Source organism: Mixophyes fleayi, chromosome 6 (assembly GCF_038048845.1).
Source record: "Mixophyes fleayi isolate aMixFle1 chromosome 6, aMixFle1.hap1, whole genome shotgun sequence".
Classification (NCBI taxonomy): Eukaryota; Metazoa; Chordata; class Amphibia; order Anura; family Limnodynastidae; genus Mixophyes; species Mixophyes fleayi.
The window spans coordinates 127164609-127236697 of record NC_134407.1 but is presented as its reverse complement, the minus strand read 5'-3'; the positions used below and the strand labels follow the sequence as shown (position 1 = coordinate 127236697).

The 72089-nt window shown below is 43.0% G+C and overlaps 1 pseudogene; it reads right to left on the bottom strand.

Annotated features, from left to right (window-relative positions):
• Positions 1-50480: 50480 nt before the first annotated feature.
• LOC142095353 (adenosine 3'-phospho 5'-phosphosulfate transporter 2-like) lies at positions 50481-70811 on the bottom strand (annotated as a pseudogene).
• Between the last annotated feature and the right edge of the window lie 1278 nt (positions 70812-72089).

Below are 72089 nucleotides of genomic sequence, written 5' to 3'. Positions count from 1 at the left end.
AGGAAAGGAAATGTGGGAAACAGAAACATTGGAGATACGATTCCCGTCCACAGCGGTGAGAAAGAGCGGCTGAGGCAATTTTCTGATCGATAATTGGAGTTGCGATGCCAGTGTGGCGGAGATGAAATTCCCGGCAGAGCCGGAGTCCACAAAGGCAGCGGTCTCATAGAGGTCTACAGGAGTATCCAGAGATATAGACATAAGAAAGTCAGAACCGGAATTAGTATAGGGAGTTGTAAAGCTAACTCCTAAGTCGGCCTTCCTGTTACCGATTAGGAAGGAGCGTTTCCCGGCCTCTTGATGCATAAAGATAGAACATGACAAGGTTCTCCGCAATACAGGCAAAGATGTTTCTTGAAATGTCTTTGACGTTCTTCAGGGGACAAGCGAGAATGGCCAATCTGCATGGGTTCTTTTGCAGGGCCAGGATTTTGGAACAGGGGAGCAAGGCTTGGAGAGACCCGTCTAGTAGCAGAGCGTTCTTGAGTTCAATCCCGGAAGCGCAGATCAATGCGATTGCATAAGGAGATCAAGGAATCCAGGTCTGCTGGGGGTTCACGTGACACTAATTTATCCTTGACGCGGTCTGCCAGTCCTTGCCAAAATGTTGCCACCAATGCCTCGTTGTTCCATCTGAGTTTGGAAGAGAGCGTGCGAAAGTGAATGGCATACTGACCGACTGTCAGAGACCCCTGGCGAAGGTTCAGAAGACTGGAGGCGGCAGAAGACACCCGGCCGGGCTCGTCAAAAACTCTCCGGTTGGGGCGTGGCCAGGACGCCATACCAGGCAGACGCATTTTTCAGGAGCTCCCAACATCGAGCCCGCAAAAGTCCCCAAAAACTCAAGAGTGAGCCACAATCTAGTCCCCGCTTTCTCCCTCAATACACCTGGGAGGCGGGGGAGTCGGGGAGATTACCGGAGGGACCTCCGGTCACAGCGCGAGGAGTGCCTGGAGGAGGTGCGGACCCCGTCTGGCGTGACTGCGGCATCCTGCCACCGCTTGCCGGTTAGTGCCTTCTATATAAGCGGCCCCCGCTGTCCACCCACTGCGGCCACCTCTCTTCTGCCCTGCGTGGAATATGGAGGCTGCTGTCTACCCCGCTATCCGCTCAGCCCCCCATCCCATTTTGACACTTACCTGGTGGCCGGGGACGGCGTCTGCTGTGTGGGCGCCTGTCTCTAGGGCTGCAGAGCTGTGTGGGGCTGTCCTGAGATGTTCTGGAGGAGAAGAGGCCTACTTCCGGTCAGCGGTCCTCGGGGCTGGGTGATTGCTGTCCTCCAAGTGAGACACTTCCGGTGGGGGCGTGGCTGCACGATTCAACTCTCCTGAGAAAATCTCTGCAGGAACCAAGGCAAGAGGGGCTGATCTACCCTGGCTGGAGATCTGCTGAGTGGCAACATCCTTTTGCAGGCTCTTACATCTTCAGTGAAAGGTGCTGTTTGCTCCCCTGTGTACGGCTTCTCCTGTGCAATACTACTACATAGTGTTGGCTGCAAGCTGTGTACTATAATACTCTGCTGCCCCCCAGTTGTCGATAGTCGGTACTACAATCTCTATATTAAAGCTGCAGATCCCCATCTACAAAGAAAGGCTCTGAAGCTGCAAGAGATAATAGGATCTATAATATCAGTACATATCTGCTATCCTGCACTCTTCTCGAAGAGCTCCCACGAAGCGGGTCTGAGCAATCTTTCAGAGTTGGCTATTCTTTATCATCTATCTATTGCCTCTGTCACGAGAGAGAACGAATATCTCCAGGACGCCACCTTTCTCCTGTCTCTGGTCATCTATCCCATCCAAACACACGGGATACGGCGTTCCCCGGACATCTTTCCTCATTCTCATATTTGCCTGTCTGGACAGTGCTCTGCTTTAATATAAGCCGCAATATGGAGTAAGTTAAGGCGACCCGCATGGCCCCTGCGCCAGGGCTCTCGCTTGGAAAGTCGTGGGGATGTCTTCTTCTCTAATCTAAACGCAGAAACCTTCACAGCAGATTTCCCTAGTTGATCTATTGGCGACTGTCCCCCTGAGTGAACCATGCCGAAGGGTGGCAGGAAGACGGGTGGTCCAGACCTCTCTCAGAATCTTAAGAAATTTGGGTTTTCAGAGGCTAACACCCCAAGCACCTCTTCCTCACAGCGCGAAGCTTATTCCGACTCTGACGACTCGGATTCCTCGCCATTCACTCGCAAGGATCTACAATCCCTGTTTCGGGAGGTCAAGGAAACAAGGAAATCAGTGCAGGCGGTCCAATCAGAAGTACAGAAAGCTATTGGCTCACTGAGGGCGGAGGTTCAGGACCTTGGGAATAGGACGGATCATTTGGAAAATGGGCGAAGCTGCTTCCTCCCACAAGGACACGGTAACTGACATCCAACAACTGAAACAAGATATGCTTCATATGCAGGAGCAACAAGAAGATCAAGAGAATAGGGCCATGCGTAATAACCTACGCATCAGGGGTATCCATGAGGAGGTGGATCAATCCCTCCTAGACCAATATCTTAAAAGACTCTTTGCCGGCCTAGCTCCTGCTACCCCAGAAGATCAGCTTCTCCTGGACAGGGCCCATAGAGCTCTCCGCCCTCGCTCTCAATAACCATCTCAACCATGGGACGTCATCCTCCGGTGTCATTATTATACCACCAATGAAGCAATCCTGCGGGAATCTCGTAAGACTGACTCAATTACTTTTGAGGATGCCTCCTTGCAGATTTTTCAGGACATTGCTCCACTTACACTTCTCAAGAGGCGTGAATTGAAACCGGCGACATCTATTCTCAGGGACAATAACATCCGCTATCGATGGGGCTTTCTATTTCGCCTTTTGGTTTGGCATAATAATAAGCTCCATTCTGCCCGTTCAATGATGGAAGCAGTTCAGCTCCTTGGGACTCTGGGTCTTCCGGCTTCGTCTTTCCATTCTCTCCCGGCAGCTTCAGGATCGCAGTCCGGCTCTACGGGATCCGCCCCTGCTTCTCGGAAGCTTCCAACCAAAGAGTGGTCGACTGTTACAAGAACCGCTAAACCACCTGTTACTGCTCCACCGCCTTGATATGTTCTTGGTGTTTCCTTTTTTTCTTTTTGTTCCTGAAACCACACGGTTTCTCGTTCCTCCTCTCTACATGACTGATCGTTGATTTTCAGTATTCCTCATGTAGATTGGGAGGCAGTAGGGGCCATTGACCCCAGTTATTGGGTTAATCTGTTTGTTAATTTTCTGTGTAATTACTATATAGTATTATTTTCTAATTGTTTCATTATGCTACTTACCTACTGCCCTTAGCTCATCTTCTATATGTGTAGCCGTTTTTCTAACTTTGGGCAGTGGTCCGACCTTCTCCCCCCATGACATTCCTTTCCTACCTAGCTTGTTTTATTGCTCCTCTGACCCTGGCTGGGAGGCAGTGTGGGTGTCCACACTTTTCAGTTCGTTCTCCCAGGCTTTTTGGGTATCCTTGTCCCTGGCCACGCTCCCATGATGGGTATTTTGCCCATGTCCGGCCCTCCCCTGCCGCTGGCACTGCCCCGTACCTTCCCTGGCCGGCTTCATGGACCAGGTGTGTCCTCACACGTTGGCCATGCCCACTTCCCTACTCCCCCCTTTTCCTTCTCTTTTCCTTCCTTTCCCTTTCTACCTCAGGCACTTCTTTATATTTTCTGTCCTTATTGCATTTGTGTTAACTTGGAACTGTTTTCATTTTCATTGGGGGACCTGAGGCAGCCCTGTCTTCACCACCAGATGGCTCTTAGGATCTTCTCATTAAACGTCAAAGGTTTGAACAGCCCACAAAAGCGTACAACACTTTATCTCACACTTAAGCAACATAGAGCAGATATAGTTTTTCTCCAGGAAACACATTTCACTCATCATTCACATCCAGAATTGAAATCTAAACGGTACCCTTCTGCTTTCCATGCTTGTGACCCCAGACAAAAAAAGCGAGGAGTAGCCACACTTTTTTCATCCCACGTAACCTTTGAGCTTTTGACATCTCATTCTGACCCTGAAGGTCGTTTTCTAATCCTAGTGGGCAAACTCAATAATACTCTATGCACCCTGGTTAATGTATATGGCCCAAATCAGAATCAGCGTTCATTCCTGGCTGCCCTGGATTCTCTACTCTCTCAGGTACGCCAGGGAGAGGTGATTATGGCAGGGGACTTTAATGTTGTAGTAGACGATACCATAGATAGATCGTCCACTGTGCTCCCCCCCATCAGTGGCTTGGAGTCCCTTAAATCTCAGGCCTTGGTATCCCTTCTTTCCCATCATCTCCTCTTTGACTCCTGGAGGCTCAGGGAACCCTCATCATACACATTTTACTCCCCGGTTCATGGTACCTACTCACGAATAGACATGGTCTTCCTCAGCCACGATTTGTTTTTAAGACTCAGGGCAGCTCACATACACCCGATGGTTTGGTCTGACCACTCACCTATCTCAGCTGACTTATCAGACATAGTACCCCGTCCTCGTCTCGCCTCGTGGCGCATTAATGACTCCATTCTCCATGATCAGTCACTTATTTTGGAGCTCCGGACCCTCCTTGACGAGTATTTTCTCTTAAATGACCTCCCTAAAACTTCCTCCATGACCCTCTGGGAAGCCCACAAGGCAGTGGTGCGAGGCCATCTTATTAGTATGGCCTCGCGCCGTAAGAAGTTGGCCACTTCCAAACGTGCGTCACTAACTATCCAACTCCAGACTTTGGAGAGACAGCATAAGCTATCTCCAGAAGAAGAGGTACTGGCCAAAATTTTAAAGGTGAGATCTGATTTGAACCTCCTTCTCTCTGAATCCACTGCCTCGGCCTTGAAACGGCTGAGGCAGACGTTTTACGAAAAGGGAGATAAAGCTGACAGAATACTAGCTTCCCGTCTGAGGGCCCAGAGATCTCATAACAACGTCATGGCCCTGAAGTCTCCTTCCGGCTTACCTATTTACCGTCCTGATCAGATAGGGCGAGAGTTTCTGAAATTTTATTCTACACTGTACAACTTGGATGCTCTAAACTCCGGGAAAGCCCCTCCTGCGGACACGATAGCAGCTTTCCTGAAGCAAGTGAACCTCCCTACTCTTTCCAACAGTCTAGTCCAACAATTAAATGAGGAGATTACGTCGGAGGAAATACTAGCAGTTATCAAGGCCCAAAAGACCTCCAAGGCCCCAGGGCCCGATGGCTTCTCCGCAGCCTACTATAAAAGATTTTCCCAGACATTGGTTCCCCACCTCCGCTCCTTGTTCAATGCTGTCTTACATGGTGAACCCTTTCCGAAATCAATGTTAGAGGCGTGTATTGTAGTTATACATAAGGAGGGGAAAGACCCTAGCGATTGTGCAAGTTACCGTCCCATCTCCCTTCTCAATGTTGACATTAAGCTATACGCAAAGATCCTGGCTACTCGTCTGAATGGAGTCCTTCCGGGTCTAATCCATTATGACCAAGTGGGTTTCATCCCGGGTCGCCAGGCCAGGGATAACACTCGCCGCGCGATCGACCTTGTTCAAATCATTAATCAAAGGTGCCTCCCGGCCATGATGCTCTCACTGGATGCCGAGAAGGCGTTCGATCGGATTTCCTGGGAATTTATGACCCTAGCTTTGAAGGCGTACGGCTTCACAGCTGAATTTCTGACCAGGGTATCTGCCCTCTATAACTCTCCCTCAGCTAGGGTTTTGGTCAATGGATCTCTTTCCGACCCTCTCTTCCTTTCCAACGGGACGAGACAGGGCTGCCCCCTTTCACCCTTAATTTTTGCTCTAGTGATAGAACCCCTGGCGGCGATGATCAGACAGTCGACGTCGATCTCAGGTGTGACAGTGGGACCGCGGGAATTCAAGGTATCTCTCTTCGCAGATGACATACTTCTCTCTCTGACGAATCCTCAGAAGTCTCTACCCGCCCTATATAAACTTATCGATGAATATGGCCTACTGTCTGGCTATAAAATTAATTTTTCTAAATCTGAGGCCATGCTCCTTCACACTTCCCCTTCCCTTAGGTCCAGTTTACAGACTAATTTTACACTACGTTGGCAGCCAAATAAGATCAAATATCTTGGAGTTTATATCACCTCATCCTATGAGAGATTGTATCGGGAAAACTCCCCCCCCCTCCTGTCAAAAATCAAACAGGACTTGGAGATTTGGAAGAGCTATATTATATCGTGGCTGGGGAGGATTATTGCTATCAAGATGAACTTGGTCCCTAAACTTCTGTATCTTTTCCAGACTCTTCCAGTGAAGGTTCCCGACTCTGTGTTTAGGGATTTGCATTCCTCTTTTCTAAAGTTTATATGGCGAGCCAAGCCCCCTAGAATTTCGATAGCAGTGCTTAAGAAGCCCAGGGCTCGGGGAGGTAGGGGTTATCCAGACATTACATTTTATTATTTGGCATCATTTGACCCAGGTGGCAGTAACTTATGCGCCTTACCAGTCCATAGCTTGGGTGGACCTGGAGACCCACTATGTTGTGTCCCCTCCATGGCATCACTCTGGGGTATGGCCAATATAGATAGACCACCAGCGGCCTCCTCTCTTCAATCTCTTAAATTCTGCTTATCCCTTTGGGACTCATGCCGGGTCAAATATAAATTGTCCTCCCCTATTTCACCTTTGACTCCCCTTTGGGGCAACCCACACTTCCCTCCTGGCAATTCAACCCAGCAATTTAAGCTCTGGATAAAGGCGGGATTACGGGTGGTTTCGGACCTGGTGGTTAATCAAACTTGGGCTTCTACGTCAGAACTTCATCATAAATTTGAACCGTTTCGTCCCCTCTTTTTTGAGTACTTCCAGGTTCGACACTTCGCCATGTCTTTGTCCCCCCAGGAGGCTCTCCGGGCCCCGACCTCCTTTGAGTACATGTGTTTACACTCACCTCTCACCAAAGGGATGATCTCCCTGATCTATAATTGGCTCATAGATTATACTTTTGATACTCCAGGCCGACATGAGCGGGAATGGGAAAGAGACTTGGGCCCTCCTCCAGATGATTTATGCTGGGAGGAGGTCAGGGAGGGGATTGCCAAGAGCTCGATCTCCACACTAATTAAGGAAACTGCCTATAAAGTGTACTATAGGTGGTACTATACTCCTGATAAGTTGTCTCGAATGTTTCCTACGGCCACTCCGAGCTGCTGGCGGGAATGTGGCCAGAGAGGTACGATGCTACATATATGGTGGACCTGCCCTCACATAGTTCCTTTCTGGAACATGGTTCTTACACTCATAAACTCTGTATCAGAACAACAGATAAGTAAGGATCCCTGGTCATTCCTTCTCTCTCGCCCTATACCTGATGAGAGCGCGCCTTCTAACAAGCTAATCTCCCACATTCTGGCAGCCGCTAAATCCCTAATAGCAAAGCACTGGAAAGACCCTAGAGCTCCCTCAATGCAGGAGTTACGGTCATACATAACACATGTCGCAAGCATGGAGAGTATAACGTGCTACCTACATGACAAATCATATAACTTCGATAAGGTGTGGGCCCGGTGGTACTTTCTAGAAAGCCGTAGCTGCTTATCCAATACGGCTCCTCCTTCTGCAGATGGAACATAGCTTTTGGGCCGCCTCTGGACCCCCCCAGGCTGGATATGGTGCGTGGCTGGTGAGTAATGCCTGTATGCCTCTGCTCTTTTGGGCAGTCACTGTAACTATGTGTCTAAGCCTTTCCTAGCAATGTTCCAATTTTGCGTGCCTATTTACTCATTAGCAATATTGTTGATAATATTTGTGCCTTTCTATCCCCCCTCCCTCTCTTCCCTTCCCTTCTTACCCTCCCCACCAATATAAAAGTATAAAACTTAGAGGATATACCTTGAATATTAAGTTCTTTCTTGTCAAAATTGTTGTCTGTACTGTTCCTGTTGTCTCCTCTTTAAATAAAAAGTTTTTTTTAAAAAAAAACTCTCCGGAGTGCCTCAATAAATGAAGATACATTGGGGAGGAGAGGGTCATTCCATTCCCAGAGGGGAGAGGCCCAGGCTAGGGCTTGTCCGGATAAGAGGGAAATGATGAAGGCCACTTTTACCCGTTCAGAGGGAAAGGATGCAGGATTACACTCGAAATGAATCAAGCACTGGTTCAGGAATCCTCTGCACTTCTTAGGTTCTCCATCAAATTTGTCCGGCAGAGAGAGTCTCAGAGAAGTGGTCGACCCCACTACGGATGTGACTGCAGCTCCGGAGGTAGTTACCGGTATGGCCTGGGTGGAGGTTACAGAGGCCTGAAGGGACTCAAGTCGTGCAGCGACTCCTTGAATGCATTGGAGAAGCTGCACCTGTTCGGACTCCTGCTTTTCCACTCTGTGAGCAAGATGGAGGAGTAGGTCCCGGGCCGATGGTTCACTTGGCGTCTCCGTAGACATTTTTTGGGCCAGAGCAAACTGTCATGAGGAAGATTGCGGCACCTGCTGCTATTGGCACTGCTACCCTAGGAGGTGCGGAGTCTAACACGCCGCCGGTCTTCACCAGGAACCCCCGCAAGGAAGTTTGGACTTCGCGGCGAACAACGTGCAGGTCGCAGCCCTCCCAGAGAGATACCTGCGAGATGGCGGAGGTAATCGTGGTCGTATAGGCTGAAGTCAGGAACCGTGCGGGCAGATAAGGTACAAAATCAGGAAGCAGCGGATAGTCAACAGGCCAAAGGTCAAACCGGAGAGAATGGTGCAGGACCAAGTGATAAACCAATAGCAAGGTCAGGGAGAGCCGGGTCGGTACACAGGAAATCAATAATCAGGATATAGAATATATGTATATAACGCTGGAGGCTAAACTAAACTAGTTGCTCTGGCAGCATAATGGTGCCAGAGCCATCCTTATATAGGGAGAAGAGGGCGCTCATTGGTGGCCAGAGGGCGGCGGCCAGACGTGCTGACCGCCGTCAGGAAGTCGCGCAGCGTGTCCCGTTGCCATGGCAGCGGGCGCGCATGCGCGCCGCAAATCCCGTAAGGAGTGTCTCCGTTGCCTAGCAACGGAGCGCTCCGTTGGAGAAAGCCAGCGGGGAGGCACAGGGACGGCGTCTGACAGTGACTACTTTGAATGGTTTCAGCACCTTGCTCAACACACAAATTATTCTCCACTGCGCTTGAGTAGAATACATTCCCCCTCCTTTCCCAGTGTCATGGTTTGTGGAGTAAGAGGGAATGGCTTTTCACTGTTCCTCCATCCTCAGAAGCATATATAGGGTGGAATTCCATCTTGTTACCACCTATTGCTTCAGTTGGTGGCAGGGCAAACTAATCTGTTCTCGTAGCTGCTGCAATCTCCTGCATGCTGTTGCAGAATGCCAGAAATGTCCCGAAATTTTACGGCCACAGACAAAATGCACGTCCCTGTCATTTTTCAAAAAGTTCTCCACCACCAAGTTGATTGTGTGAGCAAAACAGGGAATGTGATGGAATTCACCCAGCTGTAATGCATTATCAGAAATGACATATCGTGAGCAGAGTCCAACTGGGATAAGCCATGTATCAATGGCATCCCTTCATTTTTATAACAGATTGTCAGCTGTATGCTTCTTAGTGAAGCCGCTAATACACAGAGTAGTCTGCCTCGAAAAATCTGACATAGTTGGGTACATGCTGCTGCTGTTCCTGTTTGGTAAGGTGAATCACCAACCCAGTGGACTGTCACAGTCATATAATCTTTAGATTGCTCAGTTACACTTGTCCACATATCTGTGGTTAAGTGTACAGTGGGTAGAATGGCATTTGTAGCCCAATAATTACATTTTTACGAACTTTCTTTTTAGAAGTGAGGAATAGCTTTTCTAGTAAAATGGCGTAATGATAGAATTTGGTAACAGGGACACAAGACCTCAATTAACTATCTAAAACCAGATGCATTAATAGTGGATATTAGAGGCAGATCTAATACTGGCATAGACGCCTGTCACGGGCACTAGGAGTTTTACCCAGAATTCACCAGATGTAGTCTTACTCACCAGAGGCGCGGAGTCTAACACAGTGGCTGGTCTTCTCGACACAACAGACACGCGGCACTACTTAAACTGAATGGAAGAAGGAATGTCAATGATATATATATATATATATATATAGTCTCTGAGCAGTAGAAACGATAGTAACTCAGCAGAATGATGAGCAGTAATAATAGGAGGAGAGAATTCCAAGTGCTCAGCACGCAGGTAGTATAAAACAGGCAGATGCTTGACAACTGAAGAAAGTCTATGCGAGCAGCCAATCATACAGTAGTAGAAGAGTCAGCGACTCGCAGCTATACTACAGAGGCACAATAGAACTCAGTCCCGAAAATAGGTAACATACGAAGCAATTAGAGTAAGCTGCGGCTGGCAGGTATTATCACCGAAGTGAAGTGAAGACTTGTCCAGGAGCAGGTAAGATACGAGGTAACATGGAGCCGTCTGCGGCTGGCAGGTATTACCACTGATGTGGAATGAAGACTTGTCCAGGAGCAGGTAAGATACGAGGTAACATGGAGCGGTCTGTGGCTGGCAGGTATTACCACTGATGTGGAACGAAGATTTGTCCAGGAACAGGTAAGATAAGATAACATGGAGCGGTCTGCGGCTGGCAGGTATTACCACTGATGTGGAATGAAGACTTGTCCAGGAGCAGGTAAGATACGAGATAACATGGAGCGGTCTGCGGCTGGCAGGTATTACCACTGAGGTGGAATGAAGACTTGTCCAGGAGCAGGTAAGATACGAGGTAGCATGGAGCGGTCTGCAGCTGGCAGGTATTACCACTGATGTGGAATGAAGACTTGTCCAGGAGCAGGTAAGATACGAGGTAGCATAGAGCGGTCTGCAGCTGGCAGGTATTGCCACTGATGTGGAATGAAGACTTGTCTAGGAGCAGGTAAGATACGAGATAACATGGAGCCATCTGCGGCTGGCAGGTATTACCACTGATGTGGAACGAAGACTTGTCCAGGAACAGGTAAGATAAGATAACATGGAGCGGTCTGCGGCTGGCAGGTATTACCACTGATGTGGAATTAAGACTTGTCCAGGAGCAGGTAAGATACGAGATAACATGGAGCGGTCTGCGGCTGGCAGGTATTACCACTGAGGTGGAATGAAGACTTGTCCAGGAGCAGGTAAGATACGAGGTAGCATGGAGCGGTCTGCAGCTGGCAGGTATTACCACTGATGTGGAATGAAGACTTGTCCAGGAGCAGGTAAGATACGAGGTAGCATACAGCGGTCTGCAGCTGGCAGGTATTGCCACTGATGTGGAATGAAGACTTGTCTAGGAGCAGGTAAGATACGAGATAACATGGAGCGGTCTGCGGCCGGCAGGTATTACCACTGATGTGGAATTAAGACTTGTCCAGGAGCAGGTAAAATACATGGTAGCGTGGAACGTCTGCTGCGGGTATGTATTACCACTTGTGTGGAGTAGAGACTTGTCCAGCTGCAGGTAACGTCCACAGCAAACAGGTACCATAGGCAGGAACAGGAAATTTCTTGGTATCTCAACAAAATGAGGGCCAAGAACAGGCAAAGGTAATAGAGCAACAGGTGTCTTAAGTAGTGAGGAGTAAATAATTATCCAATGAGGATAGGACCAAAGTTTTAACAGTTTGTAGGTCTGCACAAGCGCAAACCTCTGGTCAAGATGGCGGACGGCCGCGGCGCAAGACAGGCGCCGGCAAGAGAGAGAGAGACCCATGTCTAGAACCAGAGGAGCTAACCGTCCGGTGAGTGACAGTACCCCCCCTTTTAAAGGTGGGCACAGAACACTTGGAACCGGGTTTGCCCGGATATTTAGTATCTTTAGAACTTCTTCAGAAGTGCTGGAGCATTGAGATCATCCGCACGGATCCAAGAACGCTCCTCCGGTCGAAAGCCTTTCCAATGAACCAAAAAATGAAGAACTCCTCTAGAAATTTTAGAATCAAGTATATGAGTAATCTCAAACGCCTCCTCCTGTTGAATTTGGACTGGACGAGGTGTTGAAGAAGGGACAGAAAATCGGTTGATGATGAGAGGCTTGAGTAATGAAGCGTGGAAAGAGTTGGAGATACAAAGGTTTTTAGGCAATAACAATTTGAAACAAACAGGATTTATCACCTGAGTGATTTTATATGGACCAATAAAACGTGGAGCAAACTTCATAGAAGGAACCTTCAGGCGAATATTCTTGGTAGAGAGCCATACATGATCGCCAACTTTAAGTGCCGGAATAGCTTGCCTCTTTTTGTCAGCAAAGAATTTATATCTCGAGGATGCCTTCTTCAAAGAGGATTTAACCTGAGTCCATATGGAATTAAATTTTTGACATAATACATTAACAGCAGGAACTTGGGTGGGAGGGAGGGAAGGAAATTCTGGGAGAGACGGATGGTGACCGTAAACCACAAAGAATGGTGTTTTGGAAGATGACTCATGATACATGTTATTATGGGCAAATTCAGCCCATGGGAGTAAATCTACCCAATTGTCCTGATTGGCTGAAGAAAAAATTCTTATGAAAGTCTCTAGGTCTTGGTTGACTCTCTCGGTCTGTCCATTAGATTGAGGATGGTATGAGGACGATAATGACAATCGAATACCCAAGGTCTTACAAAGGGCTCGCCAAAATCTGGAGACAAACTGTACTCCCCTATCCGAAACAATTTCAGACGGACATCCATGAATTCGAAATATTTCCTTGATAAAATGATCGGCCAATGTAGAGGAGGAAGGTAAGCCTATCAAAGGGACAAAATGAGCCATCTTAGAGAACCTATCAACGATCACCCAGATGGTATTACATTTATTGCTGAGAGAAAGGTCAGTAACGAAATCCATACTTATATGGGTCCATGGTTTGGAAGAAATGGGTAATGGTTGAAGTAATCCTGCCGGTGTTCTACGGGAAGACTTGAATTGGGAACAAACCTCACAAGCGGCCACGAATTCCTTAACATCTCTTCGAATGGAGGGCCACCAGTAACTCTGAGAGAGAATCTCTAATGTTTTCCGTACTCTTGAATGCCCGGCAAAACGAGAGGAATGATACCATGACAGGATCTTTTTCCGAAGAAGTTGTGACACAAAGGTTTTTCCAAATGGTAGAACATTGGTAGAAGAAGCAGCTAAACTCACACATTTAGGATTGAGTATAGGACGATCAAGACAATCTTCAATATCAGAGGAAGGGGCAACCGCCCGAGATAATGCATCCGCTTTTTTATTCTTAGAAGCTGGTTTGAAGGTGATAATTAAATCAAAGCGAGAGAAGAAGAGTGACCATCTTGCTTGTCGGGGGTTCATACATTGAGCTGACTGAAGATAGAGAAGATTTTTGTGGTCAGTAAATATAGTTAACGGATGACGAGCACCTTCCAGCAGGTATCTCCATTCCTCTCTGGCTACTTTAATGGCCAATAGCTCCTTATCCCCGATAGTATAATTTTTCTCTGCAGGCAATAAACTTCGAGAATAAAAAGCACAAGGATGAAATTTCTTTTGTACCGATCTATGAGATAGAATGGCACCTAGTCCAACATTAGACGCATCAACTTCGAGGAAGAATGGGAGAGTCACATCTGGTTGTTGAAGAATAGGAGCGGTAGAGAACGCCTTCTTGAGGAATTGAAATGCTTGGAGAGCCTCAGGAGGCCATTGCTTGGTATTGGCACCTTTACGGGTAAGAGCCACTATAGGAGAGACAATGGAAGAAAATCCTTGAATAAAACGTCGATAATAGTTAGCAAACCCTAAAAAGCGTTGGATGGCTCTGAGTGTAGTTGGCAAGGGCCAATATAAAACTGCATTCACTATCTCCGGATCCATCTCTAGGCCTACTACAGACACAATGTATCCCAAAAACGGAATTTGGGATAATTCAAAGGAACATTTCTCCAGCTTACAAAATAGTAGATTTTTTCGGAGCCTAGAAAGAACCTCTGCAACGTGCTGTCGATGCGACGAAAGATCTTGAGAAAAAATCAATATGTTGTCTAGATAGACAACGACACAGACATACAGCAAGTCCCGGAAGATCTCATTCACAAATCCCTGGAAGACAGCTGGGGCATTACACAACCCAAATGGCATGACAAGATATTCATAGTGTCCATCCCTGGTGTTAAAAGCTGTCTTCCATTTATCTCCGGCCTTGATCCAAATTAAATTGTAAGCACCACGGAGGTCTAGCTTGGTGAATATCCGAGCTCCCTTGATGCGGTCAAAGAGTTCAGTAATCAATGGAATAGGATAACGGTTTTTGATGGTTATGGCGTTTAGACCTCGATTGTCTATACAAGGTCTCAACGAACCGTCTTTCTTCTTAATGAAAAAGAAGCCCGCTCCAGCGGGAGAAATAGATGGCCGAATAAACCCACGATGGAGATTTTCCTTGACATAGTCAGACATCGCCTGGGTGTCAGGTAACGAGAGAGGATATACACGACCCCTTGGAGGATTCTTGCCAGGTTGTAAATCTATTGGGCAGTCCCAAGACCGATGAGGCGGAAGGCGTTCTGACTGGGTCTTATCAAATACATCAGCAAAAGAAGCATACTGTGGAGGAAGACCAGGCAAACAAGGAGCTATAGAGGATTTATTTATTTTCCCAGGGAGGACTTGAGTCAGACATCTATGATGACAAGCCGGACCCCAGGATACAACTTGCGGAATGTTCCAATCAATTTGTGGAGAATGGAGATGAAGCCATGGAAGACCAAGTACAATAGGACTAGTGGTAACAGGAAGGACCAACAAAGAAATTTGCTCTTGGTGTAAGGCCCCAATTTGAAGGGATAGAGGAATGGTATGTTGAGTAATAGTTCCATTAGTAATTCGTGAACCATCAATGGCAGTGACAGCAATAGCAGTTTTTAAAGAAATCACTGGTAAGGACCACTGACACACTAAGGAACTCGAGATGAAACTTCCAGCTGCTCCAGAATCCAGAAGTGCTTGAGATGTAAAGGAATTAGTAGAAGTTGAAACAGTAACAGCAAAAGAGCAAGTTTTAAAATCCATATGACATGGAGAGGAGTCCAGGGACCCCAACCTTACCTCTCCAGAACAGGTTAGGGCCTTGCGTTTCCCGACTTTTTAGGGCATAAATTCAGCATATGATTTGGGATCAGCACAATAGATACAGAGTTTATTCTTTAACCGTCGTTCCCTTTCCTCTGGAGTCAATCTGGAACCTCCCACCTCCAGGGGTTCTATTGGTGGTGGAGGATGACGAAATCGGGATGCCAATCGGACAGGTATTTTAGATGAAGACTCCCTTTCAGAGTCTCTTTCTCGGAATCTCAGGACAGCACAGTGGCTAAGTGGTTAGCACTTCTGTCTCACAGCGCTGGGGTCATGAGTTCAATTCCCGACCATGGCCTTATGGAGTTTGTATGTTCTCCCTGTGTTTGCGTGGGTTTCCTCCAGGTGCTCCGGTTTCCTCCCACACTCCAAAAACATACTAGTAGGTTAATTGGCTGCTATAAAAAAAAAAAAAAATTGACCCTAGTCACTCTCTCTCTGTCTGTGTGTGTGTGCGTGTTAGGGAATTTAGACTGTAAGCTCCAATGGGGCAGGGACTGATGTGAGTGAGTTCTCTGTACAGCGCTGCGTAGTCAGTGGCGCTATATAAATAAATGGTGATGATGATGTCCACTCGGTTGCACACAGATATCAAAGCATCCAAGGAAGAAGGTAACTCTTGTGAGGCCAATACGTCTTTAATTTTGTCAGCAAGACAATGCCAGAAAGCAGCTATTAACGACTCACTGTTCCATTGGAGTTCAGAGGCGAGTGTGCAAAATTGGATTACATACTGTGCTACTGAATGGGATCCTTGGCGCAACCGAAGAATACTAGATGCAGCTGAAATAACACGACCAGGTTCATCAAAGATTCTTCGAAAAGTTGAAATGAACATGGCACTATCCTCCAAGAGAGGGTCATCTCTTTCTCACAGAGGGGAGGCCCATGCCAGAGCCTGTCCAGAAAACAAGGAAATCATATAAGCCACTTTAGAACGATGAGTAGGGAAATTTTGAGGTTGAAGTTCAAAATGAATGGAGCACTGATTGAGAAAGCCCCTACAAGCTTTCGGATCTCCATCAAATTTTGAAGGATTAGGCAGTTGTAGAGCAGAAGCAGTAGACACCTGGGATGGCACTGGGAGAGAAGAAGACCCCGGAGGATTCACAATAGGAGGTGCAGTCTGCACAGGGTCTTCCCGAGAGACTAGGAGCTGAAAACATTGAAGTAATTGTTGCTGACGAACATCTTGTTGTTCCACCCGAGTAACCAGGTGCTGCAGTAAGTCCTTAGCTGTTGGTTCCGAACCTGGGTCTGTCATGGCCTGTTCTTACTGTCATGGGCACTAGGAGTTTTACCCAGAATTCACCAGATATAGTCTTACTCACCAGAGAAGCGGAGTCTAACACAGTGGCTGGTCTTCTCCAGGAACTCCCGCAAGGAAGTATGGGTTTTTGCAGCTTCCACTGTGCAGGTCGCGGCCCCCTGGGGAGTATGGTGAATATACAGTACAGCTAAGCACAACAGATACACGGTACTACTTAAACTGAATGGAAGAAGGAATGTCAATGATATATATATATATATATATATATATATATATATATATATATATAGTCTCTGAGCAGTAGAAACAATAGTAACTCGGCAGAATGATGAGCAGTAATAATAGGAGGAGAGAGTTCCAAGTGCTCAGCACGCAGGTAGTATAAAACAGGCAGATGCTTGACAACTGAAGAAAGTCTATGCGAGCAGCCAATCATACAGTAGTAGAAGAGTCAGCGACTCGCAGCTATACTACAGAGGCACAATAGAACTCAGTCCCGAAAATAGGTAACATACGAAGCAATTAGAGTAAGCTGCGGAGTGAAGACTTGTCCAGGAGCATGCAAGATACAAGTAGCGTGAAGCAATCTGCAGCTGGCAGGTATAGCCACTGATGTGGAATGACGACTTGTCCAGGAGCAGGTAAGAGACGAGGTAACATGGAGCGGTCTGCGGCTGGCAGGTATTACCACTGATGTGGAATGAAGACTTGTCCAATGGCAGGTAAGATACGAGGTAACAAGGAGCGGTCTGCAGCTGGTAGGTATTACCACTTGTGTGGAGTAGAGACTTGTCCAGGTACAGGTAACGTCCTCAGCAAACAGGTACCATAGGCAGGAACAGGAAAATCCTTGGTATCTCAACAGAATGAGGACCAAGAACAGGCAAAGGTAATAGAGCAACAGGTGTCTTAAGTAGTGAGGAGTAATTAATTATCCAATGAGGATAGGACCAAGGTTTTAACAGTCTGTAGGTCTGCACATGCGCAAACCTCTGGTCAAGATGACGGACGGTCGCGGCGCAAGACAGGCGCCGGCAAGAGAGAGAGATACCCATGTCTAGAACCAGAGGAGCTAACAGTCCGGTGAGTGACAACGCCATGGCATCTGTGATCCACTTTGCGACTGGGTGACAGCTTCATACTTGCTTACCATTGCAAAGGATTGGTTAACAGTCAATTGTTGTAAACTACTAGTAATCTTCATCTTGTTCTGCTTCTGGGGACGAACACTAAAGAATTATTCTGATGAATCCTAGATAGTGGAGGAGTCATCTAGCTTTAGCAACTTGGATGCAGGACTAACTCCGATCGGTAGTGAGGATATTGATGAGGACGATGTTTTGGGTATAGATAGCAGGTGCCGGGATCTAGGTGAGAGAAGGGAGCGAGCTGATGCTGGAATGCTTATTGTTAATTTTTAGCATAAGTTTCTGATTTTTCGAAAAGCTTCCCATGTACTCCTTTCGAATGGCGTAACATGGATGATGTTCCGAGATGGTTAAGGTCCCAACCTCTACTGATTGTGGCTTTACAAACGCTACAAATGGCCAGACAACTGTCAGAATTTGGGTAAAAATAATTTCACACAGGTGGATTTGTTGGTCTTATGCCCAGGCATGATAATGGCCTTATTCTTATTACTGTAAAGAACTGCTTCCACTGGTACAGGACTTACCCAAATAACAGCATCGTCATCCACATCCTCATAAGCGCCGTTGTCAGCTACACAAATATCTCCCTCATCCTGTTGCAATTCCAAAGTGACATCCTCAATTTGTGTATCACCAGTTACACTTGGGCTGCTCATCCACACATCTGTAGAAATGCTGAAAGGAGGCTTCTTTATAAATACAGTATCGGAACGGTCAGGCTTACACATTTCTTAATCTGAACATACAGTTTCTTCTAATGCCTTTCTGTTTTCTTCCAGCTCGGCTTTTACACGTAAAAGTATTTGGGCACCACTTTTTGAGTCAGATTGACAAGGTCTTGCATCGTCTTGACTGACCTTACAAGAAGATGCCTCAACGACAGTTGCAGAACTAGCATTCATACAGAAAGGCGAATGCCTGATTCTTTCCTTGCCACTGCATATGTAGAATGGCATGTTGGCAATTTTATTTTTTTCTACAATTTACGTTGCCTTGATTGCAGGTGTTTTTTTCTTTACCAAGGTAAAAGCTGTTTTTTCACATTTTTGTTTGTCTGACTTAAAACTACTATGTACTTTAACATATGCTTTAGCAGATAACGTAGAGGACTTACTATCATCATGACTGGTGACAGCAGCTGCTTGGTGCTCCTGGTCATCTGTGGACTGATGTGAATCCCGATCGATCGCACAGAGCAATGTGACTGGAGAATTTTAAGAATACTGCCACTCCTATTATTTCTGTTTCACCACTGACAAATAGCAATGGAACATACATTGTAGACTGTCAAGAACACTGCCACCTCTCCTGTTTCTGTGTGAGCTATGGCACAGAGCAATGTGACTGGAGACTTTTAAGAACACTGCCACTCCTATTAGATCTGTTTCAGCACTGACAATGAGCAATGGCACGTACACTGTAGACTGACAAGAACACTGCCACTTCTCTGGTTTCTGAGTGAGCTATGGCACAGAGCAATGTGACTGGAGACTTTTAAAAACACTGCCACCCTTATTATTTCTGTTTCAGCATTTAACACTGCCACCTCTCCTGTTTCTTTGTGAGCTATGTGACTGGAGACTTTTAAGAACACTGCCATCCCTCCCTTTTTCTCTTTCAATAATGACACAGCCCAACTGCACTGGAGACTGCCAAGAACCCTGCTACCTCTTCTGTGTCTCCTTGTGAAATGGTGCCAGAACTCTGTGGATGGCGGTACTTATAGAATCCAAAACTCATGAGATCTGCCTATGCAACAATGACGTTTTGCCTCGTTTTCAGTTCCAAGGACTTATGAAAGTATCTCAGATCTCCGATGTTTGGGTGGGCTTGGATTTTGAAAAACCGAGCCCGAGCATCACTAATTAGTATTAGAATGGTGCCTCACCAACTAAATATTGTTCCGTTTACTCTCTATTGCCATCAAGTGGTGGATTTAGTTAATGCATAGCCTACAGATTAAGTGTATTGGGTACAAGAAGACTACAATTGCTTGCTAATTTGGGATTACTGGTGGGTTATTATTATGTAAGATCCTATTGGGAGGGGTGAGGACCTGTGAAACTCAAAAGGAATCAATGTTTCTTGCTATATGGTTTCAGAAAACATGTAAAAAAATTCCCCGAATTTAAACTGATTTGAGTGACCGTGTTTTTCAAATCTCTGTTTCTATTTGTGTGATGGACAAGTTCTTGGACAAATCTATTTTATCAAATCTTACATCACATGGTACTGCATCTAAAATTGGCAAATCTAGACAGACCTTTAATATGCCCCACTCTTCCTTTCAGCTTCCAACTGATACTGAACATGATTCTGAGGTAATAATTCAAGAAGATTAAGTGGTAGTCCTGGACCCCAATTCTATTGTAGAGGTAGCCAAGGCTATCTCTAAACTTATTATGCCCCAAATTTATAATAAATTTGAAAATCTTCAGAAAGAGCTTGATTCCTCACTTGCGCACATAGGGTCTAATTCATTATGGAAAGAAAAGCAAAAAAACTAGTAACTTTGCCCTCTGGCAAATCCATGTTGCATTGGAGGGGGATGTAAATTTAAAATGTGATGGCAGATTTATAGTTGGGGTAGGACATGTCCTAGATCTACTTTAAATGTCAGTGTACAAATAAAGCTTTCACGTATTTGAGTGCTACATGAAAATGCAGCCAGTATTTATCTTATGTGCAAAAATAATAAACTAATTTGCACCCCTTGCATTGTAACATGGTTTTGTCCAGAAGGAAACTTACTAATTTTTTGCCTTACTTTCTTTACTGAATCAGGCCCATAGAGTCTAATACATCTAGGATGTCAGGTCTAGAACAACACAGTAGTGATATCGTGGATACCAATCATTCTTATCAGGCAATAACTCATATCCAATCACGGTTGTCCAAGCCATGTCAGACAAGTTGGAAGACTTGGAGAACAGAAATAGAAGAAAGAACTTACGATTTGTGGGAATCCCTCAATCAGTAAAAAAATCCCAATACTTATGTTTTTCACTGATTGCAGCATTAGGTTTATCTGGTAATGGTGACCTAGTACATATTGAATGTGCCCACAGACTGGGACCAGTGAGGCAAGGTGATGCTAATCGTCCAAGGCCAGTTATTGCAAGATTCCTAGATTATAGAGCTAAAGAAAGGATCCTGGGAGCTTACCATAAACTTCCTCATCTACAGGTAGAAGGTCAGAAAATAGGATTTCTCTGCATCAGTTTCCCAGAAACGTAATAAAATTCTCCCACTTAGTAGAGAATAACAAAAGTTTTGTCCTATTGTATCCCTCTAAATTGAGAGTGGAAGAAAAATGGTCGCACTGTTATCTTTACAGTCCCACATGATGCTAAGCCTTGCTTTCTAACTGCCCAATCACCTGCACGGTCACACGATCACCATGGTGACACTTGAAGTCCTTAAGTAATGATAAAATATCTAATGAGATTTCATACAGGTGTTATGGAACTCATTATATTACTACTTGGATTGGTACATTTGGAAAATGAAAGGAAGAAGCCTTTGGTGATTTTTATATATTTGTACTGTTTGATTGCTCATTTTCTTCTCACATTTGGAGAACTGCATTGTAATTCTGATACTTCTGTAGGCTGGGACGGAGGTACAGTTGATTATACACTTATCTTTTGGTTGCTCTCATTTGACATGGAGGGGGTTGGTTGACCGCACCAAATTTGTCACAAGCTGACACTCTAGTAGTGCCCACTCCATTTAGGGTGATCTCCTGAAATGTGGGTGGACTGAATACGGTGGTCAAATGTAAAAGAGTGATCTCACATCTTAAAAAATTAAAAGCTGACCTGATATTTATTTAGGAAACGCATTGAGACAATGAGGATAGATCAGCTTTAAAGGCCTCATGGTTGGGAGATTGTGTTTCTGCCCCTTTTTGTAGGAAAGCCAGAGGGGTCGCGATAACATTTGGTCTCAATATTCAATACACAATAATTAAAAGAGTCGCTGACCCTGAGGCCTGTTTTCTGTACCTAGATATGGAGATCTAGAACCACAAATATACACTAGTAAATGTATACGCTCCAAATGTTGACACTAAAAACTTTCTGACTAGACTACTTCACACCTTGGCACAGAGAGACAACCATACTCTTGTTGTGGGAGGGGATTTCAATTTGATGGATGACCCTATGATATATTTCCTCCTATCAGAGATAATAGAGCCGGTCCATGGAAATATATTCAGACATTTAAACACTTACTACATTTGTCAGACCCTTGGCGCCTGTTCTACTTGTTTCAGACCATGCTCCTATTTCCATTATGCTGGACCATATATTACCTCCTCCATTTAAAAGACTTTGGCTGTTCCCGGGATATTTGTTTAACTCTGATGAATTTAAACAATATTTGGTAGGGTCTTGGATGGATTATCAAGATGATAATCTTGAGCATTGAGATGATCTGGTGCTGTTTTGAAATTCCTTCTCCTATCTGTCTCTCACATCAGTCAGCTAAACCAAGGACCACGACCTGCGGTGAATACCAGGGGGGCCGTTTGACTCTGTGCCTTGCTAAGCCAGCGCTAACTCTGACTGGGAGAATATACTTGTGCATAACACTTAGGTATACAGTTACCCCAAAAATTTTCTAATCTATATTCTTTAAATATCTCCACTTGCATTAAGGGAATAGAAAGGGATTTGGAGGGGTGGAAAGGTCTGATATTATCATATATAGGAAGAGTTCATCTCATTAAGATGATAGCTTTCCACAAACTGCTCTAATATCTACATATACTCCCTGTTTTACTCCTTCATAGAGATGTTCTATTAATTATCAGTTTATTTTGAAAATCTATATGGGCAGGTAAGAGACCACATATTGGTATTATCAAATTACAAAAAAACAAAACAAATGGAGGGATACATTTACCTGATATTAGAAATTACAACTATGCCTCATTAATACGCTATCTCAGGGACTGGCTTCAGGGTAGCAATGCTTATACTCCCATATTGCTGGAAAATGAGTCCCTGACCAACGTGGATTTATCAGTTTCCTCCACTTGCATGACCAGTAGATCACACAGGAATTGCAAGATAATCCTTTATTGCGAACTACGAGGAAGGTTTGGCATATTATTCGTCACAAGGCTGGTCTCAATACACATAAATCTATACATTTACCATTATTATTAAAGCTTGATTTCAGGGCGGTCTGGCGGCCTACCCTTTCTCGATTTGGAAGATGATAGAAATCAGAACAATTGAGTACCTAATACATAAAAGAGAGAAACGTCTCCTAAAATATTCAGAATAGTTAAATTTCCTAACGTGGAGGCTTTTCCATTGGCATTTTTTCAAGTCCACCACTATATAAATTATATATTTTATGATTAGATCATTCTCTGAACTTGACTGGAACAATTCAGTGCATAAATTTCTGAGCTCCCCAAATGCTAACCACAGCCAATTCTTTATATTATGATTCATAGATCTTTCTGCGTCTGCAACTGGGATGGGTAGATGGTTAGCTTTATTTCTCTCTCTCAGAAATAAAGACTTACTGCGGGCACTGGAATTATCTTGTAGACTTTTTCCATCTTGCATTCATGTGGAATGTTTTTAAACGTATTTCTTGAAACATACCTATTTAAAAAAAACAATTTCATATAGGACTTAGTACCCACTACAGATGTGATAAGTGTGGCAAAGGTGACTTATTCATTATTTATGGCTTTGATCTCTGGTTAGAGAATTTTGACTTCAAGTCAGACTTATAGTGTTAAGAGACCTAGTTAAATTTATTCCCTTCACTACTTAGTCTGCTATAATTGGTATCCTCCCTAGGAATCAGAGAGTAACTATGGGTAGTGAAAAATTAAATCACTGCTGGTGATTAGCGAGAAAAACTATTTTACACACTTGGACACGCCAGGATTCTCCCCCGTAATACTGTTCAAAGAAAAATTGTTCTTCCTTTTCAGAATGGATTGGGTAGAAATCTCACTGGATACAGGTGGGAGCAGAATGCTTTTTTTCCACTTGGGAAAGTTATATAGATACTTTCTCATTAAATAAGAATAAACAAAAATAATGAACCACCTATTGCTTTGTACAGAGCCTTCTACTCTTAGGGAATCAACGGTATTGTCGCGGGCCTGCTTGGTGCCTCAAGTCATGAGAGATACGAATGGGGAACTGTTTCTGCATACACTTACTACCGATTTATTTCACTGATGTTTCGATTTTACTGCTAATAGCAATAACGTTATTACAAAGACTTTGCTACCTATTGCTCAACATGTGTCTGTAATATTTTGCTTAATCAATTCAGTTTTATATGAACTCCTGAATTGACTTTGTTTAGCACTCATATAATTGATTTTGCTATATACACAGTTCAGATTGATGTGTGCCTCAACAATGATAATGTAACTTTGTTATTCATGAAATGCTTTTAATAAAAAAAATTATACAATACGAATCAATGGGAAGGGGTCATTGGATCACCTTGCCCATCCAGGATGACCCGGCCTTCTGCCCGGTCGCACTATGTTCTCAATTGGCTGGGGTTTGACCCCATGAGGGTAACATCTGGTTGGTTTATGCTGACGGGTCTCCCTTCAACAAATATCAATTTAATGTGCTGTTTAAGCGGTCCTTGGAGTTTGTGGGTGTAAACCCAGTCTTTTACGGCCACCATTCCTGACGGATTGGGACTGCTACCGCTGCAGTTGAAAAGGGTTCTTCGATAGCAACAATTAAATCACTAGTGTGTTGGAAGTCAGATACCTACAGGACCTGCATTAGGCCCAGGAGCTAGGATACCATCCAGATCTCTCTCCCCCCATCCCTCAGTAACCCAGGACTTGGCTGCTTTTCACTTTTGACGAGGGTATGAAGGGATTTTTTCTATTTTTTTTCCCTGGATCAAAACATGATTAGCTATGAGCTTCAGGGTTTTTATGGGTTTTTACCTTCATATAGGTTACCACTTCTCCCTACACACACACACTATCCCTCACTGCTCTGGCAGTGGCCGCTCCTGGCATTAACAGCTATAGATAAGTCTTGACTGGATTTTTTTTTTGCTTTGTACTAGGTACTTCCAGCCAGAAGATCCAGATTTGGCTAATAGGCCATTCTTATGGCACTGGGCATCCAGACACAGTTTGACTTGTGACTGGTCCTCCTTCTCCTGCCCCATGGATGTGAGGTGGTTGGGAAGGAGGGGATTAGGGTGACCATCCTCTATCCACTTTTTGTCGGCCGAGTTAGCTATAGCAGGTGCCCCTGACATATTGTTCATTCACCTGGGGGATAATAACTTAGGTAAAGGAAAGTCGTTGGATTTGTTGATCTCCATTAGGGAGGATCTGCATGCCATTTAGGCATGGTGACCGGCAGTGACTTTGTGCTGGTTGCACCTAATACCCAGAGTCTCCTGGGAGATTGCTATTCCTGCCTCAATCATAAGAACCCTCCTTAAGGTCAATAGGTAGATGGGGGCACGTCATTAGATCACTTGGGGGAGTTGTTATTGACTACTTTTTAATAACAGTAACAATTCAGGTTAGATGGAGTTCACCTGAAAGAAAAGGGTTTATGGCTTGTTATAGAGCAAATATATTGGTGATTGGGGTCTTTTATTCGGTCACTTGGTGCCAGGCTGTGAGTCCAGCTTCTGCAGGGGAGCATTGCAGTTAGCGACTAATTCATATGGTGCTACCGCTGATTGGCTGCAGGAAACTGCCTCCTTCGAAGTAACCTGACTTTTGGCCCTTTATGTGGAGGACCCCTTGTCCTGCTTTGTGTGGGCATGTCAGTGTAAGCCCAGAAAGGGTATAGCTTATTTATTCAATTACAGTATTAGTAAGTCTGAACATGCGAGGGAGGTTTGGGTGCAATGAAAGGGAATTATCAACACTATACATTTTTTTCTTTTTTAAAATGAATTGTTATTAGTCGATTTTAAAACCAATTCTAATTTCTTATTGATATATGGTACTTGCTTCCCACGGAAAGAAAATACAGTTTATCAATAAGAATTGGTTTTAATATTGACTAATAAAAATTAATTTTAACTATAATAGAAAACTTAAGAAAAGTCTGTTGGAATTTACTCTTGTACAATACTGGTAATAGATAGTGTGTTTCCAAAATTAGATCTCTTTCTTTTATTTTGCCTTAATCTTTATTTTTTTATATACATTTCATTCAAACCGCTTTTCTAATTTTTTTCTTCTTTTGCTTTACTTTCTGCTTTTCTGTTATCACCTTAAATTTGTCTCTTTTCCCTTTCTTCTCGCCTTCTTCTTTCTTTTCTTCAAATTTTCCCTTTTATAAGTAAACATAGATATTTACACATTGTTAGTTGTTCCCTTTCTTTCTCTTTTACCACTTTCCCTTTCACCTGGCTTTTCCCTCTTTTTGATCTCACAGCTTTCTTTTCTCCTTTATGTGCCTTCACTTTCTTTTTACTGGTGTTCTCTTCCTCAATTGTTTTATTGTGTCTGTATTTTTTCTCTGCTACTCTCTCTACTATTATCCCTTTCATTTCTTTCTCTTCCAGTATTTTCATAATTCCCTTTTTCTTATCTTTTTCTTCATTTTTCATTTTTAATTCTCCGTGGACTTCTAAAATGTAAAATAGAAACAGTTATTAAAGGGAAATAAGTAGCCCCCATTTATTTATATATTAATCATACTGCTAATTATTCTTCTGTCATGATGGTAGAGAAAGAGAAAATTTCATAGTAGGTCTTAAAGAAAATTAAAACCTGCATCCTATCACTTTATTGATCGTGATTGACCAGGAGGCTCCACATCTGTGACTCACATCCAATCATGTGACGCCCTATTTGTATCCGGTATAATTTGCAGATTCCCAGTTAATTGAGAGAAATAATGCGGCTCATCCGGGGTGTCCATCCATGAATTTGGTTTTCCCACAATTACAGAATCATACATGTAAATATAAATATAAATATAAATAAATGGGGATGATGATTATGGTGATGATGATGATGATGATGTAAGGCCTCAGACAGTAAGTGTATTTGTATGTGCTTTTTAGGTATTTTACACATAAGAATGCGCATGTAAAAATGCATATCCTGTTACTGATACACTTATATTTGTAAGCAGGTCTAAAAAAAATTTGGCACTACATTTTCTCCCCATATGTAATATATTTAACCAAATCCAGTAGGATTTTGGGATACCATAAAACAATGCAGGGAGATATAATAATACAGATATTAAAAAAACACAAGTACTTGTGTGTGCATAAGGCTGAATTTCATCAGATTATTATTAGACATCTTGCTCATTCTCGAGTGGCTGACCAATTGTACCCATTATCTACACACAATGGAGGCCGCTATTATATATAGGTTACACTGGTTCCTAGTAAGATGATAAGCTGACGTTTTATGGATATTGGTTCAGTCCGCATAATAGTTGTCTTCAGTGGAAGTCATTTATGATGTGCAAAATGAGGCGCAGAGCAAGATTCCCTTTATGGAGCTGTGCACCTCACTTTCTCCAGATGTGTCTAGGACTCCAGAGCAAGATAGCAGTATGTGCTGAGGTGTAGAAGGTTGCAGCAGCCAAAAGGAGGAGTTGGGTAAAGCCCAGTTCACCTACTCTGTGGAGCAGTGCTAAGATGATATTTCATTTTATGAAGCAAGATTATTGAAATTAGATAAGGTGGTGGAGAGGGCACTTTTTAATGGTGTTTCTTTTTTTACAGATGGGTACACAACTATGGTCACGCCACAAAAATATTTCACCTTTTCAACAGCTCGGAGCTGGTTAAGATCTGGTTTTCTCCTAAACTTCAAAATGCAACTGTTAAGTGCATCAAGGAGCACTTTACCAAATATATGAAAAAATGCTTCAAATACACACTTAGTTTTAGCTATAAATGAACTGAATCCAAGCAGAAAACCTAGGCTTCACTGATTGCAAAGATATTTCCTGAGAACAGAGAGTAGGCAGTCACCTTGAAATATATAACAAATATTGGACCTGTCTCTGGCGCTTCACTTAGTATGCTGCCGAGTATATATACAGAGGTACCACCAACACTGTAACAAAATAGAAACAGTACAAAAAAGTTATACATACATCAGGCGCTCCCTTTAAGCACCTGTGACCAAGTATAAGAATAAGGATTTTCTACTTCATAAACAGAGAAGATTTTCCATTCCCTTTGTGATTGGAGGGAGCGACTGATGTATGTATAATATTATTTTTTGTACTATTCGCCTTGAAATGCCTTGTGTGAACCATCTAGATGCAACTGTGGAAAACAAAGGTGTTTTACTGTGTGCATACACTGCACTTCAAAAATGAAGTCCACTGAATAGGTGAAAGGTGCATACTTAAACACATGTTTGATTACTGCATCCTTTTAAGCAAAGCTCTCTTTAACACTACTGCGAATCCTGGTATTATGCAGTTTATATGTACCCAGGTGGAACCTGGCAGAGGTTTTTGCAAGGTACCCGGCAGCTCTTGGTAGTGGTGAAGAAGGTGGGGTGGATGGGCACCTTTATACGGCTTCATCTGAGAGGGATTGTGGAAGGGAGAAAGTAAGTGTGCTGATCAATAGTTTCTTGGGGTCCACGTGGTCACATCCATCCTTGGGCCACACGGTCACTTTCCCCAAGGCTGTGCGCCCAATGCTGGCTTTGCCATGGCTGTCTGTGCAGCTTCAGAAGGGGTCCGAGAAGCGACTGCACTTGAGCCTAAGGTTGTTCTCAGCAGTATGTAATGTATAGGTATTGTTTCATAAGCTGATACATTTATATCAAAACTTCTTTGTGTTTTTGGTTGAGGTTCTGGTTTTGCCTAAAAATCCTGAAAGGTTTTAGCTTTGGATCTGGATATAATTCCAAAATGGGAAAAATAGGTAAAATCATGTGATTTTGTGCTGCTTTTGCTCCCACATTACTATTTATATTATAGCATTACCATTAATTTACAGTCTATTTTCTAATGATCTCATCATAACTGTCCAACCATTCATCAGTTTTGGCCAAAGGCTGCAGTGAGCTGGCTGGCTAAAATGAGTGACAGCTACAATCCCTAAACTAGAGAGCGCTGACAGATGGAGGTGTTCTGTCCAGGACCCTTTCAGATGTATCGTTGATGGTGGCCTTGAGCACAAGACATGTGCTGTACATAGGGCCTCCTCGTGCGTCTTAGCGTGAACTGAAGTAAAAGAAAATGGTTTGGATTGACGGACAAGTGATATAATAGTCGTGGAGGAAGACACCAGCAGCTTCTGTGCCTGACATGTTCAAATAGCTGTGGGTCAATATCCAGCTTTTAAGATCAGAACAAAGGGGTCTGTTTAGATGGTATTTATTCTGTGCCACTAATCTTACATGATCATTAAGGGTCAGTGTGATGAGTCTAGCAGATTTTCTACAGCTTGATGGCGTCACAGATGTTTACACAAAAGCACGATAATATAGACAATCAAAGAAAAACTCCCTTTGGAGTGAAACATGTGGAAAATAAACCTCTGCATAACTTTACCATCCCTAAGATAAGAAGCGTTATTGAAATAAACTGTTTTGTTTGTTGTATGCCAAACCGTAGAGAATTCAATGACATCCTGGATACTTTCAGCAAGGAAAAACTAAATATGTGCTGCAAGTTATAAGTTTTATCATTAAGCATTTAGAGTAAAACATTTTTGAAAAGAGAACAGAAATTATCGAACTTAGAAGACATTGAAGAGAGCTAGATGAAAAGTTGTGCTTTCTGGTGGTACCAAACCAAGCTGCAACAGATATTTCTAACTGTGGTCTAACTGAGGGAAATATAGCAACAAACGTGTTGGGCAATCAAGAAATGGGAGTTTATTTGTTTCCGACATATTGATGTTGCACTGAATATTTCTCATCAGAGAAATAGGGTTTCAAACATAGTGATTGTTATTAAAATGCTGGTTGGCAAAGTTAAGAAAATTAACACAAGTTCTGCAATGAAAGTAGCCTTGGATCCAAGCCCAAATGTTGACTGTCATGTATAAAAAAAAGACACCATTAAGGATTGACCCTTTTGATGAGCAGATTGCAAATTCCTTGATATACATGTATGAATATGATAGCAATTTTAAGCCTGTGAAAACACCAAGACAATGTCTTCCGATTGCTTCAGTATATTCTATAATTGTAGCCCAAAAACCTGTTAAAACGTCAGGAACAGTACCCCTCCCATCCAAGTCCATTTCATTAGGAAATTACACATTTGTAAGCTGTACAGTGGCACAAAGAATCTGGAAAGGCGAAGATGTCACAATTATCCTTAAAGGAATTCATTCAACATTGCTGAAACCTTCCAGGAAGAGACTTCCCAGAACAATTGCTCAGAAAAAGAAGCACAGGCTCTTCATCTTACAGATACAGATCTAATTTCTGATATTCTAGTGACATTAAAAATGTATCAGAACCAAGTCACTGTTCCTCAAAACTACATCCCACCAAAACAGCACTGTCACTCTACAGAATCCAATGTCTTCATGTATGGTGATTACATAGAAATCTATGAAAGACCCACGACTCTTAAAAAGTGAACAGGAAGCTTTAATCGGTATCAAACTAGTCATCAGAAACAAAACTTCTCTGTGAAAAAATGGTGTCTCGTAACAAAGAAAATGACCCCAGTGCAAAGAATTTTGTGAGCTGTGAAAATAGTATCTATAAAATATCCCTGTACTTAACTTTTGAGGAAATGTGTGTTTCTGATGACAATTTCATGTCTAAAGGACAGTTAATGAAGAAATTACAATTTTTTTTTTAACATTCGTGTCATTAAATAATAAGAACAGAGATGCTATGATTCAATCTTTGAAAAACTTATGTAACGAGGAAAAAACAGGACTTTCTAGAAAGTTGTACACATATGACAAATACTACAGAATGTTTGCAAACCACCTAGAGATTACTAAAGAAGTAAAACAGGATAAATAGCTTTATCTCCTGATAAAAGTCCACAAACTTGTCCTCGATTAGCAGTTTCTGTGTTTGTTAGTACGTCAGGCTGTACTACTAAAGGCAATGAAAATGGTCACCTTCAAAACAAAAGCCAGATGATTTCTGCATGGACTGATAAGCAGACAAGATGAAGGTAGTCAGCTGAAGGGTTGGCGACTCAGATACCCAAAACTTGGTTCTGTCAGATCAGACAGAATCCGAATAGCTAATCTCAAGTTATATTACAATACAACTGAGACCTGAATTGATATAATCTGTCCTGTGGTCAGTAGATATTTTGTAATTATCTAGTTATTGTTACCTGGTTTAATCACAAAAACCGACTCCAATTCACAGTCATTGTTCTTGTCTTTCAGTTTTGTCCTAAAATGTAAAAAATAATTAAAGGTGCTTAATTACAGAACATAACCAGCAAGAAATGTAAAATCCATTTGCAATATGTCATCTTGTCCTTATGATTTCAGAGAGCAATGTATAGAGCACGCCTGGCCAACCAGTGGCTCTCCACGTGTTGTGAAACTACAAGTAGCAACATACCTTGCTAGCTATCTGCTAGCTCTCAGCTGGCAAAGCATGTTGGGGCTTATACTTTCACAACACCTGGAGAGCCACAGGTAAGGCTGGTCTGGTATAGAGGCACAATATGTCACAGAGCAGCATATGGTATTACAAAACACTGCAACAACAGTGGTTTGATTATAACACAATAACATGATCTGGGCCTCTTAGTACAGCTGGTACAGTAGTGACTATTTCATGCTCTGTTTGTACTTATATACGTAATCTGTGTAAATGATACAATATATTTATGCCTATCTATTAGCATTTCAACAAGATAATATTTCAATCTGTTATGACTAGTTTATCTTTATTAACCCTTTGCCAACGAGGTTTTACATTAATATCTGTCCACACTAAGGAGCTGATTCAAATCAGTGTAATAAGTAGAACTTTTGTTCAAGCAAATATAGCAGAACTTTCTCACCTAATGTTCCACTTATTGCATCCAAAATACTTCCCAATTCAATGGAAGTGCCTGCTCGCCGGACTTCTCATGACAATTTGAGCAGCAGGACTTTATCCTAAGCTGTTGTAGAACTACTGCCAGCTATTGTAGAACTACAATCACAGCCATTGATTGGAAGGGCACGTTGGTGCTTGTTGTAGCACATAATAAAGTGTTGAACAAGGTTTGAGGAGTGTTTTATTCAATTAAACTTTATTTTAAAATATCTTATCATTTTAATAATAAAAGTGTTTTAAACTTAAATATACATTAATTATGGATTAGAGTTGTCCTTGTCCAAGAATAATTAAAATGTCCATGTGATAACAATTGTATGTGAGTAACCATAAAACATACAATAAATTGGACTTTTCACACCTGCTTTGTACTATTAATGCGACATTAACGAACGAAAACTCCTTTTTTGGCTGCTATAACTCATACCTGCTTACTCTCCCGAAATTTCCAGGAGGCTCCCGAATTTCAGGAAGACTCCTGGACTCCCTGAAGAGTAGGAAATCTCCCAGACACTTGTGGAGGCTGGGCTTAATGACACAATCTCATTTTTTAATAGTAGGAGCAGGGGCCACTTCACCACGCCCCTCTACACTTCAAGGTTTCAGGTTTCAAAAAGTTGATAAGTTGAGGAATTGAATGAAGTGAAACTAAAAAAAATGTATTGTGTATATTATGAATGGAAATGAGGAATTGAATAGGCTCCTTAGGTTGCCATTGATGTACATACTAAGTAAACTGACATTTTCTCCCTCATTGATGAAGGGACGCAGCTTAGAAATCTAGTGAGGTGGAATGCACCCAGATGACGTATAAATAGATACCAACTCTACTCCTTAAACCAAATTTATACACTGAGGGAAGTGACATCATGATAAAAGTCCATTTAAGTAAGCAATGTAAAAGCTACATACATCTTTTGAAATATTTAAATCTTTTTCATCTTTTGAATTTCAAATTGATTTGCTTTCAACAAGTGCCCTTATGTTAATTCTAATGTACTGTTTCCATTGTATATTCTTAACTTGGTCTTATACAATCTTTCTAAATCCTACAATGGACTGCTACAGCGCTACTTAAATAAATAGTCCTGTGTACTTGTAGAGGTTGTTATGTAACAGCAATGCATTTATTAAACACCTCAAGCTCTACTTATGCTTTAAGTAAAAGACACAACTTAGGCTTCTAATTTGCGTAGAGCAAAGCTACTAAAGTTTTTAATATCTCTTACTCAGGTAAGGTGTACCATAGCTCCCTTACTTAGTGACATTTAGAGCAACTGGAGCAATGTATCTGAACTATACTGGATGTATTCTCTCTTCTCTACTAGTGACCTACACCTCCCTCATTACTAATTTTCACTATTATGTATAGATTTCACCAACAGAAAGTCACAGCTCACTCAAATTGTCCCACAATGATTTACATTTTAAGGGGCAAATCAAATAGCCACAAATAGTGGTATTGTCCATATTGTGTGAATGTCCTAACACACTTTTTGGGAAGTTCTTGCACAATTTGATGAAGTGCTAGACAGAATAACTAAATAATGTCTTTGCAACTGTTATATTTCTTTTAGGAATCTTACACTATCCAGGTGTGCCAGGATTTGGACAACAGCAAATACCCTGATAAAGGTGATTAGTAATAAGTGGAGATGAAAGGATTGTAAATGTATGAAATTCAAGTTGGCTTCAGCAGCATGTGTTGCGAAATATAAATACTAACTAATACTAAATTTCTAAATTCATATTTCCATATAAAATAAAGAATCTAAAATAAAAAGAAGTGTTGACTCGTTGCTTCATTTTGATTGAAATGGATGTTGGATATTCAAAACTTCAAATATGGTCCTGAACTGTCATGGTGCCACCCGTCTACTTTCGTTTTGAGTCACAAGGAACTATCCTGTAATAATGGTTATTGTAAACTTCATCCACCAATGTGACGTTGAGTAACAAAACTCAGAATGAGACACGGATATTTTATCAATTCCTGCAAATTCGCAATTTTCACTCCCTCTTCAAACCACGTCTTATTTCTCGACATCTCACAACAATTGAAACACTGTGTCTGCGCCAGGCATCGACGTCAGGTCTTATTTCTACTATCTACTCTGAACTAATTGCTCCCTCTACTCCTCCTCGAGACCCTCATGAGATGTCATGACGATGAGGAGTGGGCGGAAATTCGGGACAATGCTGCCTCCAACTCAATCTGCGTCCGAATAAAGGAAAATGTTTACAAACTTCTCTACCGGTGGTACTATGTACCTACTCGGCTACAAAAGATACTGCCGGATTCTTCTGACAGGTGTTGGCATCTATGCTCTGGTGCGGGCTCTTTCTTACATATATGGTGGGACTGCCCGAAACTGATTCCCTTCTGGCGCGAAATTAAAGCATTGATAGAAATGTTAATTCAAATCCCCTTACCCTTCGACCCTAAATTTTTTATTCTTCCCCTCGGTTTCCCCTCGGCCACTAGACACCAAAATAAACTTGTTTGCCACATTATTTCAGAGGCCACATGTCAAATCGCCATAGAGTGGAGGCAGGCTGCCCCCCCTTTATTCTCCGCTGTAACTAATAGGATTTGGCATACGTATAAGATGGAATACATGACTAGCATTATGCGAAACACGGCCAAATCTTTTAACAAGGTCTGGGACCACTGGATGTCTTACTTCCAATACCGCTCCCCCTTTACCTAATCATACCCCCAACCCTTACGTGACCCGTTCCTCTCCCATTTCATTGCCTCTGACTCAAGAGGGATCTCCCACGCACCTCCCCTTCTCCCTCTCCACCTTTCACCTTCTCTTTTTTCTTCCTCTTTCTCTTCCTTCTCCTTTTCTTTTCTTCTCTTTGAAAAATAAAAATGCCGGTCTTTATTTCATTGAATCTGTGCTATTTTATCTCTGAAGCACGGAGACTTTTACTTCACTATCGAATGTACTGAATATATTTTGTTTGATATAACATGTATCCTTTGCACTGTTAATTCTTTTTTCTTTTAACCGTTAATAAACACTTGTTTAAAAAAAAACTCAGAATGAGGAGATCTATCATGTGTTGCTATTATACAGCATTTTGACACAATATCAAAATTGACCCTAGTCTCTGTTGTCTGTGTATGTATGCTAGAGAATTTAGACTGTAAGCTCCAATGGGGCAGGGACTGATGTGAGCTGGTTCTCTGTACATCACTGCGGAATCAGTGGCGCTATATAAATAAATGGTGATGATGGTGATGAATATCCTGTTGTTCCTCCTCTTTCCCAATCTAATTTATGTGGCGTCAATTTTATAATATAATGTTGTGTTTGAGGATTGTAACTCAGACTTCTGCTTGAATTCTCACTGTAAGGCTCGACTGCATTGAATACAGACAGGACGAGCCACACGTTTTTTGCTGGCAAATAAAAGAACAATTTGATTTCATCACAAGGTTGGAAGATTATGTTTAACCTTTTTAACCCACATGTGGTAAGGATCAAATACATTATCACAAAGTGACACATGATATTATTAGTTTTGGCCAATGTATTAATAGTGCTATTATTCTCTTATTTCTATTGAGATCCTTTAATTGCTTTACAGCAATTGATCTTGAATGGCAACTGTTATCACTGTCCCAGAAGCAAACTTGCCAGATGCATTGATTTCCAACTCCAGAGCTCCACTGAGGGAAAATGACAAAGAAACAAACATAGTGGAGGGCATCACATCATCTTCAGGCACATCTGATGCATTTGCAATGCAAATGTATGACACACAGGTTCAACTCTGGAAAATGCATCATAATCACATGGTAAGTCCAGTGGTCAGAGCAGTGTGTGACTGTAACTGGAAAGGTGGAAACAATGATACTTTGATGGGTGACCTTTTCATAGAATGATTATTTGACACTTTTTTTCAATACAATTAAGTAAATAAATATATATATTATTATTTGTGTATTTCATTCATTATTTTTCTTAAAGCAATAACTAAATATATTTTTTTTATTAAAAAAAATATGGAGATGTGAGAACTGTATATTAAATTACGATAAGCAGCAATAAAAAAAAATCACACTTATTGTCAGGATGAGGCTGGTAATTAATAAATATGCCCATCGTGTGAAAGCAAAAGGCAAAATAGTGAAAGAACATACCACTGAACCAAATGATAATTATTTGCATAATTTTTCATTATTAAACATGTTAAAATATAAAATAAATGATATAATGAATTTCACTTGTTCCACATAACTTCTGTAGGATTTCCTCTATAAAGTGGATAAAGTATGCGGTGCAGACTGTTTTTGGGGAATTCAGGTTTTAGCAATGGCATTGGACATGCCTGTATATACTTATTTTTAGGAGAGAAAGTTGGTCACCCGTAATGGTTCTTGCAGGTGAATACTTGCAAAATCATTAAATATGTTAAATTGAATAGCTTGAAGTAAAAAGAAAAACAATTGCTGTTTTGGTGAATCTTTCACACCTGTCAACATGGCTAATTGAAATGCTCTGTTGAACACAGGGATGGGGCTGGAAACACGGGCTGCTTGTAGGGCAGAGGTTCTTAACCTTTTTAGTGATCGGCTCCCCATTGAATCTCAAAATACATTCCCATGTCCCCTTGAAAAATGTGTACTGATTGATTATTTTGTTAGGAAATTGCCATCATTGCAAAACAATTTATTGAAAAATACATATTTTATTGTTTTATTTTATTTATTTACCTTTTGATACAAATAAAAATGTTTAAAAAAAATGAACATATAACTAAAAGTAAACACAATCATATACTATAACAGTCATTAAAATGCTAATATATAATATTTAAATATGTATATGAAAATACCATAAATAAGAAAATACACCTAAAATTAATATATCGTACCCAAAAAATCACTTTGATGTTTGTACTCAGAGTACTCAAGTACGTGCGCGTTTCAATGAGTTTCTCGTTGCACTGGCGAGGGTGCAATGGCAAAAGTAGAGAGGGTAGTAGTAGGGTCATATCGTCGCAGAATTTTCTAATGTATAATGGGTTTCATGAGTACATAGTACAGTCAAGTCAAATTAATAATTTTATATTACAAATCGAAAAGTTAAAAAACTATCATTACTTCTCGCACCCCTATAAATGCTTGCTCGCACACCTGGCTAAGAACCACTTTATTAGGGCTAGGAACGGTCCTGTAGGCACTACAACCAGATTCATTCTATTATATTAGTTAATAAAAATATAGTAATAATAATAATAGCAACAATAATAATAAACCTTTATTCTAGATAAATAAACTGTAACACGAGCAGTAACTGACATTAGTAACTTACCAGACAAAAATGCATACAGCCAGCAAAGCCATTATGATTAGTGCATTGATGGCACTATTGGCCTCCAGGATTTGATCAATTATTCTTCCTTCACTGACAGCTGTTCAAGAAAGGAACAAGTTACAAATATAATATAATATAATATAATATAATCCTTATTTAAGTCAATAACATAAACAACAGAGCTGCTTCCTTACCATGACCAGTGTTGTTAATTTCATAATTAAGTAAGACACCCAAGTATGAAGGCTATTCTTCGTACTGGGGTAATCTATAGACCACCAGGTCAAGAAGAAGAACTGGACAGAAAACCTATAGCAGGATATCAATAAAATGTCATTAAAAGGAGAGGTAATAATCATGGGAGGTTTTAATCTACCTGAACTGGGAGGGGTCTTTTGCAAGTTCCACTATTTGTAGTGACATTCTGAATGACTTGCAGGGAGCGTCCCTCAAGCAAATGGTGAGGGAGCCCACTCGCAGAGATGCAATATTAGACTTTGACAAATGGTGATAGAATATTTTATGTAAATGTGGGTAAGAACCTAGGATCCAATGACCATCAAGCAGTAAGGTTTAATATAAAGACAGGAACTGACTCATACCACACAAAAACAAAGGTGTTAGATTTTAGGAAGGCTGACATTGCAGAGATGGGAAAATATGTAAATGACTCTTTGGCAGAGTGGAAGAACTTGAAAGGAGTGCAGGAGAGATAGGGAAAATTAAAAAGTGCAATAATTAAAGCAACAGACTTTTGTATCAAAATGGTCACGAAAAGCACAAGGAAAAGGAAGCAAGTGTGGTTCGCAAAAGAAAGGGAAAATAAAAAAAAATGGGCTATAGGTGTATTTTTTAAGACAGAAGGAGGCAAAGAAGGTAATCAGATGTGCAAAGGCACATGCTGAAGTCAAAAATGCCCAGTCAGTAGGTAAAGGGGGAAATAAGTATATAAGTGAAAGGAGAAAAAGAAAAGGAGGAATAATAAGACTAAAGACAGAGAGTGAGAGACTTGTTGAGAGAGACAAGGGAATAGCAGATCATGTTAATAATTGTTTTTGCTCAGTGTTCACTACTGAAAGAGCGGGAAAGGAGCCAGAGTTAAGTTACAAGTATATTCATAAAAATAAGTTATCTACAAGTACATTTACAGAGGAGAAGGTCCTAACAGAGCTCTCAAAACTGAAAGTGGATAAATCAATGGGGCCAGATGGGATACATCCAAGGATGCTAAAAGAGCTTAAAAGGGTGCTGGTAACACCATTAACAGAATCAGTCAATAGCTACAGAAGTAATTCCATAGGACTGGAAAAGAGCAAATGTAGTCCTACTGCACAAAAGTGTAAGCAAGGAAGAGGCAAGTAACTACTGACCGTGCGCCTTACAGCAGTAGTAGGGAAATTGTTGGAAACACTCTTAAAATAAAGAGTTGTAGAATATCTCAAATCCAATAACTTACTGGATCCCAAACAGCATGGATTTACTGGGGGAAATCATGTCAAACAAATCTTATCGACTTTTTTGACTGGGTGTCTAAAGTAATAGATCAAGAGGTAGACGAAGATATAGCTTATCTGGATTTCAGTAAGGCTTTTTGACACTGTTCCACAACGCAGACTGTTAAAATATATTTCATGGTTGAATGGATAAGATCTTGGTTACAGTATAGAAAACAGAGAGTTATAGTAAATGGACTGCATTCACAGGAGGGAAAGGTTACCAGTGGAGTACCTCAAGCATTTGTACTTGGACCAGTACTTTTTAATATCTTTATTGGTGACATTGCAAATGGAATTGAAGGGAAAGTATGCATGAGGAGGAGGAGTAAAACAAATCATTGATTTTCTAGGTAGAAATGGTCAAGAGAATGGCAACTACAGTTTAATGCCACAAAATGTAAACCCAAGGACTTGGGTTTCAAAAACCCAAAAGCTAAATATACCATTAATGGCACTATAATGGAAACTACTAAGGAGGAAATGGATCTAGGAGTCACTATTCCAGGTGCCTTAAATGCAGGTAAGCTATGTAACACAGCAATGAGGAAGGCAAGTCAGATGCTTGGCTGCATAGGGGGAGGAATCAGTAGCAGAAAGAAAGAAGTAATAATGCCACTGTATAGGTGATTGGTACGGCCTAATCTAGAATATTGTGTTCAGTTCTGGAGGCCATATCTCCAGAAGGATATAAATACATTAGAGACTGTACACAAAAGGACAACTAAAATGGTGCATGGCCTACAACACAAAACGTATCCCAGAAAGATTAAAAGATCTAAATATGTATAGTTTGGAGCAGAGAAGGAAAAGGGGGTACATGATAAAAAAAAACTTTCAAATATATCAAGGGTTTTAACAAGGTACAGGAGGGAAACATTCTTCAAAGGAAGATAAATATCAGAAAAGGAGGACATGCACTGAAACTTTGAGGAAAAACTACTTCACAGAAAGGTTAGTGGATAAGAGGAATAGCCTCTCATCAGAGGTGGTAGAGAGGGTAATATAGTAGTACCTCTGCAGAGGTATTATCTCTCACTCCTCCTCTGCAGAGCTATAATCTCTTTACATGATTCTCTCTCAGCCCCTTCAATGTTTGCTGCCTCTCCTTTCCATGGTCCTGCCACTTTCTGAGGTAATTCATCCGTCAAATCTATCCCCCTAGTGGCAGCTGGCAATGGACCAGTTCCCCAGATTACAAGGGAATTGCAGGACCTCCTCCCCTTCATCCTGTGTCCCTGACTGTCACTCTCTCCCCAGACACTTTTCAGCTCATACCAGCCTTAAGTTGCTAAGTGATAATTCATGAGTTAATGGTTAATGTATTAAACTGCACTTTTTGCAACTGATATTCGGTGATGTTGAGAGCTAAATTTAAAAAACGGTAATGTTGCCTATAAAAACATTGCAGATTTAAATTCAGCTGTCAAAGTCGCAGAATATCAGCGAGTTGCAAGAAGTTCAGTTTAATACATTAACCCCCTGGTTTGTCTCCTCTGGGTCATAGTGCCGGTCCACACATTCAGCTACTGAGAGGTGTTAATAATAACAACACCAGAGGAGGTGTTACATATGCATGTTAGGCAGGGACTTGTACCTACACATTTGTGTTCCTTCTGTGTCTTTCACCTCAACATTGTCTTTCATATTAGCCAGGCAAAGTCATTTATTGCTTGTCACGGGCACTAGGAGTCTTTGCCCAGGATATCACCAGATGATGTTCTTACCAGAGTAATATAGCTGGTACTATGGTCCTCTGGTAGCAGGGTGACAACGGAACAGGAGAATCAGCAGATGGTGAGAGAATGCTCAATGAAAGTCTATGACTAGCAGCAACTGGTAATGACTTAGATGTATGAACACGAGGAACCAGATGGACAAGTAAACGTGAGCAGAGTCAGTGGTCTGCGTACAGCAAGTTGTACCACTGCTATAGTGAGGAGGAATGTCCAGGAGTAGAGAGGAGGTAGTGAAAGTCAGTGGTCTATAGCAAGTTGTACCACTGTCTATAGTGAAGGAATGGGTTCCAGGTGCAAGTAGGTAACGGGGAAGTCAGTGGTCTGCGTACAGCAAGTTGTACCACTGCTTATGTGAGAGGATACTTGAAACTGGTGCCAATGGGAAACAGGAGTCAGTGGTCTGCGTTCAGCAAGTTGTACCACTGCTATATATATGTGAGGAGGGGCATGAGGAGATGAATGGAATACAGAGGATACACGGGGCACACGGAACTTGATCCCACGATGATAACCACAATACAATAATAACTGACAAGCGCTGTTTGAAGTATACAAAGTCACTATAGAGATCCAGGTAATAGGAAACAAAGTCAATAGTAACAATAGCTTCAGTAGATGGAAGACTCCGGAGATGAACATAACACAGTCCAGACGGATATGCAATACAATAGCAAAGTCAATGGAAAGTATGCATACCGCGGTTCAGGAGAGCAGGCTGTCAAGGAGCAGTGCAGGGATACCTGAACGGCTGAACGCCGGCAGGAGGAGAGACCACTGAAGGATTGAAGCGGTAATCAGGTTGGTGCAGCGCACGAAAGGTAACCGGTAATCAAAGGAGCAATACTCAGGAAGCAGTAGTAAGTAAAACTGGAAACATGATGAACACGGGAGAGTGAGGCTGTCTGGTATCCGGCAGTAGTAGCGGAGGGGAGACACGCTGAACACAGGAGAGTAGAGACGGTCTGGAATCCGGCAGCAGTAGCAGATAGGAATCAGTGGAGAGCTGACACGATGAACACAGGAGAGTTGAGACGGTCTGGAACCCGGCAGTAGTAACGGAGGCAGCGGAGAGCAGACACGCTGAACACAGGAGAGTTGAGGCGGTCTGGAATCCGGCAGCAGTAGCAGATAGGAATCAGTGGAGAGCTGACACGATGAACACAGGAGAGTTGAGACGGTCTGGAATCCGGCAGCAGTAGCAGATAGGAATCAGCTGAGTGCAGACACGATGAACACAGGAGAGTTGAGGCGGTCTGGAATCCGGCAGCAGTAGCAGATAGGAATCAGCTGAGTGCAGACACGATGAACACAGGAGAGTTGAAGTGGTCTGGAAACCACAATCGTAGTAGACAGGAATCAGCTGGAGCTGAATACACGAGGAAACACAGGAACACCTTCAGAGGCTCATGGGGAATGAGACTCCAAGATCAGGCAACTAGGTAATGATCACAGGTGGTTTAAATAGGGAGGGTTGCCTGATCATCCAATTAATTAAAAGCAACAGGTACTGAAGGTTTCATAAGGGCTGCACATGCGCAGACCCTCAGGATGGCGGACGGCCACGGTTCCTGAACACAGGAGAAATGGCACTCACAGTCCGGTGAGTGACATTGCTCTTAAACACAACATCAGATTGCATCTACCACACAGAGATCTGTGTCATGTATAAGGGTAATAAAAAGAAACAAATCCACCTGGCTGATTCAAATGCCTTATTGTAAAACACAAAAGATAAAGCAATGTTTGTAGTAAAGTAGAGATGATTTACAATATATCCTTTTGCCAAGTGAAACTTTGAAATGAGGTTTCCGTTGTTTTGTTGGACTTGTTTCTGTCTTTTCTATTACATTTAACATTGTATTGCATTAATTTTACTATAAATCTAAATACAAATATAGTGTGAATATGGCCATAGACACCAGACAAAAAGAAATATATGAAAAATAGCACATGACTATCGCATATAAAGCATATAATTGCTGACAAAAGACATCAATATAAAAAAATGATTTATATAATGCACAACCTAAAAGGTATAATATATCAAGGCTAGTATAGAGATCAGGAATAGTAACAACATTACTATTATGGTTTCATCTTATCTCTGTGTTGAGAACTGTAATAATGTATATACACACGTAGCTCTGTCAGATCACCATACACAGAGTAGGGTGTACTATTCAATTGGCAGTATTATCGGAACATCTGAATATATCACTAAAAGGGATCTTGACAATCATCCTCCCTTGCTCCACAGGCTGGACTCTATATGGACTATTGTGATACATCTTGTTCTAAGTTCTGTTTCTGCCATTATTATTCTTATTTTTCCATCATTCACTAGTGAGCCTGATCTCTATACTAGCCCTGATATATTATACCTTTTAGGTTGTGAACTATATAAAAAAAAAATTATATTGATGTCTTTTGTCAGCAATTATATGCTTTATATGCGATAGTCATGTGCTATTTTTAATATATCTTTTTTATCTGGTGTCTATGACCATATTCACACAATATTTGTATTTAGATTTATAATAAAATTATTGTGAAGTGATTTACCTAGCGCTCCCATTTTCTTTGTACATTTTTGTTTGTATTGCATTACATTGTATTTCATTTAAGTATGTACTGTGATGTAAATAAAGTGGCAGTTCATCATGGGAAAACTTTCTCCCTTTACCAAGTGCTCACCCAGTGTTACACATCAGTGGGTATCAAACCAATAGCAGCCGCCACACAACACTGATTTACAGAAGGAGAACCAAAGAACAGGTAAACTACATATGACAGGAAGTGTGTACTGAATGTGTCACCTGATTGGACAAGAGTCATGTAACCAGGTGTCACATTTAATATTCACCTCTCGTTCCAGTAGCGGGAATGCCTAGGACAGAGGAAAGTCTTATGGCAAAGTTAGGTCTCAGCTGCTTCTCCTATCAATTAGCAGTGATGCAGCTATCAAGTAAAGAGAGAGGGTTCCATTAAAAAGAAAACGTTTTTCTGCACCTCATCATCATCATCATCACCATTTATTTATATAGCTCCACTGATTCTGCAGCGCTGTACAGAGAACTCACTCACATCAGTCCCTGCCCCATTGGAGCTTACAGTCTAAATTCCCTAACATACACACACAGAGACAGAGAGACTAAGGGCAATTTAATATCAGCCAATTAACCTTCCAGTATATTTTTGGAGTATGGGAGGAAACCGGAGCACCCAGAGGAAACCCACGCAATCACATATAAACTCCACACAGATAAGGCCGTGGTCGGGAATTGAACTCATGACTCCTGTGCTGTGAGGCAGAAGTGCTAACCACTGAGCCACCGTGCTGGCCACCTGCATGTGAATACCTTTTGTGAACTTGTGAGCTCAGTCTCTTTTAAATAAAGAATCAAGTTGACCCTGTATTTTTTTTATCACCATAGAACTAACCCCTAGATACAGGTAAGCTGGCACTCACATGTGTCTAGGGGTTAATTATATGGTTATATGTTTAGATACTGGTAATCTTATGTAACATTTGTTGAATTATATTGTAAGCTGTGTATTATTTATGTTGTGTTCTGATATCTGCTAAGTTCTGTATGTATCTATGTTTCCAATTGGCCAAATAAAGGATTTATTTCCACTTAGTTAAAATAATTAAAGAATTCATTTACCTTTTGTTGTTGGAAACAACACGCTCATCGTCTTTGTCTTGAAGCAGCTCTCCTTCAAATGACTCCAACTGTTACAGCCTCTGACATCACCCTGAGCCAAGTCTCTATTATGATGTGTCCTTTGCTAATAATGAAAAGCCCTGGCTATGTCTTATTAGGATCTTATTAGGGACAAATTGTGAAGAGAAAATGTAATTTGTCTGGTGTGGTTTTAAATTGCTGACAGAAAGTAAAATATCTTTTTTCACATCAATGTGCTGGTATTTCAATGTTGCTATTAGACATATACAGTTATTAAAAATCTTACCCTTTATCTATATAGTGTCTTCATCAGGTGCTCACAATATAAATTCATCATGACTATTTAGGGATGGTAGTTAAGATCCTCTTTTTTTAAATGGCTTATGTACTCTAATAAGTAATAATAGTTTATTAGTAATACTATTATTATTATTATTATTATTATAATTATTATTATTATTATCCTTTAATTATATGGCGCACAAGGTATCCGCAGTGCCGTACAAGATACAAATTTACAGTACAGTACAGTATACCAGGGTATGACAGTACAGAGTAAAACGAGTAATAGTTATTATTGTTATATTTATTATGTATAGTAATATGATTTTAACATGATAAAAATTATTATTAATTAATGGAAAGTTAATGTAAATCCTTAGTAGAGAAGTGTTCCATTTATTTACAATAATATACCTACTATGTAGATAATGGTAATTAGATGGCAGTACATTTCTAATTACAATCTGAACCAAATGTTTGGACACGGATTACCCAACATAAACATTCTGCAGTGGAAGTGGTGATGTACAACACCAATGTTAATTTATCCCAGTCATTTCATTTCACCGAGAAGTCACAAATCTCATAAAAATTATTAAATGATACACAATAAAATGGATATTGATAATAAAATCACAATTCAGAGAGATAGTCAGCAATAATATATAGTGATGAAAAAGGGATTGATCTTATCAAAGCAGACTGATTTTTTTTGCTACAAATGTTCCACAGACACAATTTTAGGCAGCAGTAATTGAAAAACAGTCCCTAAATGAGTGGCCAAGTCACTATGTAGGTGTCGATCATAAGAGTTGTTAACTAATAACTGCTTAGATATTAATCATGTCCAAACTCAGAACATGTTGACCTGATAGATCTACTCACTAATGTACAGTTCAAGAGATTATAATAGCTGGGATTAAAAGTAACAGTCTCACCCGAGCAGATATATGGTGGTTTAGGGAGAGTTTCCACTTTTCTTGTGTTCCACTTTGTGTTCGATCATGGGTGGTGCAACAGGAAAAGTTTATCCCAATTTACAATTCCACTCTTATTTGGAAAACGCTCGCATTCAAAGCCTCCTCTTATAGCTCCATGATGTACGCTGTGCAGCTTCTGAGTAGTATATTGCGATCCGTATGGTCTGTGTTGCAGGATTAATAAAATTTATATCCGAGGCAATAAACATCTGGTTCTAGAACCCAATCTTCTGAACAAATGTAAGACAATGTGACGCGTTTCGTCATCCACCAACTTTCTCAAAGAAGAGTAAGACAGAGTGCGACATTAGACTGTTTCTTTTAGCAACCCATATGACACAATATATCCTGGAAGTATGAATGCTTAAGAGTTAACAATATACTTTTTCTCCCATTTCAACCCATATTCACCAGCTTTTCTCTCATGCCATGCACACCAGCGTTCCTAAAACACATCACCCACCGTGCAGGAACTTCTTACAAATGTTGCATGCTATGCAACAGCTTTTCTTACACACACATGCACACCAGATTTTCTCACACATGCCACCCCTTGTGCATCAACTTTTCACCACATGCACGAGCATTTATCATAAGTCATGCCCAGCACAGAAGCTTTTGTAGTATGTCACCCCCCTGCACACTAGGTCTTCTCTTGTCAACCCCGTTCACACTAATGTTTCTTTTAAATGGCAGCCAACACATTACTTACTCATGACCGATCCCTGCAAAGCATTCCTCCATCTAACACATTGTATGCTCATGACAGATCCCTGCAGATAATCATTCCCCCAAACACAATACAGAGTTCTCACAGATCCCTGCAGAGGATTCATCCCTCCAACATTATACCTGCTCCTAAAAGATCCCTGCAGAAAATCCCACCCCTCGAAACAGACACTTGCAGAGTATTCCTCACCCCTAATGAACTACCCATTGCTAACAGGACCCTACAGAGTATCACTCCCCCCAACACAGTGCCCACTCCTGATAGGTCCCTAAGAAGCATCTGTCAAACACAAAACCCATTCCTCACAGATCTGTGCAGAGCATCCCAACACCCAACACAGTACCTACTCCTGACAGACCTCTGGAAAGCATCCCTCCACTAACAACAATATGTGCTTCTGACAGATCTGTGCAGAGCATCCCTATCCCTTACCCACTCCTCACAGATCCCTGCAGACCATTCCTTCCTCTACCACAGTGCACATGCTTACAGATCCCTGAAGAATATCCCACCTTTAACCACACTGCACACTGTTGTCATATCCCGATAGAGTATCCCTCCCCGTTACCCACTCCTGACAGGTCCCTGCAGAGCATTCCAAACCAAACACACTATCCACTCCTGTCATATCCCAGAAGAGACTTCCTCCATTCAACACAGTGCCCATCTTAACAGATGTCTGCAGAACATCTCTCCCCTAACCACAGTGCACACTCCTGTCAGATCCCGGTAGAGTAATCCTCCCTGTTACCCACTCCTGACAGATTCCTGCACAGCATTCCACCCCTAAAACACTATCCAATCCTGACATATCGCTGAAGAGAATTCTTCCCTTCAACAGAGTGCCCATCTTGACAGATCTCTGCAGAGCATTTCTTTCCCCTAATAACTACCTGCTTCTTACAGATCTCTGCAGACAACTGCTCCCTCAACACAATGCTCCCTCCTGCCAAATCCTTGCTGAGTATCCTCAACCCCCCATGACAATACACTGCCCACTCCTGACAAATCCCTGCAGGACATTCCTACCTCAACAGTGTTCACTCCTGACAGATCACTGCAGAGCATTCCACTCCCTAATGAACTACCAGCTAATAACACAATGCCCTCTCCTAACAGATCATTGCAGAACATTCCTCCCTCCAACATTGTTCAGGCTCTTGACAGATATCATCAGAGGAACCCTCTACCCTACACAAAACCTGCTCCTTACAGATCCTTGCATTGCATTCCCATCCCCCAATTAACTACTTGCTCCTGACAGATCACTGCAGAGCATTCCTCCTCCAACACACTATCCACTCCTGACAGATCCCCGCAGAGAATCTGTCCCCCCAGCACACTACCAGGTCCTAACAGATCCTTGCATAGATGTCCTCCACCCAACACAGTGCCCACTCCTTACATATGTCAGCAGAACATTCGAACTTGCAACTCAGTAACAATTCCTAATAGATTCCAGAAGAACATCCCTCCTCCCCCAACATAGTAGCTACTCCTGACAAATCTCTGCAGAGAATCCCTTCCACGAACACATTATCCACTCGTAACAGATAACTGCAGAACATTCCTGCTCCCTAATGAACTTCTCGCTCCTAACAGATCCCTATAGAGCATTTCTTCTCCAAATCAATCTACCATTCCTAGCAGGTCTATGCAGAGCAGTCCCACCCAACATAATGCCCAATGACACATCCCTGCAGAGTATAGCTCTCAATACACTACCTGCTCCTTATCGATACCTGCAGAATATTACTCCACGCAACATGATCAAATGAGTCCAAAACAAAATTGAGCAAAAGCACTCCACCGAATCAAGTCCAAATGGTGATGAAGGTGATAAATTGCAAATCACAAACAGTAAGCCCTAGGAGTAAATGTATCATCGTCCGATTTCTGAAAGGCTGGGAAATCGGCAACTTTGCAGTTAAAATTTAAAGCGGCAATGACTTGTAAAGGCAAACTCTACCAGCCGTACCCCCTGATGGCGACCCTGTCCACACCTGATAGATCCCTACACAGTCTCATTCGTCTAGATGTCTACAGAATATCTCTCAACATCTACAGGAAATGGTGTTGTATGCCACAGAAACACCACGAGCCAGACTCCTGCAGAGCAACCCTCCCACCCAACACAGTGCTAGCTCCTACTAGATCCCGGTAGAGCATCCCTTTCCCCACAAAGTATGTGCTCCTGACAGATCTACACAACTTTGGACTCTCCAGCACACTCCCTATTCCTGACAGAGCATACCTCCCCCGACTGCTGACAGAGCATACCTCCCCCGACTGCTGACAGATCCCTGCAGAGCCATCCTCCACAAATTACAATGCTCGTTCCTAACAAATTGCTACAGAGCATTCTTCTCTCCAACACACTAGTCACTCTTGAAAGGTCCCTTCAGAACATCCCTGCCACCAGCAAAATAAGAGATCATATTAGAAAGTTGCTATCAAAACCTGAGAAAAAGAGGGTACTGAAGAAAGAAGGCTGTCAAACTCCTGTCTTAGTGTAGCTGCCAGAGTGAAGAGGAGAGATCAGTGACAGAGAGATTGCCACCAGAGAACCCATATCCAGGAGAGAGGCTACATGTTTGCTCTGGATGTGGGAAGTGTTTTTACTGCAGACCACCACCTGTCAGAAACTGAGTGGTATGTGACAGGTGGACACTTATTCAGTCAGGCTGCTCCTCGCTCTCACTGCTGCCCAGGTATCAGGTATAACCCGATCTACACAAAATAATAAAAACAATCCAATCACATGGTCAGAATAAAATACGTATGCAAAAGTGACTTTTTCTCTCACTTGTCACATCTGCGCACCAGGTTTTTTCATGTGCTGCCCCAAATGCCCTCCAGCTTGTTTTTTTTTTGTATCAAAGCATTGCCATTAGAGCTTTCCACTCTACACTTTCCATAAGTTTCAAGAGAAAATATACAAAAAAGGTTTTTTAGTTCAATGGGGCAGGCACTGAGTAAGTTCTCTATACAGCTCTGCGGAATTAGTGGCGCTATATAAATAGCTGCTGATGATGATATAAGGAAAACAAGGTAAGAAAGCCCTGCTCTTAGCTACTGATGGTTGCTCTAGCAATCTATTGTGTGCCTAATCTTTGAATTTGTGCAGTAGGGATAAAGGACACTTACGTCTATTTAATTTCAAAATGTCTAACTCTATTCATTCACACCACTGTCCATCCAATGACCTCTGCCTGTTAATTTAATTACATTATTACCTGTCACGGGACGCAGCAGCAGTATGAGGCGTCAAGGTTGCCCTTGCGTCAGAGTGAGTAAACCCCTTCTTGGGGACCGCCTCTGCTGCAAGTCTCAGGCAGTCCCCGTTAAACCGGGGTATGATGAAGCTTACCCTGGGGTAACGATTTTTCTGCCCCCCTCCCTCCCTCTCTCGTGAATATTTATGAGTCCCCTGGTTTGATTCAGAAGGGCAACATTATGGCACAGATTTACCTCACTCCAAAGACAATGCCATCTTTACTTGCACCATTTAACATTGTGCCGTCTCATCATCTTTAAAATGTCTATTAGTGCCGCTCTCCGTAGTTGTCCACTGTTGTCTTAATGAAGGATTTTGTAACTCTGCCACTGGTGCATTTGCTTTCTCCAATTCAATTCTAAAAATAATTAACCATACTTTACGGTGCTCTAACTCCATCACATAGCATAAATCATCATCCATTATATCTCCATCTATACATGTATTCTTTGCCAGGTAAAAAATCTGTCCTCTTAATTTCTCAGAATGTGGACTTTCAATTGCATTGTCAAGACATGTTTTGGGCAACCAAATCATCAACATCATCATTTATTTATATAAACAATATTTATTTATATAGCGCCAGCAGATTCTGTAGCGCTTTACAATTGGAAACAAACAATAATAAAACAATACTAAGTAATACATACATACAGAGAGGTAAGAGAACCCTGCTTGCAAGCTTACAGTCTATGGGACAAACCAAATCTGTATCAAGGTAAGTATTATGTGTTGGAAGGGCAACTATTGGCCTATCATGCTCTTGGCAATCGATGAATACTTTGGCAATGTATTGTGTGCCTAAACGTTTAATTTTTGTACAATGAGTGCAGGCCACATACATCTCTCAGCATTCTCATTTATTTACATATCGACAGTAAATTAAATAAAATTGAATATATTGAAAATAGAAAAGATTAGAATAAAAAGCTTTTTTTGAGGGGTCCAGCTGTATGCTAACCCTCATAAACAGTCTTCTTTTAATATAGATTTCCCTGAATGCCCCTTCAAAATATAAAAGTATTGAAAAATAGAAAAGATTAGAATATATAGCGTTTTTTTGGGGGTGTCCAGCTGCATGCTGACCCTTACAAACAGCCTTCTTTATATATAGATTTCACTGAATGACCCTTCCAAAATAGACAAATATTGAAAGGATTAAAATATAATAATGTATAGCCTTTTGGGGGGTGTTCAACTGCTGCTGAATATCTCATCCAAACACCCAGTTTTTTTCTAAATTATTTCAGTTGTCACTGCCCTGTCACAGGATTACTTTCAGTAGAAAAACTTTCAAGTTTAAAAGAAAGAAATTTGTTTGTTTATTTGGATTCTGCTGCTAATAGTCTGCCAGCAAAATCACTGTTTTTTTTCAAAGAATAAACTAGTTAGTTCAGAAAAATATCTATCTAACTCAGCCTGTATGTTCTGTCTAGTACTATTAGAGATCCCAAATTGGCAGGAGAATCCGAGTCACTACTCAGTTTCACTCGGATCCCCAACGTTGGATTTCGATGAATTTCAGGGAATCTGAACCACTCATTTCTACTGGACAGTGAAGGGTTTTGCAAAAAAACAGGTAGGATAGCACAATGGTCATTGCCTTTCTCCCAGGTGTTACTGTTATAGCAAAAAGAGCTCCAAACAGTTTAATCAAAGCAAGTACAAAAGAAATACCAAATGAGCCAGTGAGGAAGAAAAGGAAGGAATATCCATAAGTCTGAAATGGATTCTTGGAACAGAATGCTATAGTGGGAGTCAATCCACTGGCAGAGGCCGAGTCCAGTAAAATGTAAACAAATCCTATTGTGACGATACTGGTGGTATTATCTGAAGCCCAATGTCAGGCGCCGTCCCCGCTGACGGGGACGGCTGCCTGACTTCCGCTGCGGCTTCCTGTCCCTGCCTGTCGGGCGCATGCGCCCTGTTCCCGTCCCGTTGCCTAGCTACTTTACCACCAGCATGCCGCCCCCTTAGTCCTCCTATCAGCTGCAGCCTCTGCCTCTATTTAAACCTGTCTCTGGCGCCATTAGGGTGCCAAAGTAACATGTTTCATACCCTGAGTTCCTGGTTCTCCTTACTCCAGTTTAACTGAATGTGCTCCCAGTGTTCCTGCTTCCTCATTGTGACCCGGCTTGTCGACCATCCCTCATTCTGTGTGACCCATATTGCTCCGCGACCTCGGCTTGTTGACCATTCCTCTGGATTCTCCCTGGTACCTTGCATTCCCGATTTGGCCTGACCCGGACCGTCTGACCCTTCTACATTGCACCAGCAACTGGCTAGCAGGACCGCGACCTGCGTACCCTGTGCAGCGAAGTCCAAACCTCCTTGCGGGGGTCCCTGGCGAATACCAGGGGTACGTTAGACTCCGTACCTGTTAGTTCAGTAGCGCTAATACCGGTTAGTGTCCTGCTGTTGTTTTCCTCAAAAGGCTAACGGCCTGACACCCAATTGCCGAGTAGATATCCAGCAAGTAGTCAAACGTTTGCCGGGCCGGTACACAAGCAGGTTGTCAGATGTTTGTTGGGTCAGTACACAAGCAGGTTGTCAGATGTTTGTCGGGTCGGTACACAAACAGATAGTCAGATGTTTGTTGGGCCGGTTCACAAGCAGGTTGTCAGATGTTTGTCGGGTCGGTACACAGATAGTCAGATGTTTGTTGGGCCGGTTCACAAGCAGGTTGTCAGATGTTTGTCGGGTCGGTACACAAACAGATAGTCAGATGTTTGTCGGGCCGATACACAAGCAGGTTGTCAGATGTTTGTCGGGTCGGTACACAAACAGGTAGTCAGATGTTTGTTGGGCCGGTTCACAAGCAGGTTGTCAGATGTTTGTCGGGTCGGTACACAAACAGGTAGTCAGATGTTTGTTGGGCCGGTTCACAAGCAGGTTGTCAGATGTTTGTCGGGTCGGTACACAAACAGGTAGTCAGATGTTTGTTGGGCCGGTTCACAAGCAGGTTGTCAGATGTTTGTCGGGCTGATACAAAAGCAAGTTGTCAGATGTTTGTCGGGCCGATACACAAGCAGGTTGTCAGATGTTTGTCGGGTTGGTACACAAACAGGTAGTCAGATGTTTGTTGGGCCGATACACAAGCAGGTTGTCAGATGTTTGTCGGGTCGGTACACAAACAGGTAGTCAGATGTTTGCTGGGTAGGTAAACAAGTAAGTAGTCAGATGTTTCCTGGGTTGGTACACATGCGTATAGTAGGACTTTTGACCGGTCAGTATACAAGCAGGTAGTCACAGATGCAAGGAAGTGTAGCAAGTAGTAGGTGCTGAGCAGGCAGAATACTCAAGCATGTGTCGGATCCAGGAACTACATATTATAGGCCCAAACAAGAAACAGGATCCCAGATGGTTTCTCCTTTTATAATGGCAAATCTAAGGGCAAGTTTACGAATACACAGACCGCTTGTGGTCAGAGGTGCAAATATCAGAGTAATTCCATACACCTGGGGAATATGATACAGAACCATTTCTGAATTAGATCCATTGTACATCTTCATAAACTGCAGACTGTTGAGGCTTCACTGTCATTGCACCAAATTCCACTCACTCGTTAAGACTTAATATTTACTTACTGTGGCAAAGAGGGTTATTTGCCATACCTGTCCTGCATAGGGAAAGGTATAATCCCAGAGAGTTTGCAGGTACAGCCTGTAGACAGGACTAAATACCCTCTTAGTCTTTCCCACAGCACACAGACACACAGGTGCACAACATAGGTGTGATTGCTGTGGTGTATTTGTGTGTATAGAAGAATTGTGGGATATGGTGGGCGAGGTTTCCGATGGTGACAAGCAGACGGATGATAGTGAGGGACTGTGGGCTGAGATAGTGTGTCAGGAAGCCATGGATTATTTATATTTGTGATGTGCTGTTTTATGTTGCAAATAAAACAGCTATTGCTTAAGAAGCCTGGAGTAGAGAGTCTTTATTTGGTGATTTCTACATTTCTTACAATAAATAAAGACACTGACACCGGAAATTTCTTGGCGTGTGTGTGTCATACTAGCCAACTTTTCCTTGTTGTCTTCAGGGAGATCCCGGGGTAGGTGGGCATGCGGGGGCGGGGCTTGACTAATTGCATCATTTTGGCCCCGACCCCTAAATGATTGTCACAATTTTGTTAGAGCAGGGGGCCGAGCTAAGATGATACAATATTTGCGTCATTAAGCCCCACCTTCCTCCACTTATCTATTGCGAGGCGAGAACCGGGAGGTTGCCTTGCTCTCCCGGGAGGTCTCCCAGAAATGGACATTCCGGGAGGGTAGGCAACTATGCGTTAAAGAAAAGCAGCTAATGAATCTCTAGAGACTGAAGTGTCTTTTACATTTCTGTCTCCATTACTGAAGTCATGTTGTCTTACCAGTCAGTCTTTGATTAAATCTTGGATCTCCATGAAAATGGCCACCTCCATAGGCATCAATATATGGACAAAGGACACAATTTCTGAACAGTGTCATCATGCCACAGATGGCAAAGCCAACCACGTCTTGTACTTGCTCAGCATCAGGGAGAATGCCAGACTCTTCAGGCAGCCGGATGATCGACAGGGACTGTGCGCTGAGACAGTGTGTCAGGAAGCCATGGATTATTTATGTTTGTGATGTGCTGTTTTCTGCTGCAAATAAAACAGCTACTGCTTAAGAAGCCTGGAGCAAGGAGTCTTTATTTGGTGATTTCTACAAAGTGGTGTCATCATGGGATCTTAAAAGGACAGCCAAAAACACAGCTGTCCACCCAGCCATCCAGACAACAAAAGATAAGTTTGACTTACAGAGAAAAAAAAAGTTTTGTGTGTTTTCTCTGTTTTCCTATTGTTTGTTTTGTTCCTCCTTGGAGGTAAAATGTAGCACGGTGCTGCTAGTTAAGACATTTGAAAAAGTGTTTTTGTGTGTGTGTGTGCATATCTTTCTCTGTTGTGACAAAGGGAGGCATTTATCTGACAATATGCAAAGAAAACATACAAGCAGAGTAAGACATTGGCGCAGTTATGCACCTAGATTCAGGTTAAACCAAGTAAAGATTTATGTGTAGTTTAAAGTTGGTTAACTTACATGATTTAAAAGCTGCTTCCTCTCAGCAAACAGACAGGGTGTGTCTGTTAGTTGAAACAGAGCCAGTGATGGGCGTTTTCTCTTAAAGAGAAGGTGGGTGTGTCACCTGTCCATCAAGCCAAGGCTGGGGGAGGAGTATCATGTATAAAAGCTTGTTTGTGCCATTTGTTCACTGAGACCAACGCTGGGAAAGCGAACTGGTCCTGAGAGAGAGCTGGTCTATGTATAGCTAGCGTTTAGGGTCTCCATGATTGCTGTGCAAGTATACGGTGTCAAAACATTTACCATCCTGACAATAAAACTACATAAAAAGGAAGAAGTTGTTTGCGTGTGCTTCTGCAGTAGCGGGCTCTTACCACACTGTTTATTTTGTTCCTCCTAAAATGTAGCAGCTGCTGCTAGCTAAGACATTACTTCTTAAGCTGACATTTAAAAAAAAAAAACGTTTTTTTTTGTTTCTTTTGTTGTTGTTTTTTTCCATTTGCTTGTCAGTGTATGTTAGGAAAGCACAGTTTCACTACTGCATCAGATCAAATAGCAGGACAGAGGAAATCCTCAGAGCGTTAACTAATGTGGCAGCCACACAGCAGGCCCAGCAGGGCCTAATGTTAACCGTCGCTGAGGCTCAGGTGGACAGTAACAGACTGTTGTGGGTGGAGCTCAGTCAGCTTAGACAAAGAGAGCATGAACCCGCTGTCTTGCAAAAGATGACCTCCTCGGATGACGTTGAGGCGTTTTTTTATTGTTTGAAATGACAGTGACATGTCTGAAGTGGCTAACAGGTGAATGAGTAGAGAAACTGTCTCTTTATTTGACAGGTGAAGTCCAATGGGCCTATATGGATGTACCCGAGGACCAGGCAACGGACTTTCAGCAACTAAAGGCTGCCATTTTGGCGTGGATAGGGTAACAGGGCCCAAGAAGGCGCAATGGTTCCATGACTAACGGTATAAACCAGGATCTGCAATGCCTACCCAGCTAGCAGACCTGGCAAGGTTAACAAAAAGTTGGTTGAAGCCCGACTGTAATTTATCAATCAGAATGTTAGAAATCCTGACTATCGAATCTTGTGAGCGAAACCTAGGTCGGGAATTACAGAGATGGGTTCTACAGACCACCCCCCAGTCATTTGAGGAGCTTGTGACAGCTATTGACGGGTATTATTAAGCTGTCGAAAAATATGGGCCGGCAGCTGGGAAGGTTGCCAAGCCAGACTTCAGGCCGAAACCAACACCAGAGGTGGAAGCAGACCGCAGGGCTATGGACCGGACAGCTGAGACAGTTGCCAGGTCGGACTTCAGGCTAAAATCAACACCAGAGGTTGGGACAGATCACAAAGTGACCCCAGCAAAGTGTTTTGAGTGTGGCGAGCAGGGGCACTTCCGAAGATATTGTCCCAATCGTCCAGAACCGATGGATTGCTCGGTGGTATGACTAGACCCCAGGTTTCCTGCTTGTTTCATCATGTCCTCGTCCACGGGGAATCCACTGCTGTTTCGGTTGACCTTCCTAATACGGCAACTAGCGGTGTTAGCGTTGGTGGGCTCAGGGAGTGAAATCACCTTTGGTATCCGGTACTGTGGTTTCAGAAGGCCTGTCGACTCGGCTAGCGTCAGTGAAAGTCCTGTGTATGCACGGGATCACTGAGCAATATGACCGTGTCAATCATCCCATTACTGTAAAGGGACGAACAGTGCAGGTGATAGCAGCAATAGCCCCAAGGCTGCCATACCCCCTTTTTCTGGGGCGAGACTTTCCCCTGTTGCAGGAAATTATAGCCAAACAGATCAGTCAGGACATGGCGGCAACTGAGTCACTGGCCGGACCTCCGATCCTACTTGATTCTGTCTTTCACACCCCGGAATTAGAGATAGAGACCGAGAAGTCGCAATACCTGGAGCCTGAATACCAGGCTTTGGCTGCAACTAAGTCGACGTCATGTTCCAGAAGACGGGAGAAGAAAGTCCTAGCTGTAAAAAGTCAAGAGGGAACAGAGGCCCTGCCAGAGAGTGAAGATTGGTCACCAATATCCAGGACTGTGTCGCTTCAGGACTTTGCTAGGGATCAACTTAATGATAGCACTTTGGAAAATGCTTATATATATGTGGTGGAAGTGAATGGAGTGTGGAAGACCGAGAGACCAGCCTGGGGAGTACCTTATTTTCTAATAAAAGGGAATCTGTTGTATAGGGTGGCAGTGGTACAGGAGAAAACAGTTCATCAACTCTTGGTGCCACAGGTACATGTTCCTTTGGTACTAACAACTGTCCATACAAACATTTAGGGGGAGCATCTGGGAGAGGAGAAGACTCTAAATTGAGTGCTCCTGTGGTTTTACTGGCCGGGAATCCGTATGGCAGTCAAGAGATACTGTCAAGTCTGCCCAGTGTGCCAGCGGATGGCCCCTAAACCAGACTATCGAGTTCCCCTTGTACCTCTTCCTATAATTCCAGTTCCATTCGAGGGAATTGTCATGGACTTAGTGGGTCCCTTGGAAAAGTCTGTCCGAGGGCATCAATATGTATTAGTAGTGCTTAAATATGCTACACGATACCCTGTGGAAATTCCACTAAGGAATATTAAATCAAGCACTATTGCGAAAGAGTTACTGTTAATGTATACTTGACTGGGAATCCCGAAAAATATCCTAACAAATCAGGGAACTTCCTTCATGTCAGGATTATTGAAGGAGTTATGCAAATTGCTAGCGGTACAAAGACTGCAGACCTTGGTTTATCATCCGCAAACCGAGGGGTTGGTCAAGCGGTTTAATAGGACCCTAAAGCAAATGATTAGACATGCTGTAGCTCAGGATAAAAGAGATTGAGAGACCCTATTACCCTATCTCATGTTTGCAATAAGGGAGGTGCCTAAGGCATCAATTGGGATTAGTCCCTTTGAGCTTTTGTTTGGGAGACAACCCCGCAGAGTTCTAGATATCCTAAAAGGAAATGTGTAACAACAGGATCCCAAAGAACCAAATATAGTATAATTTGGAGCCCAATGATATTATCGACTACAACAGATCGGCCCATTGGTACAACAACATCTGACGGAAGTGCAGGGACGGCAAAAGAAGGGTTATGATAGCCAAGCTGCCCTACGCACCTTTAACCCAGATGACAGGGTGCTCGTCCTAGTACCAACTCAGCAAAGCAAGTTGTATGCACATTGGCAAGGCCCTTATGAGGTAATAGAGCCCATAGGGCAAGTAAATTACTGAGTGTGGCAGCTCGGTAGACAGCGAAAAGAGCAAGTCTATCATGTCAACTGTGGGTGGAGAAAATTCCCACATTAACATTGTCAGCAGTAAAAACAGAGGACTGCATATTCCCGGTAGAGTCTTCTCTGAGACCGTCTCAGAGACAATAGGCCTTAGAAATGGTAGCTCAAAATAAGAATGTTTTTTGGCTATGCCAGGGTGTACCAAAATAATTGAACACAATATTGTCACTCCACCAGGAGTGATAGTTAACCAGCGGCTATATAGTATACCTAAGGCAAGAAGGGCTGCAGTAAAGCGAGAGGCGGAGGACATGCTGTAACTTGGAATAGTGGAGGAGTTCAACATAGGCCAGGGGATCTGCATAATAATGCTGACGACCTGTCACGGAGACATGCGTTCCCCAGGTTCACCGATTAGCCTGATTTGTTGAAGCCAGAGAAGAGGGAGGTGGCAAAAAGGAAATTTTTGCTAAGAAAAGTATCCACTTCACCAAGTATTGCAAAGCTAAGGGGAAGAGTATGTGGAAAAGAGGGTTATTTGCTACACCTTTCCTGCATAGGGAAAGGTAAAATCCTACAGAGTTTGCAGGTACAGTCTGCAGACAGCACACAGACATACAGGTGCACAACATGAGTGTGATTGCTGTGGCGTGTGTGTGTATAAAAGGATTGTGGGATATGGTGGGCGGGGTTTCCGATGCTGACAAGCAGCCGGATGATAGTGAGGGACTGTGGGCTGAGATAGTGTGTCAGGAAGCCATGGATTATTTATGTATGTGATGTGCTGTTTTATGTTGCAAACAAAACAGCTATTGCTTGAGAAGCCTGGAGCAAGAAGTCTTTATTTGTTGATTTCTACAAAGTGGTAATAAATAAAGTTGAGTTTATGACAAGCAAGACATGGTGGTGAAGAAGGCAAATTACAAGTAAGCTACAACTAACAGTAGTAACCAAACAGTATATGGCCATCTGGCACTAACCACTGGTAAGAGGATAAAATCCTTTATGATTGGCTGGTCCTAAATCTGCGGAAGAACCATATGAATTAGTCACCAACTTGCAAATGGCTTCCTGTAAATGCTGTAGATCTTTAATGGCCTGCAGCCCACCACCAAGTGACCTAACTACCCCCCCAACATCCAGTAGGACTACTCTAAGAAAATCCACAGACCCTCTCTTGTAAAGTGTACACCATCCACCCCATACAAGTCTCTGATCCATTGTAATTAAAGGGAGATAAATGCCCAAACCACCTAGCAATATGAAAATTAGGTGCAGTTGTGCACCCATTGATGTCTGGATGCCAAGTACACACAAGTGGTCGACCTCCCATATCCTTATCTTTTCCTTGTGTGGTACCTGGAAGAAAAAAAAAAACAATTGCACATCAAAGTTCTGCCACAGCCGTCCATTTACCATCCGCCACCTGTTTACCAGACAGGTGGTACTGGAAACCAAACGGGGTGGGTTGAGAGAGTAAGGGGTGTGGGAACCCATGTGAAGGTAAAAACACATAAAACCCTGAAGGCACATAGCTAATCAGGCTTTGAACCAAGGAGAAAATAAAAAGAAATCTCTTTATATTTTCGCTTAAAGTGACAAGCAGCAAAGCCTTGGGTTACCGAAGGAAGGAAAGCACCCTTTATTTCCATGGCCGTATGTAAGTTTTGTAGGCATCGGACTTACATCTACCCAGGGATTTTCTGGCTGCAATGGAAGCTCCTGCCTGGACTTCAGCAGTAGCCGACCAAAACCTGAAGGAAAGGGTGCCATGAAGAGTTGGATCTAGATCCGCAAATTCAGGGAACGTTTAAATGAAGCACTGAATTGTAATGTAGCAAGGAAGCATCCATTGGCATATGCAAAGTATAGATATCATTGCATAATATTTCCGCAAAATAGAAATCAGTCCAATTAGCCTTGGACGACGGGGAATATGGACTACAAAGCCCAATAAGGGAGCCATAGAATACACTCATTGGCCTTTGGGTTAAATGCTAAATCTGAGTCTATATATAACAGCCCCACAATAGTCTCAGTTTTGTGGACTAGGAATGCCTCATAATCAGTGAGTTATTAAGCAGACGGGTAGGTATGACAAATCGGCCCACCCTCGTAAAATGAGCCACATAACCTAATGTTCCTATCTCCGATATCAAAACTTTAAAATATATGTTATAAAGGAATGATGTTAAATGTCCATATAAAGTTGTCGGGATGCATCCACATAATGGAAGTGTGAGCCTTGCAATATACTTAAAGGAAAGTACAGATTAATTATCAAGGAATAAAATAAAAAGGTACGCATGTAAATGTCAGCATATGAAACATTCTACTCAAAACATCTGAGTGCTAATGCTGTAATAGTGCCCTTATATAGGAAACGTAATCTCATTGCTAGTAAGCATGGTGATTCTGCTGGGTCTCATAAATACCAACCGATTTCTACATAAACTGGGTTGGACACTGAGCATAACCAAAAGCAGTCACCAAACGACATATACCGTAGACTGTCGTGGGTTCTGTTTTTAGGTAGACTGCTGCAATACAAAAGGCCAGGCAGCCAAGTTGTGGCAATACTGATAAGCCACTATCCAGATAACCATCATTAGAGATGTAATTGACACTTATCCATGGCACCACCCTGCAACTCAAATTGTGCGGCAGTGTTCCTATTGAGGATTGCTGCTATCCAGCAGGACAGGTGGGCATGTAATAGCCTCAACAGTCTAATCGGGCCGGGGCAACATCTTAAGAGCCGGAACTATATTATGTGAACCGCGTTTTGTGTACAGAAAAATGCAATGTGTGCGTCACACTCACTGGGTGCTTGTAGGCCAGACATGTCAAAATCATGTCCAAGGGCCGCATGTGGCCCAAACGCATATATTTTGCTGCCCAGCCAGAGCCCAAAAAAAAAATGCTTCTCTGACATCCTCCTTCCCTCTTCCTTTCACACTGAATGTCGGGCGTGATGTTATCGCTCCCGACATTTGCAGTGAGGAGCACAGAGAAAGGAGCCACAAGAAGAAGAGAAGAAAAGAGAAGAAAAGAAAACAGAAGAGAAGAAAGAAAACAATAGAAAGGTAACTGAAGGGGAGCAAAAGCAGCATGGATGGTGCAGTGTGAAACAAGGGACTGGTGAAGGGGAGCAAAAGCAGCATGGATGGCACATTGTCAAGAAACGGGAAGAAGACATTAAACTTTATTTTAGTTTTTTTCTTAATAATAAATCTTACAAAATTGCATATGAGACTTTTTCTTTTTCTTGAAATACACATAATCTTAGACTTTGATTATTTGGCACAATTGGGGTTTTGAGTTTAACATTCCTGATGTAGACGGTCCTGTGTCCATCGCGTCCTCTGCTCCCGTCCGTCGCCTTGAATGGTGTTGTTCATTGTCCACTGCCCCACAATACCTGCTGTGAAGATTGTCTGAAATTCCTCCTCACCCTGTAGCATCTGTGGTACTGAAATGGGAAACATGTTAGGTCCCGACAATGTGTGCTCCTGCAATCTGTTGGAGCCCAATCACTGAGGCTGGGTGACCCGTGGCACACATGCAGCCACGAAAAACCGAGGGGCAGCTGTTCATGGTGGAATAAAAGGGATGGGGTCTGTCTGCGTCACCAGAAAGCAGCCTGTGCTGTGAATGTGGGCGGGGAGATTTATGAGAGGGAAGGTGCTGCACAGGCGGGTGGGCTGCCTGTGCTACTGGTAATATGGGAGGCGACATTTATATATGTGGCCGTATGTGCTTGTACAGGTGGCTGGTTAGTAGGGCACTGCTGCTACGGGGACTGGTAGGAGTCTACAGTGGGGAGCATGCAATGCCCCTTATACTGGGAGACTGGTAGGATACTGCAGAGAGAGGATGGGGATCCCCCTCCGCCCTTAGCTTATGTGCGGCTGCCGCGCAGGCCGTTTTGAAAAGGGGACAGGTCACGGGCTCGCTCCGGAGCACATGATTTTATACCCCTCGTTACGACCGATGAGAGATTAGCAAATGTCACGCCCGATATCCAGCCACGGCGGTGAATGAGTGGAATGTGTGAGGTGTGGCCTGCAGGATCGGGTCAGGTAAAAGCGAGAAGAAAAATGAAGATAAATGGAATGTAGATAGGGATAAAAGACAGGGAAAGTAAAAAGAGTGGAGTCAGGAAAGGAAATGAAAGGCTGGCAAGGTAAAAGAATTTAACCACAGGGAGGTGTTAGAGAGGGTTAGGAGGAGGTAGAGCAGTAGATATAAGAGGCGTAGTGAAAAAACAGCAAACTAGAAGGAATAGCAGCCACTGCTGTAGATGCCTGAAAACAGTTTTTGTGCTCTATAGTGAGCCGGAGCACAGTTTTTCTGCTCCACAGATTTCCTGCTGTTAAAGAGACACAGTAACCCTCGGACGGAGCCTTCATAGTGCGGCTAACACTTCCATTGGAGCCTATTGTTAGAGGCACCGCCGCGGCTCGCTGTGCTGTCTGCTTGTGTCCCGGCAGTCTCCATGACGACCGCGACGTCACTTCCGGTTCTTACCCCAGCCGTTGCTAAGGCAAAGGTCGAGACGCTCAGCTCATGTACCGCCATGTCCCGGCAGGATGGGCAGCCGGGCGCGTGAGCAAATGAGTTACATTAATTATGAGCCTCCTGTGCTGATTTCTTCCTGCTGTGCCTCCTAGTCTGTGATTGGCCCTTTCATGTATTTAATGCATGGAGAAGCCCTCCATGCCGGTTATAGCATTCACGGTCAGTATTGTTTGCTGACCTGCTCTGTCTTCTGACATTTTCGATTGATCTCCTGTTGTGGCCCTGCCTGAACTTTTGGACCTTGCCTGATTGCCTGTAGCCCTGACCTTTTGCCTGAATATTGGACTTCGCCATTTTGCTTGTGATTCAGACCTTTGCTTGAATATTGGACTTGCTTGTTTGCTACCTGCCCTGATCTCTGGCCTGTACCCTGACCTTCCTCTTTGCTACGGATCCGTGACCTTGGCCTGTCCCCATTTTTCCTGTCTCCAGCCTTCCAGGTTCTCTACCTGGAACCGCGGTTATTCTGATAAACCTCTACTACCATAGAGATAAGTCCTAAAGGCATCTGAGTACCTGCGAACGTGAATAGTTCTACAGGAAAGGCAGCTGCTAAAGGTGAAGACCTCTACTAGTCCAGTTCTAATGACTTATCAATAGCTGTGGTCCTAACACCTATTTGCTGGGACTAGAGCAAACATCTATGTGTCAGGATGTTCTGCTTATGGCCTCACTTGTCATAGCTGGACATTTCCTATTGCAGCATCAGCACAAAGGGTAAGGGAGATATGTAGCACACCTGTTACATTGAAGTTTGCCACAATTGTACTATCAGCCAGTGTAAACCATATGAGACCAATGCTCATACATGTAGCCGCAGTCACATTCACAGCATTATATTGCTATACTTGAATAAACACTCCTCCAATCATGACAGGGATCCGTTTACAGCATTTAAAAATAATACAGAAGTGGAAGTTGCTCAATCAATTTATAGGCTCACAGCAGGTGCTTGAAAGGGTGGGGTTAACCTGAAAGGAACAAACACCGGGAAAAATCTCCCAGCACACTGCTATAGCCAGCAAAAGAGCTGCCATTTCTACTTGTATATAAAAATGCAAAAGTCTCAGTTGCACACATTTGCAAATGTATGTAAAGCCACCCGCCACTCCGCAGCGCTTTTGCTAATAGGGTGGTCGTAACTCTAAACTGTGAGAGTCCCATATATTTGGGCCATGCATATATGTGTTTTTAAATTGAGAGCTAACTTACCAAGACGTACCCCAGAAGCCTCCAAATGGCAATACAGAACCAGTACTCCCCATCAGCTACTGATAATAACCTGATAATTCAGATAAGCAAGAGAAATGTTTGAAAGACCCATTCTTCCCACAGTGAGAAAAGCCATTATAATGTAGGTTTATGCAGGTAATCTTTAGAGATGAGCGCACTCGGATTTCGTGAATCCGAGCCCACCCGAACGTTTCCGATCCGAGTCGGATCCGAGACAGATCCGGGTATTGGCGCCAAATGAAAGCTTGAAACCGAGGCTCGGGGTCATAATCCCGCTGTCGGATCTCGCGATACTCGGATCCTATAAATTCCCCGCTAGTCGCCGCCATCTTCACTCGGGCATTGATCAGGGTAGAGGGAGGGTGTGTTAGGTGGTCCTCTGTCCTGGTAGATCTCGTGCTGTGCTGTTTAGTTCTGTGCTGTGCTGTGCTGTGTTGTGTTCTGCAGTATCAGTCCAGTGGTGCTGTGTGCTGTGCTCTGTCAATTTTGAGTTCAGTGGTGCTGCTGGGTCCTGTGCTGTGTCCTGTTCAGTCCAGTGGTGCTGTGTCCTGTGCTCTGTGCTTCTAAGGGCATAGTTATTTCCCCATTATTCCCAAGTGTTTAAAAAATGTAAAAAAAAGTTATAAAAAGAAATACAAAAAAAAATTTAAAAAAAAAATTAATTACAACCAAATTTGCAAAACCAATCCTGCAGTATAAGCCCATTGGTACTGCAATATTACCAAGTTCACACATTCAGCAGTAAAAGTCCAGTGGTACTGCAATATTACAAAGTTCACACACTCTGCAGTATCAGTTCAGTGGTGCTGTGTGCTGTGCTCTGTCAATTTTGAGTTCAGTGGTGCTGCTGGGTCCTGTGCTGTGTCCTGTTCAGTCCAGTGGTGCTGTGTCCTGTGCCCTGTGCTTCTAAGGGCATAGTTATTTCCCCATTATTCCCCAGTATTTAAAAAAAATTATAAAAAAAAATGTGAATTTTTTTTTTAAAAAAAAGTAATTAGAACAAAATTTGCAAAACCAATCCAGCAGTATAAGTCCATTGGTACTGCAATATTACCAAGTTCACACATTCTGCAGTATCTTGTGCTACATATAATGGAGACAAAAAATTTGGAGGATAAAGTAGGGAAAGATCAAGACCCACTTCCTCCTAATGCTGAAGCTGCTGCCACTAGTCATGACATAGACGATGAAATGCCATCAACGTCGTCTGGCAAGCCCGATGCCCAATCTCCTAGTACAGGGCATGTAAAATCCAAAAAGCCCAAGTTCTCAGAAAGTAGCAAAAAGAGAAACTTAAAATCATCTGCGGAGAAACGTAAAGTTGCCAATATGCCATTTACGACACGAAGTGGCAGGGAATGGCTTAGGCCCTGGCCCGTGTTCATGACTAGTGGTTCAGCTTCACCCAAGGATCTTAGCCCTCCTCCTCCTCCCCCCCTCTACAAAAAATTTAAGAGAGTTATGCTGTCAGCAACAAAACAGCAAACAACTCTGCCTTCTAAAGAGAAATTATCACAAATCCCCAAGGCGAGTCCAAGGGTGTTGGTGGTTGTCAAGCCTGACCTTCTCATCACTGTACGGAAGAGGTGGCTCGGGAGGAGGCTATTGATGATGTAGCTGGCACTGTGGAGGAACTTGATGATGAGGATGGTGATGTGGTTATTGAAAATGAGGCACCAGGGGGGGAAACAGCTGATGTCCATGGGATGAAAAAGCCCATCGTCATGCCTGGTCAGAAGACCAAAAAATGCACCTCTTCGGTCTGGAGTTATTTTTATCCAAATCCGGACAACCAATGTATGGCCATATGTAGCTTATGTAAAGCTCAAATAAGCAGGGGTAAGGATCTTGGCCACCTAGGGACATCCTCCCTTATACGTCACCTGAATAACCTTCATAGTTCAGTGGTTAGTTCAGGAACTGGGGCTAGGACCGTCATCGGTACAGGGACACCTAAATCCCGTGGTCCAGCTGGATACACACCAGCAACACCCTCCTCGTCAACTTCCTCCACGATCTCCATCAGATTCAGTCCTGCAGCCCAAGTCAGCAGCCAGACTGAGTCCTCTCCAATACGGGATTCATCTGAGGAATCCTGCAGCGGTACGCCTACTACTGCCACTGCTGCTGTTGCTGCTGTTAGTCGGTCATCTTCCCAGAAGAGAAGTCGTAAGACCGCTAAGTCTTTCACAAAACAATTGACCGTCCAACAGTCGTTTGCCATGACCACAAAATACGATAGTAGTCACCCTATTGCAAAGCGTATAACTGCGGCTGTAACTGCAATGTTGGTGTTAGACGTGCGCCCGGTGTCCGCCATCAGTGGAGTGGGATTTAGAGGGTTGATGGAGGTATTGTGTCCCCGGTACCAAATCCCGTCGAGATTCCATTTCACTAGGCAGGCGATACCAAAAATGTACAGAGAAGTACGATCAAGTGTCCTCAGTGCTCTAAAAAATGCGGTTGTACCCACTGTCCACTTAACCACGGACATGTGGACAAGTGGTTCTGGGCAAACGAAGGACTATATGACTGTGACAGCCCACTGGGTAGATGCATCCCCCTCCGCAGCAACAGCTGCATCAGTAGCAGCATCTACAAAATGGCTGCTCGTGCAAAGGCAGACAACATTGTGTATTACAGGCTTTAATAAGAGGCACAACGCTGACAACATATTAGAGAAACTGAGGGAAATTATCTCCCAGTGGCTTACCCCACTTAGACTCTCATGGGGATTTGTGGTGTCAGACAATGCCAGTAACATTGTGCGGGCATTAAATATGGGCAATTTCCAGCACGTCCAATGTTTTGCCCACACCATTAATTTGGTGGTGCAGCATTACCTCAAGAGTGACAGGGGTGTGCAGGAGATGCTTGCGGTGGCGCGCAAAATTGCTGGACACTTTCGGCATTCAGCCAGTGCCTACCGCAGACTAGAGGCACATCAAAAAACCATGAACCTGCCCTGTCATCACCTCAAACAAGAGGTTGTGACGCGCTGGAACTCCACCCTCTATATGCTGCAGAGGATGGAGGAGCAGCAAAAGGCCATTCAGGCCTACACAGCCACCTACGACATAGGCAAAGGAGTGGGGATGCGCCTGAGTCAAGCGCATTGGAGACTGATTTCCGTGTTGTGCAAGGTTCTCCAGCCGTTTGAACTTGCCACACGAGAAGTCAGTTCCGACACTGCCAGCTTGAGTCAGGTCATTCCCCTGATCAGGCTGTTGCAGAAGCAGCTGGAGAAAGTGAGGGAGGAGCTGGTAAACCATTGCGATTACACCAAGCATGTAGCTCTTGTGGATGTAGCCCTTCGTACGCTTTGCCAGGATCCGAGGGTGGTCACTCTTTTAAAGTCAGAGGAATACATTCTGGCCACCGTGCTCGATCCTCGGTTTAAAGCGTATGTTTCCGGCAGACACAAGTCTACAGCGCTGCAAAGACCTGCTGGTCAGGAGATTGTCCTCTGAAGAGGACCGTGACATGCCAACTGCTGCCCACCTTCATTTTCTTCCACATCTATGGCTGCGAGGAAAAAGCTCAGTTTTCCTAAAAGAGCTGCTAGCGGGCATGCTGATAACACTGGTCCGGACTGAAGGACCTGCCAACCATTGCAGACATGTCTACTGTCGCTGCATTGGATGCTGTCACAATTGAAAAAATGGTGGAGGATTATTTTGCTGACACCATCCAAATAGACATGTCAGACAGTCCATATTGTTACTGGCAGGAAAAAAAGGCAGTTTGGAAGCCCCTGTACAAACTGGCTCTATTTTACCTGAGTTGTCCCCCCTCCAGTGTGTACTCGGAAAGAGTTTTTAGTGCAGCGAGGAACCTGGTCAGTGAGCGGCGAAGGAGGTTGCTTCCTCACAACGTTGAAAAAATTATGTTTATAAAAATGAATAATCAATTCCTCAATGAAGTACAGCACTGCCCTCCAGATAGTACAGAGGGATCTGTGGTTGTGGAGTCCAGCGGGGACGAATTGATAATGTGTGAGGAGAAGGAAGTACACACTGTAGGGGGAGAGGAATCAGAGGTTGAGGATGAGGATGACATTTTTCCTCAGTAGAGCCTGTTTAGTTTGTACAGGGAGAGATGAATTGTTTTTTTGGTGTGGGGGCCCAAACAAACCAATCATTTCAGCCACAGTTGTTTTGTAGGCCCTGTCGCTGAAATGATTGGTTTGTTAAAGTGTGCATGTCCTATTTCAACAACATAAGGGTGGGTGCAACTCTTTTTTTGGCATTATGTGACCATTCAACAGTCGTTTGCCATGTTCAAAAAGTAAAACAAAAAATGTCAACAAATTCAAAAAATTAAATTAAAAGTTAAATGCCCTGTCATTATTTAAAACAAGAGGTATTGACGTGCTAGAATTAGTGTAGTGTTAATATGTTAAAAACACTACACTTGGAACTTGGAGGAGGTATTGTGGCCCCGGTACCAAATTTAGTACCGGGGCCACCCCACTACGCAGTCCAGAATTTTTTGGGGGGAATTCAGACCCGTGGAGGGTTTTTTATTAATTATATTGTGGTGACCACTCCTCTACGCAGTTTAGATACATTTTTTGGTGCGATTCAGACCAGTTGATGGTTTTCTTATTATATTGTGGTGACCACTCCTCTACGCAGTCCAGGTACATTATTTGGTGCGATTCATACAAGTTCAGGGTTTTTAAATTATATTGTGGTGACCACTCCTCTACGCAGTCCAGGTACATTTTTTGGTGCGAATCATACAAGTTCAGGGTTTTTAAATTATATTGTGGTGACCACTCCTCTACGCAGTCCAGGTACATTTTTTGGTGCAATTAAGACCAGTTGATGGTTTTCTTATTATATTGTGGTGACCACTCCTCTACGCAGTCCAGGTAAATTTTTTGGTGCGAATCATACAAGTTCAGGGTTTTTAAATTATATTGTGGTGACCACTCCTCTACGCAGTCCAGGTACATTTTTTGGTGCGATTAAGACCAGTTGATGGTTTTCTTATTATATTGTGGTGACCAATCCTCTACGCAGTCCAGGTACATTATTTGGTGCGATTCATACAAGTTCAGGGTTTTTAAATTATATTGTTGTGACCACTCCTCTACGCAGTCCAGGTACATTTTTTGGTGCGAATCATACAAGTTCAGGGTTTTTAAATTATATTGTGGTGACCACTCCTCTACGCAGTCCAGGTACATTTTTTGGTGCGATTAAGACCAGTTGATGGTTTTCTTATTATATTGTGGTGACCACTCCTCTACGCAGTTCAGATACATTATTTGGTGCGATTCATACCAGTTCAGGGTTTTTAAATTATATTGTGGTGACCACTCCTCTACGCAGTCCAGGTACATTATTTGGTGCGATTCATACCAGTTCAGGGTTTTTAAATTATATTGTGGTGACCACTCCTCTACGCAGTCCAGGTACATTTTTTGGTGCGATTCATACAAGTTCAGGGTTTTTAAATTATATTGTGGTGACCACTCCTCTACGCAGTCCAGGTACATTTTTTGGTGCGATTAAGACCAGTTGATGGTTTTCTTATTATATTGTGGGGACCACTCCACTACGCAGTCCAGAAAGATACCTCGTTGCAACGTTTTGGACTAATAACAATATTGTGAGGTATTCAGAATACACTGTAAATTAGTGGAAATGATTGTTATTGAATGTTATTGAGGTTAATAATAGCGTAGGAGTGAAAATAAGCCCAAAAACTTGATTTTTGAACTTTTTATGCTTTTTTCAAAAAAAATCCGAATCCAAAACCTTAAATCCGAACCAAAACCTTTCGGCAGGTGTTTTGCGAAACAAATCCGAACCCAAAACCTCAAGAAAATCCGAATCCAAAACACAAAACACGAGACACCAAAAGTCGCCGGTGCACATCCCTAGTATTCTTTTGCTTGTGCAATCCTTTTTGTCCAAATATGAAGTAAACTCCAAATAGCACTAATGTCAAGTAGAAACCAAATGGTTTAAAACCTTCTACTGAGAATATCAATTCCTATAAATATCAATATATTAAATAAAAAACAAAAACTTCTATAACAGAAATAAAAAATTGCACCAATTTATGGCACTAACTGCTAGCTTGTTGTGCTGTTGGCTTTGATAGCAAGTTTACTGGAAATCTTCTCTGTAAGTATTTCAATTAGTTTATATTTTGTACATGTCTGCATTACAACAATCGCCATTTTCATGTTGGTTTCACTGTTTTTCTGTAGTCGCAATTATGACTAACATCATCTTCTATCTAGCATATGTCACCCCACACATAACTCAAAACCATCTATTTATACTTCCTCCCCAGCACTAACTAAACCAACAATTAATCACACCCAAGTGCTCTACCTGTCAACCTGTGTTCAATGTGCAGAACTTTTTGTAGGGTTAACTTCCTACCTAAGAGATAATACCGAAGGGTTTTCACAGCCCATTTAATAGGGAGGTACTTTTGTTCAACAGTCACATACAGTGTTCCTTTTTTCCTAGGAAAAAAATTGTGACTGTGATACAAGATGGGTTTCTCCTCGTCCTCCACTGTGGGCAGACCTACACCAAAGGAATCAGTCTGCAGACAAAATTTCTTATTGAGATTGAGTGCTTGTAGCACCTGCACTGTACATAGAGCCATTCTTAGGTCCTCCTAGGCAGCTTCTGCTGACTCAGACTAGTTTAGATTGTCTGGACAGGCTTTCTTTAGAAGTTCTGTGAGTGGAGTAGCTCGAAGTTGGCAAAGTTTTCCACAAACAGGCGGTAGTATCCTACCAAGCCAAGAAATATTCTCAGTTGGATTTTTCTCTCTGGGTTGGGCCAGTTCTTCACGGCTTCCACTTTATCAACCTGGGATTTGTCCATCCCCCATCCAACTACATAGCCCAAGAATTTTACTTCTGACATGGCTAATGCACATTTCTCAGGATTGGCAGTAAGGCTTCAGAGATTCTAACACAGCCTCCACTTTGAAAAGATGAGATTCCAAATCCTGTGTGTAGATGACTATGGCATCTAAATATGCAGTAGCATGTGCCATATGTGGCTTTAAGATCTTATCCATAGCCTTCTGGAACATAGCAGACACGTGTTCCATGGAGCCCAAAAGGTAACACCTTATATTGGAATAAGCCATCAGGTGTGGAAAAACAGTTTTGGGCTTGGCAGAGGCTGTCAGAGGTATCTACAAGTACCCCTTTGTGAGGTCGAAGGTTGTCGGATATTCACTTCTGGCTAACTTCTCCACCAATTTGTATGTTCTTGGCATAGAAAAAGTGTCAAACTGGGAGGCCTTATATAAACATATAAAGTCATTGCAAAAGCATATTGTCCTATTGGGTTTCGGGACGAGTACAATATGACTATTCCACTCGCTGGTGGATTCTTCCATAACACCCAGTTGAATTATGTTTTCAGCTTCTCGCTTCACCGCAGCCCATCTAGCCTCGGGTATACGATATGACCATTACTTAACTACAACCCCAGAGGGTGTGATTATATCATGTTCTAAAAGAGTGGTACACCCAGGAATAGGAGAAAAGACATCCTTGTTTCAAGCCACCATCACTACCTGTAAAGAAACTTACCCGATCCACACTCCTGCTCCATTCTGACAGGTGTGCGGGACTTCCGGATATCGGCACTGGCAATCATGTGACCTCCAGTGGGGAATTCAAACTTCCCCTTCCTATTTAAAGAACGCTCTGACACTTGCATGGTGTCAGAGCAACAGGTTACCCAACATCTGACTTCCCTGAGCCTTGGTACGTTTCTCCCTGTGATTTCTGCTTGTGTACTGCTGACACCTGATTTAGGTGATATTTGACTACTCCTCCGGATCATCCCTGCGTACTGCTGTGCTTGTATGTGTCTGATCCTGTACATGTTCCTGGCCAGCTGAACTCAGCACATCTCTTCTGAGATTGTTGCAGGTACTTCTTCTTTATTTAATTTGTTCTCCTGCAGCTGTTCCCTCCTACCTGTCTCTTACATTAGTGGGCTGAACTAAGGGCCACAACCTGCGGTCTCCCAGTCCATCCCGCCTTGGATGAAAACCAGGGAGTCCATTAGACTCTGCGCCTTTCTAAGCCAGCACAAATAATGATTTAGAGTACACCCCTGTGCATAACACTACCACCTGCAACTTGTGTTTAAACATGCTGGATGGATGCCGTCCACCATGCTGGACGGACGCACATCACGGACTCTCCTCTCCACGTGTCGCTAATACCACTGAATACATGGATTTCCACAACTGCTAAGCTGACCCCAGTGAAGGCTCCCTTACCGAAACCTCCTGCGGACCTCCTGGGCTTGTTTTCGGCACTCCAGCACTCTGAGCGTCAGTCCCCATTGTTGTCGGTGCCCGTGGCCCACTGCACCCGTCGTTCTGGAGGGCTCCTTGCCACCTCTGGTTATCCTTGCTGTCTCCTCCGTCGAGGGATACCACCCGGTTCGGCCTCTCCTCCCGCTGACCGCCCACGGCACCACCGGCGGCCTACTTCCGGCCGAGACCACGGCCTAAATTTTCCTTCTTCCCCCAAACACCTCACTTCCGGTTTCACTACTGAGGCATTGGCTGGTCCCCATTCTCCAGGTGAGCGGCGCAACTACCCATATTTCTCGGCCTCATTCACCCTTACCTGGGCCACTAGTGGGAGGTATTACTACCGCACTCCCAGGACTGGGACCCCAAATCAGAGTTCCCTCTCCCTTGTTCCACACCTCCCATGACTTCAGCGTTGGACACACAGCTGTCCCTACAATAAGATAGTTCCATCTTGGCTGGTCCTTGGAATGTCTGGACACTGGCTGACTGCTTTCCTGAGCACCCCTGCGAGTGATCAAGGTCTTATAATATATCTGCTGGAGCACCAACTCTGTGTATTGGCATCCTGGGACGGGCTCCCTAGCACAGGACACACGCAAGCAGGCAGATGGCTTCTCCACCCCGCTGCTCCTATGAAGTCTCCAGGCTCTACACTTACCCTGTCC